Source organism: Sphaerodactylus townsendi, linkage group LG08 (genome assembly GCF_021028975.2).
Source record: "Sphaerodactylus townsendi isolate TG3544 linkage group LG08, MPM_Stown_v2.3, whole genome shotgun sequence".
Lineage (NCBI taxonomy): Eukaryota > Metazoa > Chordata > Lepidosauria > Squamata > Sphaerodactylidae > Sphaerodactylus > Sphaerodactylus townsendi.
This window is the reverse complement of record NC_059432.1, coordinates 11,806,688-11,878,776: the sequence shown is the minus strand read 5'-3', so window position 1 is coordinate 11,878,776 and position 72,089 is coordinate 11,806,688. Positions and strand designations below refer to the sequence as shown.

Below are 72,089 nucleotides of genomic sequence, written 5' to 3'. Positions count from 1 at the left end.
ATGATAGATATTTTTTTTGGTAGAAAACATATAAAATCCTCCCATCCATTTTTCTCCCTCAATATGCCTTTTTTCTAGACTTCATCCTTCTATGTTATTTCAGACAATTTGAAGCGGCAATCAAGCCTCGGCTGCCCTTTCTCTCCCACAAAAAGGGTCAGAAACACCAGACAGCTCATTCCCCAGCTATTTCAGCCAAACAAAGCTGCCAGATTGGCCTCTCGCTCTGTATTGACTGTCAACCTGCCTCCTGCGACTGGGGGGAACGTTTTGACGATCTGAGCCTTTGCTGGCACACATTGGTGGGGTGTCCGCCGTTCTACGACGCCTGGTCATAATGACTAAGAAGCCAAGAGTCGTGAAGGAGGCAGTGAGTCAACTGTACATTTTCAGGGTGAAAACAAGACTTTTCAGGGATCTCAGAGTATCCCCTGACTCCCAAATGTGAGATTTTTCAGGATGTGCACAACCATAAGAACATAAGAACATAAGAACAAGCCAGCTGGATCAGACCAAAGTCCATCTAGTCCAGCTCTCTGCTACTCGCAGTGGCCCACCAGGTGCCTTTGGGGAGCTCACATGCAGGACCGATGAGCAATGGCCTTCAAGGCCAAGTTGCCCTAAGCACCCTGGTCTGTTAAGGCATTTGCAATCTCAGAGTCAAAGAGGATCAAGATTGGTAGCCATACAATCGAAACTTCTCGCTCCATAAATCTGTCCAAGCCCCTTTTAAAGCTACATCCAGGTGATGGCCCAAATCACCACCTCCTGTGGCAGCATATTCCAAACACCGATCACAGGTTGTATGAAAAAGTGTTTCCTTTTATTAGTCCTAATTATTCTCTCTGTCAACATTTTCTACCCCATGTTTTGATGATCTAACCATATTGTTTTGATGATCTAACCCAGGGGTAGGGAACCTGTGGCTCTCCAGATGTTCAGGAACTACAATTCCCATCAGCCTCTGTCAGCATGGCCAATTGGCCATGCTGGTAGGGGCTGATGGGAATTGTAGTTCCTGAACATCTGGAGAGCCGCAGGTTCCCTACCCCTGATCTAACCATATTGTTCCCTGATCTGCAGAAGAAGAAGGAGAAGAAGAGATTGAATGTATAGCGCACCTTTTTTCTCCTATGAGACTCAAAGAAGTTTATAATCTCCTTTCCCTCCCTGTCCCCTCAACAGACACCTTGTGAGGTAGGTGGGGCTGAGAGAGTTCAGAACGAACTGTGACTAGCCCAAGATCAACCAACAGACTTTATGTATAGGAGTAGGGAAACAAACCCTGTTCACCGCATAAGAGTCTGCTGCTTAGGTGGAGGAATGGGGAATTAAACCCAGATCACCAGATTAGACTCCACCAGCTCTTAACTGCTGAACCTTGCTGGCTCTCAGGCAGTGGCGTAGCCACCAGGGGACAAGGGGGTGCGTGATGCACTGGGCGTATGCCTGAAGGGGGCGCCAAAACCTCAAAAATGCATTTTGAAAAATATTTTAGTGTTTTTATTTTGTTGGCCTGCTGGGGACGCAATTTTTATACTAGCGGCACCTAAATTTCAGGTTACCATGAGGTGACACTCCTGATGATATCAGACAGGATTGGTGAAGTTTGGTTCAGGGGGTCCAAAGATATGGACCCCCAAAAGGGGTGTCCCCATTCCCCATTGTTTCCAATGGGAGCAAATAGTAGATGGGGCTTCCCTTTGAGGGTCCCTGAACCAAACTTCATTAAACCTGGATGGTATCATCAGGATAGTCTCTTGCTGATACCAGCCAGGTTTGGTGAAGTTTGGTTTAGGGGGTCCAAAGTTATGAACCCCCAAAGGGAGTGCCCCATCCCCCATTGTTCCCAATGGGAGCTAATAATAGATGGGGCTTCCCTTTGAAGGTCCATAACTTTGGACCCCCTGAACCAAACGTCACTAAACCTGGGTGGTATCATCAGGATAGTTTCCTGAAAGTAGCCTGAAATTTTGGTACTGCTAACTTAAACATTGCTCCCCTGACAGGCACACTCAAATTTTCCCCAGATTCTGGTCGCTTCTGGTCCCTTCTGAGTGGATTTAAAGGGAGAATCTTGGCTCCCTAGATTAAAAAAAATTGAAAGTATTGTTGAAGGCTTTCACAGATGGATTCAACTGGTTGTTGTGGGTATTCTGGCCATGTGTCAGTAGTCTGGTAGATCTTGTTCCTAATGTTTCGCCTGCATCTGTGGCTGGCATCTTCAGAGGCATATCACAGAGAGGAGTGTGTAATAAGAGAAGTCTGGACACAATGAATGGCTCAGAGTGGTGTACAAGTCAAACAAGAAAACTATAAATTGCAAATTTAAGGAAAGAACAAATAGAATAACCCCAGTAAAAACAATCCAGCAATGAACAGCTCAGTTTTGCAGGCCCTGCGGAACTCACCAAGTTTCCGCAGAGCCCTAACAGCTGGAGAAAGAGTCATCCACCAGCCCGGGGCAAGGGCTGTACAAGTCCTGGCCCGGGTAGAGGCCAGCCGCATCATAGAGGGGCAGGAGACCACCAGTAAATTCGCCTCTGCTGAGCAGAGAGGTTCTTTTGGTTCTTCTAAACTGAAGTTTATTTTTTAAAAAAAAATGTTGAAAGCAGCCCCTAGCAGTTTGCGGCATTTATCTTTTCCCAAATAAATATATCATTTCCTGAACTTAAAAAATAAAGGTTTTAATCACCCCCACAGAACTAGATGTGCATAATATGCACGTGCTTGGGGTATATCTACCCTACCAGTTTGTATCACACTCAGAGGTGGGATCCAGCAGGTTCTCACCAGTTCCCGAGAGTGGGTTACTAATTATTTGTGTGTGCCGAGAGGAGGTTACTAATTGGGTCTGCTTTTCCGTTAGAAATTCCATTAGGTCCAAAAATCATAAAGTCCTGTTGTTTCCTATGTGGCTGGTTAGCGAAGGTAGAAAACAGGTGATAATTCTCCCTGTTGGGCTGTTTTCAAAACATGTTTTAGAAATATGGTAAAGTTCCTTGTTTAAGGAAATTATCCTTCTTTTGATTTCTAGAAACAAAATTAAGTATTTGAAAGTATTAAGTATTTGACAGGCAGTCAATTAGAGGAGAAGTAGTTGTATCTGTTGGCAATAGATGATGGGACTTGCTATAATGAGTTGAAATTATGGACAGAAAGATACCAGCTGGAAATTAGGAACTCTTTTTTACAGTGAGTTTTTTACAGTAACAGAGAAATTATTAATGCCCCACCCCTGGAATGCCCGGCCACGCTCCCGCCATGCCCCGCCCAGCCCCATTGGCGCTACGCCACTGTTTGAATCCCACCACCATGGGAACCTGTTACTAAAATTTTTGGATCCCACCACTGATCACACTTGTATAACTTTTTAATGCTCATGGCATTCCCCAGAGCTTTCTGGGAATTGTAGTTCGTGTGTGCTGAGAATACTCTGTTGGAGAACTCTAGCCCTCATCATAGAACTACAGTTCCCAGGTTTCCTTGGAAGCACGAATGTCTGCTAAAGTCCACATTATAGATCAAGCCTCAGAATCTTAGTTCATCTATATAAAAAAACTCAAAGGAACACAGACTTTCTATCTACCACAAGATAAAAAGAAAGGAAAACATCTCCATCCTTTCCTCTTGCTCCTAATCCTAAAGAGATCATTCTACATATCTCACCTTGGCAAAAACTGCCACATCTGTAAAAATATTAACCATGGAAAATCCAAGTATAATTCATTTGGGGGGGAGGACCAGATTGATGAGAAACAAATTGGCCACAGTAAGCTAAGCAGCGATATCCCCCTTTAACATTCTAGCTGCCCTTCTTTCTGAAAGCCGGGCAGCTGCATCAAATAACGATCTGCAATTTGCAATCCGGGCATTCATTATTTATTATTATTATTATTTAATTTTTTTAAAAAAATAATAATTAGTATCTCTGGTAATAAAACTTATCTGCCAAGAAGCTTAGCTCAATAGCGCCACCTGCTGGGACAAAGGCAAACCGGCGTTTTAACTTCAATGGGTTTTGACAGCTGTTATTTGTTGACCCAACATGTTTCGTTGTACACCCTCTGCATGTTTCGTCATGGCTATTTCTTCTCTCCTCGTCCCGCTTTGCATAATCTGCACCGCACAAATATGGAAAAGATGCCGCCGTGTTCAAAACGAAACAAAACTGAGTTAACGGAAACTGCCTAGATTAGTTTGGGAACAAAGTCGGCGTTTTATGAGAGTGTATCATCCTTTCTGGTTTTGCCTCGCAAGGAAGAAGAAGGCCTTGTGATCTACCTCAAAACATTTTTTTCTTTTATTTATTGCCAAGAAAAGCTCCTTTTCTGGCTTCTGTCGTCTCCTGTTAGTAAACATCAGTGGCTCCAGAAATACGCTGTCTCTTCCTTCACCGCAGCCCACAAAATCAAGCCATTTGAGAGACAGATCTCGACTGTGGAGGCTACAAGAGAGGGAGGAAAGAGAGCAGACGCAGCCGAGAGAGTTCCCCTCCTCCTGTCAAGCTCACAAAACTGGAACAACCGCGAGACATATGGAATAAAAAGATTCTGCCAGCTTTGCAGACGTTGCCGTTTTCATGTCAGAGGAACCAGTCCCTCCGGACACTGTCTGGCTACCAAGCTGTCTTCAAATATAACTTTCTAATCTTTGTGGTAAAAGAGGCCTCCCATCCAAAGTGCCAAGGTCCGCATTTCAAGGTCAGAAACTGGAAACCCAGAGTTTTTTGAAGCCAAATTCTTTATTAAGGGAGAAGGCTGAAGGGCTGGGGATAATTAGGCAAGGAGTTGATAATAAAACTGCAAGGATTGTCATGCCCTTATATAAAGCCGTGGTGCGACCGCACTTGGAGTGCTGTGTTCAGTTCTGGTCGCCACATCTCAAAAAAAGGATATCGAAGAGATAGAAAAAGTGCAGAGAAGGGCAACGAGGATGACTGAAGGATTGGAGCACCTTCCTTATGAGGAGAGGCTGCAGCGTTTGGGACTCTTTAGTTTGGAGAGGAGACGGCTGAGGGGGGATATGATTGAAGTCTATAAAATTATGCATGGGCTAGAAAATGTTGACAGAGAGAAATGTTTCTCTCTTTCCCACAATACTAGAACCAGGGGGCATTCATTGAAAATGCTGGGGGAAAGAATTAGGACTAATAAAAGGAAACACTTCTTCACGCAACGTGTGATTGGTGTTTGGAATATGCTGCCACAGGAGGTGGTGATGGCCACTCACCTGGATAGCTTTAAAAAGGGCTTGGACAGATTGGTGGAGGAGAAGTCGATCTATGGCTACCAATCTTGATCCTCCTTGATCTCAGATTGCAAATGCCTTAGCAGACCAGGTGCTCAGGAGCAGCAGCAGCAGAAGGCCATTGCTTTCACCTCCTGCATGTGAGCTCCCAAAGGCACCTGGTGGGCCACTGCGAGTAGCAGAGTGCTGGACAAGATGGACTCTGGTCTGATCCAGGTGGCTAGTTCTTATGTTCTTATGTTCTCCACCAGTTGTTTTTTCCTCTCATATTCTTTGCCACAGACCTTTTGTTGTGCCCCAGGACTGTTCAAACAAGACTCTGTATTCGGTTGATTTCTTTATTATGAAACAGCACCGGGAATAAGCATTTAGACTTCTATTGCAAGAACTAAGCATAACCAGCAGCGCGGCCTCCATTTTACCTCACATCAACCCCTCATGTCATGTCACACCACCCCTACCAGATATCTCTCCAGCCCCATAGTCTAGAGATAAACAAGCAACCCCTCGGGGTCAAAATGACCATATTTGATTCCCCACTTCTTCACATGAGTGATGGACTTGAATCTGGTGAATGGGTTCGACTCCATGCTCCTGTTGCTTTATGCAAATCAAAGGCACTGATTGACACCACGCTCCTAGACATGCTGCCTCCTGAGTGACTAGTCGCGGTTCTCTCCAAACTCTTGCAACCTCACCTGCCTCACAAAGTGTCTGTTGTGGGGAGAGAGGTAATTGTAAGCCACTTTGAGAGCGTCACAAAGAAGTACAAAAAATGGGGCATAAAACCAGCACTACTACTACTACTACTACTACTACTACTACTACTACTACTACTACTACTACTACTACTACTACTACTTCTACTTCTACTTCTTTCTTCTTCTTCTTCTTTCCTCCCTCCCTCCCTCCCTCTCCCTCCTCCCTCCCTCCCTCCCTCCTCCCTCCTCCCTCTTCTTCTTCTTCTTCTTCTTCTTCTTCTTCTTCTTCTTCTTCTTCTTCTTCTTCTTCTTCTTCTTCTTCTTCTTCTTCGTTCAATGGGCATCTCAGGTTGCTTGAAACCACTTTGGGTCTGTTTGCCAGACTGCTTTTTGTGTGTGCACATATGTAGCTGCTCGGTGGGGAGCAGAAAGAAGCTTTATTATTACAAATCATTATTTCTGCCTGAAGACCCAATGTAATGGATGCAGTGATTCATCCTAGTTTGTTTATTTATTAGACCTCAATGGGGGTTTTTTCCCCCTTGATTGTGGGATGTGTTGCAAATTGTCTTCGTTGGGGAGAATATCTGAAGAGACTGGGATATATTGCAGACTGTCTTTGTCGGGGATGAATGTTATACCCAGAATGTTATTTTTGTTTCAGACAATGCCTGTTTTGACAACTGATGCATCATTTAAACAATGGCAGAAGGATATATCTAAATTTGTACAGCAGGAGAGAAAAAACAAGAGTTATATTTAAGGTATTGCAAGTTGCAAAGGAAAAGGGAGGATTTTTGGCACCCTTTCAGGTTTTCTTCTTTTTATTCCTTGTTCTCTTTCTGCCCGCTCAACCTTGGGCTTTCCTTCATTTATTTTTATTCCTCAATTTCTTTCTCCTTCCCTCTCTTCTGCCTCTGGCTTTCCTCTGTTCTTTTTTATTACTCTCCCCTGATTCTTTTGTAAAGCAAGCAAAGAGGTATTGCATTTGGCTCCACATCCCAGAGTACCAAAGTTGCCAGTTATCCCCTGAGGCAACTGGCAAAGGAGGGGGGGGGACTTACTGAAATCACACTGAGGCCTAGGCCTCTGCCACTAGCAACATGTTGACATCACTTCTGGCTCACACCAGAAGTGATATCATCCTGTTGGTGAGGATGCTCTGGTATTTGGGCAAAAACTCTATGGTAGAAGCTGTTTTCACCATCGAGTTCTGCCCAAATGCAAGAGCATCCATTTTTCATTGGCAACATGATGGGGGGGGGGGAATTACTGGAATCACACTGAGGCCTAGGCCTCTGCCACTAGCAACATGTTGACATCACTTCTTGCTCACACCAGAAGTGATATCATCCCAGCAGAGGATGTTCTGGTATTTAGCAAAAAACTCTATGGTAGTAGCCGTTTTCACCATAGAGTTCTCGCCCAAAATGCAAGAGCATCCATTTTTCATTGGCAACATGATGGGGGGGGGGGAATTACTGGAATCACACTGAGGCCTAGGCCTCTGCCACTAGCAACATGTTGACATCACTTCTTGCTCACACCAGAAGTGATATCATCCTGTTGGTGAGGATGCTCTGGTATTTGGGCAAAACTGCTAGGGTAGAAGCTTTTTCCACCCTAGATTTCTGCCCAAATGGAAGAGCATCCCTTTTTCATTGGCAACATGATGGGGGGGGGGGGAATTACTGGAATCACACTGAGGCCTAGGCCTCTGCCACTAGCAACATGTTGACATCACTTCTGGCTCATACCAGAAGTGATATCATCCTGTTGGTGAGGATGTTCTGGTATTTGGGCAAAAACTCTACGGTAGAAGCTGTTTTCACCATAGAGTTCTGCCCAAATGCAAGAGCATCCATTTTTCATTGGCAACATGATGTCACTTACGGTGAGCACCAGATTTTCCAATATGGGATTCAGAAATATCTGAGACTCCTGAAAAAAAAATTCAGGTCTATTAGACCAAATCTAAAATTTACCCTTAAAAAAACAGATCCTTAGTCAATATGTCACCAGTGACAGAGGACTAGGTCTCAGTTTACTGGTGGTAAATCCTACCACTGAGCAGCTGATGGGTGGCCTTGGTCAATACGCTAGAAATTCGGTAAAATTCGGATTTGGATTTATTTGAGCATAAAATTATCTGTATGCCCAAATAGGACAAATAACATATTCGGATATACCCGAATATTCAAGTACGCCCAAGAAATTCAGGTCCATTTGATTATTTCGTATTTTTTTTGGTGTTTTTTGCATTTTCACCTGCAGGGGGCACCCATTTTGGGGGTCTATAACTTTGGACCACCTGAACCATGTTTTACATACATACATAAGCCTTTATTGGCATCGTCAGAAAGAGGTACATAAATCGGGAACAATTGAATGAATATGTGATAGATAAAAGGCCCCACGGGGAGCACAACAAATACATTCTACTGGGAACTCTCAACTATCTCCGCAATGAAATTGGCGATCTCTTCACAAGGACCGGGGTCCAAGTTGTTTAAGAATAGAGATAACCTAGTCAGATCAGGCAGCCCAGATTGGAAGAAGAAAAAATGTAAGTTGGTATATTTAGATCTGATGTTATCAAATCTGGTGCAGTGCAAGAGTTGGTGAGTCAGGGTTTGACCACCTGAACCAAACTTCACCAAACTTGGATGACATCATCAGGAGACTCTCTGGATGATACCCTGAAATTTTGCTGCTGCTAGTTTTAAAAATGGGCCCTCTGCCGGATAAAATGCAACCCCCTCCCAAATACCCCCCAAAGCCCAAATGCCTTGCATTCGGATTCGTTCATCTTCGGGCAGGACACATTTGGCTGATTTTGGCCTGAATATGCCTGAATTAGGTGCTCCCAAATCTCCACTTCTATGATGGGTCCCGGGGGGGGGGGAGGGACAACAAAGTGAGAGATACCCCGGCCCCTGGCCATGGTCAGGTAATCCTACATAGCAGCCATTTGGGTTTTGTCTCTGCCTCTTGGGGCTGCCATTTAGGGGTGGCACTCACCACACCTTCTCAAAATTTCAGAGGTGCCCGCAGACTCAAAAAGTTTGGGGATGCCTACTGAAGATTCTGACATTCACCAGCAACAGCATCTGGACAAACCAGCAACTGCCTGTTCAAATAGGGTTCAAATGAATTAGCCATCGAAGAGAAGGCTTTCCATAAGGATTATACCAGGGGTAGGGAACCTTTAACACTCAAAGAGCCATTTGGACCCGTTTTCCATGGAAAAAGAAAACACTTGGAGCCGCAAATAATTTTTGACATTTAACGTAAATATAACACTGTATATATTGGGTTTTTTAACCTTTTACTCCACTCATTCTGAGAAGTGCATGGATGTGCCCGCCCTGCTGCCTGCAGGGCGGGCAAGGATGGGGCCAGCGGCTTGGTCTTGCCGGCCATCGGGAAAGCGCCTGCCCCGCTCGAATGGGGTGGGCGAGAGGGGAAGCCTGTGGCACTGCCCAGCCGGCCACGGGCAATTGGTGCGCCTGCTCTGCTGCCTGCAGGGCAGGCAAGGTTGAAGCCGGCGGCTCGGCTCATGGAGCCGCAGTGGAAGGGCAGAAAAGCCACATGCGGCTCTGAAGCCGCAGGTTTCCTACCCCTGGATTATACCCACCACCCTAGAGGGTGCAGGGTTCCTTAAGTAGGGGCAGGATGTCATGTCCTTGATGGTCCCGTACTGCTGCTAATAATTACCCCCTGATGAGCCTGCTACTATCACCCACTGGGACCCTGGGACCCAATGGTGACGTAATATTGTTCTCAGCCTGCTGTCAGACTTGTTTGGCTCTTAGCTGCTTTCTCTCAGCTTCTCCCCCTCCTGTCCTCCCCCCCCTCGGCATTCCAGTGCGTGATAATGAAGCTTTCCTGTACGACCCATGGTGCTCTCTAACATCTGAAACAATTTACTATTTCTCCTCTCCTTTCCCCCAACTTCAAGAGAGGGGTTTCTATTGGCTATATCTAACTGTGTCCTTGCCCAGCTCTTCAGATCTGACTATGGAGAATTATGGTTATTGACTTTCATAGAACTTCAATACAGACTGCCATTATCATTTTTGGACTCTTTTTGATGGGCTAATGGCAGGCAACCTCACAACTGCTGCATTTTTCACACCTGAGCTTTCACCTCAGTGCCATTTGATCACATTCCTGAGCTCACTCCATCCCTCTTTGACTCTCTATTTTTCATCAGTTCAGGGTTTTAAATTTTTTTTGTTCAATCTTCAAAGCATCCATTGCACACAGCAACCGAGAATCCATGCATTGAGTCTTCAAAGCATCAATTCAAGAAACAGTCCCAAAAAAGAGAGGAAATATTTCAAGGCGGTGAGGGTGAACAAACGAGGGGGATCAGAAACTTTTTTCAAACATTCTGCAAACATTTTAGGTGACTTGAGTGGACAGGGCAGTTGTCAAACTTCTGCCATAGCTCTGCACTTATTATCATCTGCAGGTGCCCTAATGGGGAGAGGAAATAAAAGGCAATATTACCCAAATCACATATGGGACCGCATCACCCCTTATGTCCCACATAGGCCACTGTGGTCGGCAGCGGCAGAACAGCTGGTGATCCCTGGCCCGGCGCATCGAGCAAGCGGTTGGCTCCTCGACCTGGACTTTCAGGGCCTTTACGTTTAGTCCTTCCTGCCTGGTGGAATGCTTCACCTCTAAGGTCCGTCCAGGCTCCCCAAGGGACCTTGGTGAGTTCCGCAGGGCCTTTAAGACAGAGCTATTCCACCAGGCTTTTGGAGGGGCCGGCCGCGGTTCCATCGCCCCCCATTGAAATCAAAGCTGCCTGTCTGGACCACCTTGGTTGGGCCCTAATTCCATCCTGGGCCCTGCCTACCTCCTCCCCTTCTTCTTCTTTTTTCTTTTTTGGCCTTTTAGATCAAGCGCCTGTGTGTGTGTATGTTTTACACAATTTTGTTGTTTTAATCTATTTATTGTTATAAACTGCTGTTGTGTTTTAATGGATTTAGTTTTTGTATTAAATTGCTGTTGGATACAGCCATGTTGTGAGCCACCTCGAGCCCTTTGGGGATGAGGCGGCCTATAAATAAATAAATAAATAAATAAATAAACGAACTAACAAATGAACGAATGAACGAATGAACGAATATTTGAGAAGGCTATGCTGACGTCTTGAATTTTAGGTTTTGGAAAAGGGGGTTATGGACGAGGTGTTACATGTCGTTTTCTATGTTTTAAAACCTTTTCACATAAACAAAATAGCCATCGTCCCTGAGTTGATCCTATTTCACCCCTATTGTTGATGCTCATGGACAACTCATACTATGAAATAAACAGGAAAGGGTACCCATCTGTCAGCAGGAACACAGAAATGCCAGCGGGAGGGCAAAACTGATTCCTCCTGCAGAAATCCCAATTTGAGTGATTATTAAATCCTGCTTACCTGTCATCCCTCCTTTAGCATCAACAAGAAAATATTATTCTTTAAAATCTTGGCCTGAAATCTGTGGTGTAGATGATGAAGCTTACCTGATCAGCATAGGAAGTGAGGAGATCGTGCGCAAATGTTGAAATGAGCAGTGGCTGGTTTGTTGTTCCTTTTTTAATTTATTTATTTATTTCCATGTTGAGTCACTCAGTCAAATTGAATTGCTTATTGCATAGGCTGCTACAATTTCTTACAACCGAATAAAATGGAATGTGAAGTAAAAAAAAACATAAGCTTAAGATAGGCAGCCCCTGCCAGCCAGCCCCCTCCAGCCCCCGCCAAGGGGCCAAGGGGCCAGCCATGGCACTTCAGCTGTGCCACCCTGCCACTCCCATGGAGGTTTCCTAGTGGTGTGGGGAGACTTACAAAGCTCCATAGACTTATGTCAACATTTTGGTTGCTTTCGTCTGAGGCCCTGGCCACTGGCATAAGGTGGCAAATGAGCAGCAGTGGCGTAAGAGGTTAAGAGCTCGTGTATCTAATCTGGAGGAACTGGGTTTGATTCCCAGCTCTGCCGCCTGAGCTGTGGAGGCTTATCTGGGGAATTCAGATTACCCTGCACACTCCCACACACACCAGCTGGGTGACCTTGGGCTAGTCACAGCTTCTCGGAGCTTTCTCAGCCCCACCTACCTCACAGGGTGTTTGCTGTGAGGGGGGAAGGGCAAGGAGATTGTCAGCCCCTTTGAGTCTCCTGCAGGAAAGAAAGGGGGGATATAAATCCAAACTCCTCCTCCTCCTCCTCCTCCTCCTCCTCCTCCTCCACCTGTTCTTCTTCTTCTTCTTCTTCTTCCCTATGTTACCTATATTTTGTTTTGTTGTATTGTATCCATTAGAGAAAGGCTGAAGGCTGTCTTGAGCTCATAAAGGGAAGGGTGGCATATAACTCCATCCATCCATCCATCCATCCATCCATCCATCCATCCATCCATCATCCATCCATCCATCCATCCATCCATCCATCCATCCATCCATCCATCCATCCATCCATCCATCCATCCATCCATCCATCCATCCATCCATCCATCCATCCATCCATCCATCCATCCATCCATCGTATCTAGTTTGTTCCAGGATGTTTTGCCCATTGATTTTCTCTCTCTTTGCACTGAGTTTTAGGGAGCTGGGTTTGAAAATATATCTTTTGGTAGCCACTTCAGGTCTCCATTAGGAAGACAAGTGGAATAAAAAAAACCCAAATGAATTATAGTTCACTCAGATGCTCCTTTTTCTCCATGTTCCAAAAGGAGTTTTAAGAGACTGCCCATAACATTGCTTGCATGTTTGATGCGCTGGAGAGTAAGTCATTGGGCCTTTCCCCACTCTCTTCCATCCCCCCTATGCCACGCGCTGCTCTCAGCGAGCAGCATCCCAGGTGTGCACCTGGGCGTCCCCATGACCCCGCACTCTGCGCAGGGTCATCAAAAGGTGCCCTTAAGAAGAGCGCCTGGGATGTCGCGCACTGAGGGGGTGCGACAGCGGCAGCGTTGGGGCGGCTGCGCTGTCGCTACCCCTGTCGTGGGGAATGCCGGGGGACCCCGCACTACTCTCCTCAAGTAGCGCGGGGCTTAAGGTAAGTGGGGAAAGGCCCATTGTTCCTTTGGTGGTTAGGGATGCCAAACATTGCCTGGCAAATGGTGGGAGGGTTGTGGCAGGCATACTGGGGAGGGGGGAGGGGGTGTGATCCAGCCACAGAGTGATGTCTTCCAATAAAAATATGTCATGGGCTTTGTGAGAATTTGAATCTGGGTCTCCCGGGTCCTAGCCCAACACTGTGTTTACCACACACCAATGGTGCGTGATTCACTTTCTCACTTCTTTCTAATTTCATCTCAAATTCACTTTTCCTGTGGTATCCACCCTGTACAGAAACGTCACCCTTGGATGCTCATGTATGTGCCTAGATGGGTGCCTTTTCTTCCCCATCACCCTATCCTCTTTGTTATCTTTTCTTGTTGAAGTTTTGATCAGGGAAACCTTAGTTAGGGCCCTAAAACGCTGCTTAGGATATAGGCAGTGAACTTAGGTTATCAGAATATCCCCCCTCCCATTTATATTGCTTTTTTAATGACTCCTCTGCTTTCATTTGACCAGAAACCGATAAAGGCAAAGTAGAATTTCCTCTCTTTGATGCTCTCGGTGGCACCAGAGGAGCCCTTCCTAGTTTAATTGATAAGGCTCATTATCTTTGTCTTATGGCTTGCTGGAAGGATCTTTCCTTCCTGATGAACCATCCCACAGAATAGTGAATCCATCAGACTGGTGCTGCATCATTTGCTGCTTCAGGAATTACCATTTTGTGCACTGCTCTCCGTGATTAGCTGTCTTTCTGTCATTGGCTCAAAAGACATACTCCCTGGCCTATCCGAATTGCAATCAGCCAGAAACGAACTGATTTTGATCTGGAGAAGGAGGTTTTCATGCTCTGCTTTTCTCTCTCTTCTCTCCTTCCTTCCTTCCCTTCCTCTCCTCACGACAGACACCTCATGAGGTAGGTGGGGCTGACAGAGTTCTGAGAGAACAATGATTAGCCCATCACCCAGCAGGCTTCATGTGCAGGAGTGGGGGATTGAACCCAGTTCTCCAGATTAGAGCCCATCTTTGGTGTTATTAGCTTCCTAACCAGTCCGCCAACTAGCTCAGCTAACTGCCCCATCCGGGGGGGAGGGGTATCTGCCAGTGGGAGCAGCATGGGATGGTTCCGGTGATGGGATTCAAATAATTTAACAACTGGTTGTTTACAAGCACTGGTTGTTTACAAGCCCATCACCCAGCAGGCTTCATGTGTAGGAGTGGGGGATAGAACCCAGTTCTCGAGATTAGAGCCCATCTTTGGTGTTATTAGCTTCCTAACCAGTCCGCCAACTAGCCCAGCTAACTGCCCCATCCAGGGGGGGGGGTATCTGCCAGTGGGAGCAGCATGGGATGGTGCCGGTGATGCGATTCAAATTATTTAACAACTGGTTGTTTCCAAGCACCATTTTAACAACTGGTTCTGCCGAAGTGGTGTGAACCGGCTGAATCCCACCACTGGATGGCGCCAGCATCCCTGTGCCCCTTTCCCCATCAGCACAGTGGTGGCAGTCTATATGTTGTAGGAGCCCCATGGTGCAGTGTGGTACTGCAGTCCGAGTTCTGCTCATGACCTGAGTTAGATTGTGACTGAAGTCAAGTTCAAGTAGCCAACTCAAGGCTGGCTCAACCGTCCACTCTTCTGAGGTCAGTAATCCTTTCCAAATCCTTGACTATAAATGGAGATCAAGTAGAGCGGGTGGCTAGTTTTAAATTTCTGGGCGTTATGATTAAAGAGGACCTGTCCTGGGGCGTCAGATCGTCACGCTGTGTTGCCAGCTGCCCAGCAAAGACTGTACCAATTCCTATAATTTGCTGTCACCGGCAACTGAATGGAAAACTCCTGGTGTCCTTTTACCGCTGTGCTATAGAGAGTGGCTTAACCTACTGCATCTGTGTATGGTTCTCCAGTTGCACAGTGGCAGATAGGAAGGCGCTCCAAAGGGTGATCACTACTGCACATAGGATTATCGGCTGCCCTCTCCCCTCCTTGGAAGAACTCTATAATTCCCGAAGCCTAAAGAAAGCCCAAAATATTCTGAGAGACCCGTCTCATCCAGCACACTCTCTTTTTGAACTGTTACCCTCCGGCAGACGATACAGGTCTATCAAAACTAGGACAAAGAGGCTTAGAGACAGCTTCTACTCTAGAGCTGTGGCTATGCTGAACTCCGTGGCTTCGTGCTGATGTGTTTGGGGCTGGGTAGGGATGGGTGGAGAGAGGAGAAAGTGAGGATGGGGGATGAGTCTGAAATGGTGTGCATCGAGGAATGCTGCTGTAAATTTTGTTGTGCGTGCACAATGACAATAAATGCTCATGCTTAAAACGAGAACCCAGTTTGCCACGGGTTAAGGATAGGCAACTGGGGGAGGCAATGGTGAACCACCCTGTGAACAAAGTCTACCAGTAAACTCATGATGTCACGTCACCCCATGGGCCAGTAATACAAACCTTTTCCCTTACCCTAGGTCATGCCTATGTGGTTCTTTCTTTCTTAGCAATGGATTTCTTTTGCTCCTTGAAAAGCAAGATGATGGTGGGCTCCCGAAACGCTAGATAGTAGTAGTAGATGGCTTTTTAAAAATTTTGTGTTGCTGCTTTCTATTTTTTGTTTGTTTTGAGAGACTCTTGGCTGGATCAAGAGAGACAGCCTGTGTAGAAATGGAGGACAAACTTGCCATTGGAAGGCACTCTGCTAAGGCTTCTAGCCATTGGTTGGCAAATGGCGGGAGGGGGAATAATGGTTCTACCAGAGAGTTGGGGGTATTTGTAGAGCATCATACCAATGCCGTGACATTAACACAGTGTAAACCCAGAAGTGACATCATGCCAGTGTACATTCACATCATCCCCCTTCTTTTCTCAACTGGAGGAAAGCAGGAAGTCTCCTGCTATAGTGGGAGACCAGATAAGCCTACCCTCTGCACAATTTCAGAGGCTTGGAATCTCTGTCCCATTATTCTGTAAATGCCGTGTATATTCACATCATTATAGAAATAATGAATACCAATTATAAGGAACACCAGTATGTTAACATAACACTACACCAGGGCAGCCTGCTTTAAAATGCCACACATTTACATATCTCTGATACTTTTGGCAGTTTGAGGAAAGCTAAAAAAAACAATTTCTTCTGTATCTCTTCCATACAAAGCAGTATGTGAAAGACTATAGGTTGGTTCCGCCTTTTCCAGCGATGGCAAACACATGCGAGACAAATCCTTTGTTGGTTTTATTTGATCCTAGAGAGCCGTTCACCGTTTGTACATTTGTCTTTGGTCCGCTCCACATTCTGATTCAGACAACTGAAAAATCCCCAAGTTCCAGTAACTGCCAATACAAAGTAACAATGCCGTCCTAAGCAGAGATACATCCTTCTTAATCCATTGAAAGTAGTTGAGTTACAATGGTGTAAGTCTGTGGAGGACAGAACTATAAGATAGAAGCAGGGGTGTAATGAGGCAGCCCTGGGCAAACTGTAGCCCTGGGCAAAACCTGAGTTGGATCCCCCCCCCCCCCACCATGGGCGGCCACTCCACCATGACCAATTTTTTTTTGCACCAGGACATTGGTGCCTGCAGGGGGTGAAGTTTTTAGACATATCAGCACCAAAATTTCAGCATATCACCAGGAAACTGTCCTTATGCTACTCCCCAAGTTTGGTGAGGTTTGGTTCAAGGAGTCCAAAGTTATTCTTTGATAAGGAGATGGGGGCTACCCTTTTGAGGGTCCATAACTTTGGACCCCCTGAACCAAACTGCACCAAACCTTGGGGGTGCCATCATGACAGTATCCAGATGATACCCTGAAATTTTGGTGATGATTCGTCCAAGAATGCCCTCCCTGCAAGAACATCCCAAAATTTGCCCAAGAATCTTTGTTCTGCATTGAGTTTTCTGCATTGCTGTCAATGGGGGTTGCAGGCTGGGGGGGGCACATTTTTGAAGACACAGTCTCAAAACGTTCAGGGTATCATCAGGAGACTGCCCTAATGATTCCCCCCAAGTTTGGTGCAGTTTGGTTCAGGGGGGCCAAAGTTATGGATCCTCAAAACTGTAGCCCCCATCTCCTATTAGCTCCCATTGGAAACAATGGGGGATAGGGGCACCCCTTTTGGGAGTCCATAACTTTGGACTCCCCTGAACCAAACCTCACCAAACTTTGGGGGTACCATAAGGACAGTCTCCTGATGATATGCTGAAATTTTGGTGCCGCTAGCCTAAAAACTGCGCCCCCTGCAGGCCAAAAATGGAAAACCACTAAAAATACCAAAAAACAAACCCAGCATTTTGATGCCCCCCACAAGGTGATGCCCTGGGCAGCTGCCCACCTTGCCCAATGGGCATTACGCCAGTGGATAGAAGAAGAAGAAGAAGAAGAAGAAGAAGAAGAAGAAGAAGAAGAAGAAGAAGAAGAAGAAGAAGAAGAAGAAGAAGAAGAAGAAGAAGAAGAAGAAGAAGAAGAAGAAGAAGAAGAAGAAGAAGAAGAAGAAGAAGAAGAAGAAGAAGAAGAAGAAGAAGAAGAAGAAGAAGAAGAAGAAGAAGAAGAAGAAGAAGAGGAGGAGGAGGAGGAGGAGGAGTTTGGATTTATATCCCCCCTTTCTCTCCTGCAGGAGACTCAAAGGGGCTTACAATCTCCTTGCCCTTCCACCCTCACAACAAACACCCTGTGAGGTAGGTGGGGCTGAGAGAGCTCTGAGAAGCTGTGGCTAGCCCAAGGTCACCCAGCTGGCGTGTGTGGGAGTGCACAGGCTAATCTGAATTCCCCAGATAAGCCTCCACAGCTCAGGTGGCAGAGCTGGGAATCAAACCCGGTTCCTCCAGATTAGATACATGAGCTCTTAACCTCCTATGCCACTGCTGCTCCTGCCTGCTGTGGAAATATCAATACATGCAGTGAGAGGCTTCACAAATGAAGGCCCAACATATATGCTGCCAGAGTCACATATGGGGATGGAAACTTGTAAAATGTCAAGAAAGCAATATGCTGAGTTTCTCGTGTTTGCTGGTCTTGAAATTGAATTGAATTGAGTTTCTTTCCTCAACTTTCTCCCTCGACTCATTGTGATGTCCGCACATAGGAGTTCTATTCCAGCATGTTGGTGTTCATTGCGTGTGCATTGGCAGAAGCGGCATCACTTCTTCCGGCTCTGGGCCAGAGCCATAGGTCTACATTCTCACAACTATGTAGCCCTTTTCATTCATTACCTTTGCAGGTGTCTCACCACTGCACCAAGACAGCATGTCAGTCCAGTGGTCTATCTAGTCCAACATCCTGTCTTTCACAGTGGCTAACCAGTTACTGTTGAGGGCCAACAACAGGCTTGGAGCAGCAGTGTTGTAGTGGTTAAGAGCAGGTGTATTCTAATCTGGAGGAACTGGGTTTGATTCCCCGCACTGCCACTTGAGCTGTGGAGGCTTATCTGGGGAATTCAGATTAGCCTGTACACTCCCACACATGCCATCTGGGTGACCTTGGGCTAGTCACAGTTCTTCTGAGCTCTCTCAGCCCCACCCATCTCACAGAGTGTTTGTTTGGGGGGGGGGGAAGGGAAAGGAGATTGTAAGTCCCTTTGAGTCTCCTGCAGGAGAGAAAGGGGGGTTATAAATCCAAACTCTTCTTCCCTTGAACCCAAATCCAAATACCTTTTAACTTCCCCTGAATATAGAGCTCCCCTTTAATCCAACGATACAAAGAGAGGAGGAGGACTCTTCAGATCTTCAATTGAATGTGTAGAGATCAAAGACGGGGCCGGTGCACATAAATCCTTCCTCTTCCAGCCATTCAATAAACACTGTCGACAGCTGGAAAGGATAACCCTCCAGTCTTTTAAAAAGAAATCGCTGCCCCCAAACCTGTTGATTGTGCTGTTCCATCTGTCTGTATTCCGCACATTGCAAATTTTCACCCAACGACAAATAATCGCCTTGTGAAGATCTGTTGTTCAAGAATGGCCATTTGTATGCTAATTGCAGCTGTTTAATCAGTCCTATTCTTCTGGATGTGTGGAGATCCTTGACATTTTCCCACCATTCCAACCGTGGTGCCTGAGCTCTTGCGTCTTGTTGCAACGGCTGAGTTGGCAGGCACGGAGAAACATCAAAATGCCTTTGCGTGAAGAACAGAAAGAGCGGCTGAGAGATAAAAGATGAGAAATATGAATGAAAGGAGAATGTGGCGGGGCCCAGGCAGAGAAGATGATGTAGCAACATTGTAGAACTTCAAGAGATGGTTCATGTTCCATTTGTGAAAGGAGAAATCGAGGCAAGCCGTAACTTGTAGCACAACAGTAGGTTACTGTCAGATCCTCTGAAGATGCCAGCCACAGATGCAGGCGAAATGTTAGGAGAGAATGCTGCTAAAACACGGCCATACAGCCTGGAAACCACACAGCACCCCAGTGATTCTGGCCGTGAAAGCCTTCGACAATACAGTAGGTTACTGTGTTTCCCACAGAGTTGTGTATAAGCAAGGCACAATAAAATTCTGCTTGTGCAGCAAACATTGACCAATACAGCTCACCATAGCTTTTTGTTCTGTACTTACAAGAGCATGTTATTCTTTTATGAGGGAGGAGGAGTCCACTAGCCCTAAGGGATCCTTCTGAAATTCTGCTCATCCCAATTTATCTCTGGATTTTGGAGTTCCAAACCTGGTCTTGATATAAAAGTGCAACCTGGGAAGGAGGAGGAGGAGGAGGAGGAGGAGGAGGAGGAGGAGGAGGAGGAGGAGGAGGAGGAGGAGGAGGAGGAGGAGGAGGAGGAGGAGGAGGAGGAGAAGAAGAAGAAGAAGAAGAAGAAGAAGAAGAAGAAGAAGAAGAAGAAGAAGAAGAAGAAGAAGAAGAAGAAGAAGAAGAAGAAGAAGAAGAAGAAGAAGAAGAAGAAGAAGAAGAAGAAGGACGAGGAGGACGAGGACGAGGACGAGTAGTTTGGATTTCTATCCCCCTTTCTCTCCTGTAGGACACTCAAAGGGGCTTACAATCTCTGTGAGGTGGGTGGGGCTGAGAGAGCTCCGAGAAGCTGTGACTAGCCCACGGTCACCCAGATGGCATGTGTGGGAGTTCACAGGCTATTCTGAAATTCCCCAGATAAGCCTCCACAACTCAGAGCTGGGAATCAAACCCGGTTCCTCCAGATCAGAGTGCACCTGCTCTTAGCCCCTACGCCATTGCGCATCATAAACTCACCTTGAATTTTTTCCTGAGTTTTGTACAAGATATCAGGTATGTGCAATTTGCCACAGATTTTGCCATAAATTGCCATAAGGTCTGGGTTGCTTCTAATCCTGTGCATCTTTCTCTCCTCGGTGTTACCTATGTGCACCTTATTAAAAGGCAGCAAAAAAGCCCACAGCAAGTCAAGTGATCTGCTGTTTCAAGATTCTTTTTCTGTGGTGGTTTACTGATGCACCGAAAAACATGTGGATGTTAAGAAAATCCCGCTTGTGCATATGTTGAAGAAGGCTGGGTCTGCATCTGTTGGCCTATAAGGTGCCACAAGAATCATTGTGGTTTAAGAACATAAGAACGAGCCTGCTGGATCAGACCAGAGTCCATCTAGTCCAGCACTCTGCTACTCACAGTGGCCCACCAGGTGCCTTTGGGAGCTCACATGCAGGATGTGAAAGCAATGGTCACTTGCTGCTGTTAAGCAGCTGCAGAGTAAATGGTCCGCTAAAGCATTTGCAATCTGAGAGATCAAGGAGGATCAAGATTGCAGCCATAGATCGACTTCTCTCTCCTCCATCAATCTGTCCAAGCCCCTTTTAAAGCTATCCAGGTTAGTGGCCATCACCACCTCCTGTGGCAGCATATTCCAAACACCAATCATACGTTGCGTGAAGAAGTGTTTCCTTTTATTAGTCCTAATTCTTCCCCCCAGCATTTTCAATGAATGCCCCCTAATTCTAGTATTGTGAGAAAGAGAGAAAAATTTCTCTCCATCGACATTTTCTACCCCATGCATAATTTTATAGACTTCAATCATATCCCCCCTCAGACATCTCCTCTCCAAACTAAAGAGTCACAAACGTTGCAGCCTCTCCTCATAACAAAGGTTTTTGTATGCTCAAAACAAAAAATTCCCTATACAATCACTATGGATGAACACATCAAAGTTTCTGAAAGCCAACATGGTGTAGTGGTTAAGACTGGCAGACTCCAATCTGGAGAGCCGGGTTTGAGTCCCCATTCCTCCACATGAGCGGCAGACTCATGAACTGGGTTTGTTTCCCAGCTCCACCACATGAAGCCTGCTGGGTGACCTTGGCTTGGGCTAGTCACAGTTCTCTCCAAACTCTCTCAGCTCCACCTACTTCACAAGGTGTCTGCTGTGGGAAAAGAAGAAGAAGAGTTTGGATTTATATCCCCCCTTTTTCTCCTGCAGGAGACTCAAAGGGGCTGACAATCTCCTTGCCCTTCTCCCCTCACAACAAACACCCTGTGAGGTAGGTAGGGCTGAGAGAGCTCCGAGAAGCTGTGACTAGCCCAAGGTGTGTGGGAGTTCACAAGCTAATCTGAATTCCCCAGATAAGCCTCCACAGCTCAGGCGGCAGAGCCGGGAATCAAACCCGGTTCCTCCAGATTAGATACACGAGCTCTGAACCTCCTACACCACTGCCGCTCCATTGTTAACTTAGCCCCTTTGAGAAAAGTGGGTTATAGAAACCAACCCTCCTCCTTCTTCTACAGCATTTCATTGAAATGCACATTGCCACATAGATTGGGAGTACTATGCAAATCAATGGAAGGCGCGGACTGCTTCAAACTAGCCACGCCTGACCGAATTTCATAATTAATTTTCGTCGTTCTGCTGTTAAAGCAGAATTGAGTGGGAAACTGCGCAGAAAAGCCATTTGGAATGATGCAGTGATGGAGTAGAGGAAATCCGCTCCGCCCTCATCGCCTCCATCCCATAACCCAGTACTGTCAAATCCTCCATGGGTTCACTCACCCTGCAGAGAGGGAGAAGGGGTATTAGGGCTCTGAACCCAGTGGCGTAGCGTAAAGGGGACAAGGGGTGAGCGATGTACCAGGCACACGCCGATGTGGGGGTGTGGTGGGGGCATTCCAGGGGCATTCTGGGGCAGGGCAGGCTGGGGAGTGGAAGGGGTGCAGGGTGCCCCAGACACAGTTCCCCCTCGCTCTGGCCCTGTCTGAACCCCTATGAGATTGCTAAGTGGGTTGAATGTGGTGAGGAAGTGCTTGCAGGTGGGTCCTGAGCCCACAATCAACAATGCTGGTTTTGGAACATTGCTGGAGATGGAGAGAGGGTATATACAGCCAGTGATGACCAATCAGCAGTTAGATGGAGACTGGGTTGTGGTCAATGAAACCATGCCTGTTCACACTCTTAACACAATTAGGGACCACATGAAAGGCCATTCGTACTGGGCGACTGCATCCTCTACTCTCAGGTAATGTTATAGTATGAGTAAGTGCTCCTTGGATGTGGGATTGGAATGGTATAGTCCAATAGGAGCAGCAGTGGAGTAGTGGTTAAGAGCAAGTGCATTCTAATCTGGAGGAACTGGGTTTGATTCCCTGCTCTGCCGCCTGAGCTGTGGAGGCTTATCTGGGGAATTCAGATTAGCCTGTGCACTCCCACACATGCCAGCTGGGTGACCTTGGGCTAGTCACAGCTTCTCGGAGCTCTCTCAGCCCCACCCACCTCACAGGGTGTTTGTTGCGAGGGCGGAAGGGCAAGGAGATTGTAAGCCCCTTTGAGTCTCCTTACAGGAGAGAAAAGGGGGATATAAATCCAAACTCTTCTGCATCAGATCTCAGAAGCTAACCAGGGTCTGTACTTGAATGGGAGACCACCAAGGAAGACTATGTGGGGGGAAGACATGAGAAGACCACCTCTGCTTCTCACATGCTTTGAAAGCCCCTTTGCCACGAGTCAGTTGCAACTCACCAACTTTTACTGCTCCTTCTCCCACTCTGATATATAGTCTATAGAAGTGATTTCTGAACTTTCTAGCTTCCAAGAATGGCTTCCACATTGTCTTGCTGGTTGAGGAACTCCTGTACATCTACCACAGAATATCTACATACTGCCAAGTGTTGGGAATTGTTGAACATGGCATTGAGAAAGATAGAAAGTTTAAAAAATGTCCACACAGCAAAGGAAGACAGCTTGGAAATGTTTTAGGGGAAAGTATCATTGTAAAAGGATTTTCCTTTAAAACAGAGAAAAGGCTGCTTGGAAACGTTTTTGGAAAAGGGAGGGAAAACTGCATGGAATTCCATGGAGCAAACCTATTATTTCCTGCCTGGTTTAAATGGTAGGTGGGCAGAAGGCCCTGTTCACAAGTTATGGTGAGCGCACACACTAAGGCCGTTTCCACACGGCCACGATTGGGGTTGGGTTGGCGTACACAACGCCGACCCAACTCCCTTGGGACCATTTGCACGAATGGTCCCAGAAACAACCGGGAAGACGGCACCGCAGAGTGCCGTCGCCCGGTCGACCTACTGTCGCTGTGGCCGTCTGGCGCGTTGCCGAGGCCTGGGGACCCACCCCCCTGCCCTGCGCAACCACTCCGGCATCATAGGGCAAGGGGGCGTGTCCCCAGGCCTCGGCGACACGCTGGACAGCTGCAGCGACGGTCGGTCCACAGTTAAAAGTTGGGAGGTAGGGTGCCTTCGAGCCACTGCCGTTCACACGGCAGCGGCTTGAAGCCGCCGTTTTCCGTAAACCTCACTGGGGAAGTGAGGTCGGAAAACAGCGGTTTCGCACCGCTCGGGAGGCGCGAGGGCGGCGCGGCTGCGCAGCAGCTGCACCCCCTGTGAGAACAGCTCCCTGGGGACGGCGTTTTTGCCATCCCCAGGACGCTGTTAATGGCCCGTGCGGAAAGGGCCTAAGTGCAGTAGCACACATTTGATTTTTCTTTGTATCTGCATTGTGTAATTGCCATGCCACATTCAATGCATCTACTGCAGAAAAGGCAATGGAAACTATGCCTTTATCAAGGTACCGCTCCTCAGTTTCATTTGTAAAGTGAATGCTCATCGGGGTTTTTTTTCTTTCGAACAGTTGTGGAGGCAGGTTGACCATGCATTCACTGTAACATGTGGAAAGGGCTCTTCTCACTGAGCGATCTCCAATAGGTTTCTGAGGGACTGAAGTATTCCACAAACACACAGACTGGAACCGACGGGTCTGTCATGAGTTGCTTCAATTCTGCTTCTGACTGTCTTGTGTTTCTGTAGCCGAGGTTTCACCAGCAACTATGCATAGGGCGATTGACTTCTTTTCAGCGTTTTCATGGTGCATCTCGATAATTTCCCAACTCACTAACCACAAAATTAACCAGAAAGCTGTTGAGCGTTATTAGTTCACAGGTATCATTCTGAGTCATTACTCGTGCGGAACGGGTGCTCAGCAAGGTTTAAAAAACAACATCTAAGAGACTGCAGCATGACATGCCAAGAACCACCGCTTTTTGTATTAATTCGATACTGCAGATTTTATACACACCATTTCCCATCCATATTAAACACTAACATTATCCACCAGGTTATACATGGTTTTTCCCCTTTATTTCTTTTTCTCTCCTCATGGTTCATTTTTAAGAATATGGGACACCGATTTCAACTAAATTCTTTAGGAATGTGTTTTCCTGTTTGCTACAGGGGGAGAATTAATAATATCCAAGGAGTTTGTCTTGATAGTCACAGAGGAGCTGAATTAACTGCATCTGTAATGATTGTTCATTCTGGTGTGCATGTGTGCGTGTGTTTAAATTGACTAAAGTTGTATCAACTGAGTCTGCCTTTTTCAAAACATTCATATTTATATCTGTGGTGCTAAAGGAATTGTGCTTTAATTGACAGTCTAGATCTAAATTTATGTCCCAACTGGCAGTTTTGGAAGTAATCTGATAATCTGCCCCTCCCCTCTACTCCATCTGTGTCCCTAACATCATTGGGACCCACTGTCTCCCCCCCCCACTCATTTTCTTGGGAGGGTTTAAGTAAGGGTTTCGTGGGATGCTGTGATAGGAAATAATTGCTGTTTTTAACTGTATTTATGATAATAATATGATGATGATTTTATATATGATGCTTTTATGTTGTACCAAATCAAATTAATAATAATAATAATAATAATAATAATAATAATAATAATAATAATAATAATAATAATAATAATAATAATATGATAAGTTGAAGTCTATAAAATTATGCATGGGGTAGAAAATGTTAACAGAGAGAAATTTTTCTCTCTTTCTCACAATACTAGAACCAGGGGGCATTCATTGAAAATGCTGGGGGGAAGAATTAGGACTAATAAAAGGAAACACTTCTTCACACAACGTGTGATTGGTGTTTGGAATATGCTGCCACAGGAGGTGGTGATGGCTACTAACCAGCAGGGATAGCTTTAAAAAGGGCTTGGACAGATTTATGGAGGAGAAGTCGATCTATGGCTACCAATCTTGATCCTCCTTGATCTCAGATTGCAAATGCCTTAGCAGACCAGGTGTTCAGCAGCAGCAGCAGCAGCAGGCCATTGCTTTCACATCCTGCATGTGAGCTCCCAAAGGCACCTGGTAGGCCACTGCGAGAAGCAGAATGCTGGACTAGATGGACTCTGGTCTGATCCAGCAGGCTAGTTCTTATGTTCTTATGTTCTTATATAGTCCATCCAGTGGTGGCGAACCTTTGGCACTCCAGATGTCATGGACTACAATTCCCATCAGCCCATTGGCCATGCTGGCAGGGGCTGATGGGAATTGTAGTTCATAACATCTGGAGTGCCAAAGGTTCGTCGCCACGGGTCCATACTATATCACATGATCTCTTAATGATGTACAGGCTGGTTTTTCTCAGGATATTTGATAACATATTTTATAGTTCATTAAAGCCAACATGGGGTGGGACCAGATTTTATTTAGCTTTCCACAAAGGAAAGGTGCTCCAACTGTTTTGTTCTAAAGAATCATTTTAAAAGGGTTTTCAAATAAAATGAAGAGAACAGTTTGGATGCATAGCCGGCCTTTTTCTCCTTTTCTCCTTTCTCTCCACAACAGACACCTTGTGAGGTATATGGGGCTGAGAGAGTTCAGAGAGAACTATGAGGCTAAGAGAGTTCTGAGGAGACTCAAAGGGGCTTACAAGCTCCTTTCCCTTCCTCTCCCCACAACAGACACCTTGGCTCATTCCGCTCATGCAGAATAATTCACTTTCAAACTGCTTTCAGTGCTCTTTGAAGCTGTGCAGAATAGCAAAATCCACAGTTGTGAAAGTGGTTTGAAAACGCATTATTTTGTGTGTGCGGAAGGGGCCCTTGTGAGGTAGGTGGGGCTGAGAGAGTTCTGAAAAAATTGTGAATAACCCAAGGTCACCCAGCAGGCTTCATATGAAGGAGTGAGGAATCAAACCCGGGCCCTTTCGCACATGCAGAGTAATGCACTTTCAATCCACTTTCAATGCCCTTTGCAGCTAGATTTTACTGTGCGGAATAGCAAAATCCACTTGCAAACCATTGTGAAAGTGCATTGAAAGTGCATTATCCTGCCTGTGCGGAAGTGCCCTTAACCACTACACCACACTCTGAACCATTACGCCTCAGAGAAAAAGCTGCTTGGAAATGTTTTTGGGGACCAAGGAGTGACAAGGCAGTGCAAAATTCCACAAAAGGGAACATTTGATTTCCTCCCTCAACATATCACCATAGATCGACTGTGACATGACAGCCCTTTCCCCCAGCACCAGGAATGTCAGTGTGAAGTTCAGTGGTCACAACGTCATAGTGAACTATGCCTGGCACATACTCAGGTAACAACATTTGAATATGAACAACAGCACAACCTGGGGGAAGTCAGTTCTCTTTTGTCCCGTTCCAGTTTAACCTTTAATGGCATAAAAGATTACAGATTATTTACATTTAGACATTTAAATATTGGTATTTAAAATGTTTTCCAAAAACTTAGCCACTGCCAAGGTAATCGATGGACTACATTCAGCAAAAAACGAGTGGTCTGGAATTTAGAATAACGAAGCCTTGGAAGCAGCAAAGGATAAATTAAAATCATACGCGGGCTGCTATGAAGATGACATTCCAGGAGAATATGGGATATGGTTTCAGGAGATCCACAACCACAACAACATCGTCTCTGTTGTTTGGGGATCTGAAGGTATCTCCCAGAGGTTACCGCCGATGGGAAGCTGTTAAGACGTGCTAACATAAATAAACGACGTTGCTTAATGGATAACAGAGATATGAGATATTTGGCTCTTACTCTGTAGCGTAGTTCTCTTTTGTCTATATTTGTTAAACCTGTTCTGTGACTCATCTCCTTGTGACTATCTTATGTTGCAGTGCCCATTAAGGGTCGTTACCTGTTTTGTCCAGCAGCCAGCAAAACCCATCATTTGGCCAGCTGGGATGATATCAACCGCAATAATAAGTAAACATCTGGCCTCCCGTGGGTTCATAAAAGGGGGAATAGAATAGAATAGTTGAAGCCATCTCTAGTTTAATATTTTATGTATTTTAATTAACTTATATTTATGATGTTTTAAATTTTTATGTTGTTGGAAACCGCCCTGAGCCTTCGGGGAGGGCGGTATACAAATATAATAAATAAATAAATAAATAAATAAATAAATAAATAAATAAATAAATAAATAAATAAATAAATAAATAAATAAATAATGGGTCAGCCATCAGCTCAGTGGTCTGATATTCAGGACCATTAACTCACCTGGAACAGCAGGAAGAATCCTTTGTTCAAGGATTTCCTTGGCCCCAAGACATGCTTTTCCCCTATAAAAAGCATGTCTCAGACCCCAGTCAGTTGTTCAATATTCATGCCACCATGGTGGTCAGTAATATTGTTCCATCCGCACAGATCATCCAGAGCCTAACCATTAGGTCTCTCTTTCTTGGACATCACCTACAAGACTGGTAATATAATCTTTGGTCTATTCCCCACTTACCATCTGCTGCGCCCTACTTTTGCAAAGTAACACGAGGTCCAGCAGCACGCTCCACTACAGGGGCGGCGACAACACAGCTGCCCCAACTCTGCCGCTCTTGCGCCCCTTCAGCATGCCTCATTTCTGGCACTCCTCAAAACAGCGCCTTTTGATGACCTCGCGCTCTGCATTTTGAGGAGCGCCAGAAATGATGCGCGCTGAAGGGGCGCGAGAGCGGCAGATTCGGGGAAGCCCAGGGAACACGACCCCCGCGCCAGAAATGACGCGCGCTGAGAGTAGCGGGCAGCGAAAGGTAAGTGGGGAATAGACCCTTGATATCCTATCCCTTCTCTCTATATATCCAAAACCTATCTTTCACCTCTAAATTATATCCTAGGAAACCTTGAATGCATGTGTTTTTACCCAAGTAACTGAGGCCCTTTCTGCATAGGCATTTTATGGCAGCCTGGGGACAGCAAAAATGCCGTCCCCAGGGAGGCATTCGCACAGGGGGCACAGAAGGGGGCGCAGAAGCCGGCGCAAAGCCGGCATTTCCAAACCTCGCTCGGGGAGTGAGGTTTACTGGGAGCGCCGCCTTGGAGCTGCTGCCATGCAAATGGCAGAAGCTCCAAGGCGTCCTCCCCCTCCCACTCCCACCTTTCACTTGCCTTGTCTCCGGCCCTCTGGCTCGTCGCAGAGGCCTGGGGACACACACCCCTGCCCTGCGACGCTGAAGCAGGCGCGCAGGGCCGGGGGGGCATGTCTCCAGGCCTCGGTGACGTGCCGGAGGGCCAGGGACATGCCAGGTTGGCCGGGTGTCGGCACTCCGTGGCGAACAGTCCCAGGGGGGTTGGGTCAGCGCAGAATGCACCAACCCAACCCCCAGCGACGCCGTGCAGAAACGGCCATAGTGAGAATTTATTTTATTCCATTTGTTATTTTCCCAATAAAAACTGTTGAAAAAGAAATCTATTTTCTTTGCTGGTTTCTTATGGTGAGCTGAAGCCCGTATACATAGGCAATCTATCTACCTATATATAGCAATCAAGTTACCCAACACTCCTCAAGCGACGCTAAGCGACCTTGTGCTCTATAGCTAATTTCCCCAACCAAAAAGGGTCATTGCGTCCCACCATTTTAGGTAACAATGCAGATCAAAGAAAGAATGGATGATGGAAATGAAGGAAAAGAAAAGAGATAAGATGGAAGATAGGGGAAAAGTTGCTCTGTTGTTGCAGAGATGAGGGTTGAAGAACCAAGGAGCAGGACTCCAACCTTGTACCGCAGCTCCATCTGTGTGCCTCTAGGTAAGCATCCTCTGTGTCTGAGCAGTGTCAGCAGCTTGCAAAAGAAAGCCATTGCGATTTTGGGCTGTATCAATGCGATTTTGGGCTGTATCAATGCGATTTTGGGCTGTAAAAAACTCTTACTGTATAAAAAAGTTGCTAATTTCCAACTGGTATCTTTCTGTCCATAATTTAAACTCATTATAGCAAGTCCTATCGTCTACTGCCAACAGAAACAACTACTTCTCCTCTAATTGACTGCCTGTCAAATACTTCATACTTTCAAATACTTCATTTTGTTTCTAGAAATCAAAAGAAGGATACTTTCCTTAAACAAGGAACTTTACCATATTTCTAAAACATGTTTTAAAACAGCCCAACAGGGAGAATTATCCTGTTTTCTACCTTCGCTAACCAGCCACATAGGAAACAACAGGACTTTATGATTTTTGGACCTAATGGGATTTCTAACGGAAAAGCAGACCCAATTAGCAACCCCCTCTCGGCACACACAAATAATTAGTAACCCACTCTCGGGAACTGGTGAGAACCTGCTGGATCCCACCTCTGGATGTAATTCTACCTCTCTGTTCTGCATTGATTAGACTTCACCTGGAATACTGAGTCCAGTTCTGGGCACCGAAATTCAAGAAGGATATTGACAAGCTGGAATGAGTCCAGAGGAGGGCAACAAAAATGGTAAAAGGTCTGGAGCCCATGGCCTATGAAGCGAGGCTTAGTAAAGATCCCAATGTGCTGGGTGGGGTGTTGTTCCCTACCCTCAGATGTGAAGTTTCCCCAAAACAGGGTCAAGCAAAATCTGTTAGCAATGGAGGACAGTCTTCTTGGTCAAAAGCAGTATGATGAAACACACCCTTTGTGATGTCATCCAACCCACTGGGATGTAAGAAGACAGGAACTGTGTGAATCATCAGATGACATACCATTGACAACTCCTCTCTGAGTGCATTTCTCCAAGTAGTCCCTCTCCACCTAACTATCCTAGAGTCTAATCTGCCGTGCTCCAACTTACCCATCAGAACATCATGGGGAATCCTGTCGAAAGCTTTACCGAAATCCAAGTAAACAACACTGATGGTGTTTCCATGATCAGGTAAGCTCATTAATCAAAGAAGGAAACAAGTTTGGTTGGGCAGCACCTGTTGGGCACAGATCTGTGATGACTTCTCTGGATCACCGAGTTGTCCTTCAAGTGGTCTTTCAGAATCTGCTCCAGTGTCTTCCCTGGGACAGAGGTCAGACTGATGGACCTGTGGTTTCCTGGGTCATCTCTCCTTCCCTTTTTGAAGATGGGGATCATATTCACCCTTCTCCAGTCTTGTCCTCTGGTTTGAAATGATATGAGACAAACTGGTAGAAGTCCATTTTCTCCATACAGAAGCTCATTTGCCATTTGTGGAGAAAAGTATAAAAGAGTTTATAGTCTCTTCTGGGATGTTCAAAGTTGAGCAGTGGAGGTGGGGGGCATATTTTCCCAGAACTCAAGTAACACTAAGGCTCATTCCGCACATGCAGAATAATGCACTTTCAAACTGCTTTCAGTGCTCTTTGAAGCTGTGCGGAATGGCAAAATCCACTTGCAAACAGTTGTGAAAGTGGTTTGAAAACGCATTATTTTTCGTGTGCAGAAGGGGTCACAGTCTATTTGCCTGTCCCAAGTCCCTGGAACTTTACAAGTTTCTCCACCATTTATAAAATGCAGGATCCTGTATGTATTATAACTGTATTTTGCTTGGGATATTACAGGCTGAAATCTTTGTAGTGATATGGATTTGAAAGTATCATGTATGCCTTTCTACTGTATATCAATGCCACAATATTGATAATAAGGGATTTGCTGGCTATTTACCACTGACATTTTCAGAAGCTGCTCTGTAATCCACAACAATCTTCCTCTGTATTACATTCTTTTTTGTAAACTAGGCATCTGGGTTTTTACAAAAGAAGGCACTGTATTGTACAACCTGACATTTGGACGCTTTCCCGAGAGATATTAAGAAGAGAACATCTTCATGCCACACTTCTGCCAGAGTAGATTAAAAACTACATAAAAATGCGTTTTGTATTAGAGTCTGCTTAATCTCCCAAAGTTCATAGGTTCATTTATTCATACAAGAGCACAGATGCTTCTCAGAAACTTTTCTGAACACCTCTTGAGTTCGGCAAAATTGCTGAAAGACCTACAGAACAAAGCGGAATTTGGGTGGTATCTTCTGCATTTCGTGCTTCCTGGTGTGATCAGAAATGCATTTTGAGCAATACCACTAAAGAGTTTTCATCAGAATTGAAAAATGCCTAAGGATACATCCTAAGGATGTAAGAAGGGTCATGCCAAATATTCTGTAGTTTTTAACCCCAAAATTAATGTAATGGGTGTCGAAAGCTTTCTTGCAAACGTCTTTTTTTTAATGGTTATTCATCTTATTTTGAGACTGTGGGTTCCTCTGGCTACGACGTTTTGCTTCTTGCTGGATCAGCCCTGTGGGTGATCCTAGCCAATCAGGAATCCTCCAATGACACCATGGCGGCATCCAGCCAATCATATATGGCAATGTGCCAATGTCACTGAGGACAAAGCAGGGTAATTGAAAATGAGAGGAAGGCTTTATGATTCAGTCATAACATTGTTCAGAAAGGTGAGGGAATGTTTTTAGTACACTTTTAATTGTGGGTAACTTTGTCTGCTGAGAGCCAGAGTGGTGAAGTGGGTTCAATTCCCCATTCCTCCACATGAAGACCGTTGGGTGATCATGGAGCCGCCTCTTCCCCGTCCCCCCCCACTCACCTCGTCACCTTCGTCGCCCTGCTGGACTCCTAAGACCCGCACACGCTGCCCTCCGACCTCCAGGGGTCGGAGGATAGAGAGGGAGGGTCTCAGCAGTCCAGTAGAGCAACGACGGCGACGAGATGAGTGGGAGAGGGACGGGGAAAAAAGCATGTTCCTGGCGGAGCCGTTCACACCGCGCCGGTGGGAACGGGCTGTTTTCCAAAAACCTCCCTCCGGGAGGGAGGTTTTTGGAGGTGGCTTGATGCTGCCCTGGGGGTGGTGGAGGGGAGCCAGGTCAGCGCTGCTGAGTTTTAGCAGTGCCACCTGTGTGAACGGCTCCCTGGGAATGGCGTTTTTGCCGTCCCCAGGGCGCCGTATATGGCCAGTGCGGAACGGGCCTCAGACTTTTCTCAGTCCACATTGAGGCAAGTAAGGGCAAACCATTTCTGAATGTCTCTTGCCTTGAAAACCCTACAGGATCTCCATGAGTTGACTATGACTTAATGGAACTTTACACAAACACACACAATTTTGTCTGACCCCCTTGAAAGAAGGGTTTGTTTATATACCTTGTTTTTCTCCACCTCAAGGAGTCTCAAAGCCCCTAGTGAGGTAGGTGGGGCTGAGAGAGTTTGGATAGAACTGGGACTAGCCCAAGGTCACCCAGCAGGCTTCATGTGGTGGATCAGGGACAGAAATTTGGTTCACCAGATTTGAATCCGCTGCTCTTAACCTCTACACTACACTGGCTAACGAAGGTTAGTTCATTTTGCATCAATGCCTTCTGATACTGTTTTTCAAGCCTTCCTTTTTATGGATCTTATTTTTTTCACAGAATAGTAAAACAGAGATTAAGTGCAAAAGAATAGAAAGGAAATTAAAATTTCAACAGAGAGACAGACTTGAAGGATATATGAAAAGAATACATGACGGTTATGATGTCCTTCACCTAATCTTATTTTGACCTAACATGCTTTTACCTGGTTGTTAGCCTGCAGGAAAAAAATATTAAAATCTGCTTATCTCATTTAAATGACCTTGGAGGAGAATAAAGAAACCTCTGATTGTTAAACATTTGGAGAGAATCAGATAGTTTTGAGGCTGGACTGAATGACAGCCAGTATGGCTCATTCCGCACATGCAGAATAATGCACTTTCAAACTGCTTTCAGTGCTCTTTGAAGCTGTGCAGAATGGCAAAATCCACTTGAAAACAGTTGTGAAAGTGGTTTGAAAACACATTATTTTGCATGTGCGGCCCAAGATACATGGGGAGAGTGTCAGCCTAGAATCTGAGAGACCCATGTTTCAATCCCTCCTATGGCAGTGGTGGGATTTTATTTATCTACCAGTTCATTAGATTCCACCCCCACCCCCAGCCACCACCCCCCCTTCCCCTGCCTCACACTTACCTAGCTGCTATGGAAGGGGCCGGGCTTCTTTCTCTGCCAAGCTTCTCCGGGGATCTGAAAGGCCCCAGGGTGGGAAGCAAGGGTTCTTTCAAAGCCGCAGAGAAGCCTGGTGTCTCGGTGGCAGGCTTCTCTGAGGCTCTAATAGCCGCTTTGCTCCTTATGCCAGGGTGAGAAGTGAGGGGCCTTTCAAAGTCCTGAAGAAGCCTGGCGCCTCAGCTCCAGGTTTCTCTGGGACTCTAACAGTCCACTCGCTTTACCGTTTCCTGGGGTGATGGGATTCAGCCAGTTTGGTAAAAAATTTAGCTACCAGTTCTAACGAACTGGTGCAAACCAGATGAATCCCACCACTGCTTACAGCATTCTTGGGATAAAATCAGTGGTGGGATCCAAAAATTTTAGTAACAGGTTCTTATGGTGGTGGGATTCAAACTGTGGCGTAGCGCCAATGGGGATGGGCGGGGCATGACGGGGCATGGCCGGGCATTCTGGGGGTGGGGCATTCATGGGCGGGGCTGTGGCAAGGACTCAGCCGCTGCACCGTTCCTTCAGCAGGAAATTAATGCACGCAGGTGTAGGCTGCCACGCACGGAGGTGCACCTCCTGCTAGACTGCTTCAAGTTCTGCACGCTACTGCTGAGAGGAGGGGCGTAACTAAGGCAAAGATCACGTGGCAAAATCACCAATTAGTAACCCCCTCTCGGCACACACCAATAATTAGTAACCTACTCTCGGGAACCTGTGAGAACCTGCTGGATCCCACCTCTGGATAAAATATAGAATGACAGAAAAGTGTCAGCCACCTTGGATCCCCAAAGCCAAATGAAACAAATCAATAAACAACTGCATAACAGCAGTATTGCTGGATCAGCATTTTTAAACAGTAAATTTCACTACGATTGTCAAAATTACCTCAAAGTAATAATTACAAAAAATTAGAATTAGAAGAATAAGATAGAGGATTAGGAGTCAATGCAGGTATCTTAACTATACAAAATAATATCGATTAAATGTCTTCAAGAATGTAATGCTATGTCAATTAATTCACCAGTGGTTGTTGTTTGCTTGTTGCTGGATCAACTTAAATATCTGTGCGGTCTAGATGTTTTTCTCTGATTGTATAGCTGCAGGGGCAATAGATTTTATTATTTGGTGACTGGATTTTAACATTGGATTGGTGATTGGATTTTAACATACTCTAATGTAATGGGTGATCCTGAGGCCGTCACCAAGTAATTTAACTTTCACGGGCAAATTAAAATGTAAGCGGAGATAGTTCCCCCAGACCATCAACAAAAGTCACTTTCCCATCAAGTCTAATGGAGCTGTTCGAAAAGAGAAAATAGTATTACAAGCAACATTCAGTTGTAAATATAACTTCAGAGTGGAGAATTTATTCAGTGGTGGGATTCAAATAATTTAACAACTGGTTGTTTACAAGCACCATTTTAACAACCGGTTCTGTCGAAGTGGTGCGAACCTGCTGAATCCTACCACTGCCTTTATTCCTGTCTACATGCATTCATTTACTTCTTGCAAAGTTGGGCTGACAACAGCTTGTTGGGAGAGTCTTCTTCGTCGTTGTCTCCTTTTTTGATTGACAATACTTGCCAACCTTAATTATCCTGTTGCATCAGTGCACTTTTTAGAAGCATTTCCTCACATCCGATCTAAAAATTTCACATATAAATCATATTAAGATGGGGGGGGGGGAGTTAATCTGTTCCTGCTGGTGTTCTTTCTCGTTCTGCTGTGAATATAGAGGCTTTCATAGGCTGATTCCGCATGGGCCAAACACAGCAGTGTGAAAATGATGTAAAAGGGTTTAAAATGGTATAAAAGGGTTTATACTGTTTTCACACCATTTTCACCCCACTGTTTTTGGCCCATGCGGAATCAGCCATAGTGTCAGGAATGGCACCTAATAATTGAGAGAACCAGATCGTGGCCATATAACTCTGACAGTGATTAATACACAAATGATTGAGATGCACTCGTGTCAATGTAACTGCGTTTAGATATAGAGACTTGCCTGCTAAATGCAATACTTGGGCTAATGAAATATCCTTGCTCTGATCTCCCTTTCACACTCTTAGTAGATAATTGTGCTGATCCCTGACACCTTTCACTCCCATGGGAAGCAGGATGTTTTCTGTTGTTCTAGGGAGGGGAAGGTCAGGTGGCTTTATCTCTTTCTGTCGCTGACCTTGGGGCACCTAGGCTCCACTGCAACTCTTCCTTCCATTCTTTGGGGAAACGGGAGGGAGGGATTGTTCTGGATAAAGTGGGGTGTGAAAGCCAGGTTCGGCTTCCTGTAAGCTGGGTTCTCTGTTACCTTTCCAATAAACACTGCTGATGATTGATCCAGAGTCGGTTTATTGTTTTCAGGATCAAGACCTAACACATAGCTACAGTGTGGCTCAGTGGCAGAACATTTGCTTGACATGCAGAGGGTCTTCAGTTCAATCCCTGGCATTTCCAGTTAATGAATCTGGCGGTAGGTGATGCAAAAGGTCTGGGACTGAGAACCCAGGAACCCACTGCCAATCTGAGAAGACAATACTGACTGTTGCCTTTTCCGCACAATTCAATTGAAATGTTTTGAGAGGAAATAAAACATTTCCTCCCTGGAGTTCTGCATTGTTTTCACCCCAAAATGTTTTATTTTCAGCATCAATTTTTTTAAAAAATGAGTACCCTTTTAAAATGGTTCACTGGCTGAAACATTTTGAAAACGTCTTCAGTTGCCATGCAATCTACTGACTATTTGTTGTATTCAAATGCTGATTGTTTTGTGAACCGCCCTGAGCCCTTCGGGGGTAGGGCGGTCTATTAAATTTTAATAATAATGATGGTGATGGTGATGGTGATGATGATGATACATTGCCTTTGCTTCTCTACTTCCCTGAACTTTCTCTTTGGTGCCATTTTCTGAGCTCTGTCCATTCCCCTTCACCTGTTTATTTGAAGCAATTCCCTGTTCTTTTATTTGCGGGAGGGCAATCTTTGAAGCATAGAGTAAACGAGGAGTAAAGAATGCAGCACGAGGCTGTGAAGCACTGAAGCACTCATTCAACACAGAACTAATGAAAAAGAGGAAATCACAAAATGGCCACCAGGAATCATTTCAAGACATTTTGAAGATGTTTTGCAAACATTTACTAATGTTTTAGGAGATTTGTGGGGGAAGGGCCGGACTGATGGATTAAAGGCTTGATTCACTGAAGCATCCATGCACTAGTTTTTCTGCACTCGTCTTTCTCCCAACTCCCGCTGCCTTCAGACAAAACTCCAGAAGAATTTGGAGAAATTCCAGAAAGAGGCCAAGTAAGAACAAACACTTTAGACAGTCAAAGAGAATATGTCTTTGGGAACGAACGGGCTTTTGCTTTAGCCAGGAGCTTTGACTCTCTGCCTTTGACTCTCTGGCCTTTTCTGCATGGGCCAAATACAGCGTCCTGGGGACGGCAAAACGCCGTCCCCAGGGAGCTGTTCGCACGGGAGCACAGCTGCTTTGCAGCCACGCCGCCCTCGCTCCTCCCCAGCGGCGCGAAGCCGCCATTTTCCCACCTCACTCCCCGAGCAAGGTTTTTGGAAAATGGCAGCTTCCAGCTGCTGCCATGCGAACGACAGCAGCTGGAAGGCACCATCCCTTCCCCCCTTGCCCCCTTGCCCGACTCTGGAGCAGTCGCGCAGGGCAGGGGTGTGTGTCCCCTGGCCTCGGCGACGCGCTGGACGGTCGCAGAGAAGGTAGGTCTATCGGGCAACGGCGCTCCACGGCGCCGTCTTCCCTTTCGTTACCGGGACCATTCATGCGAACGGTCCCAGGGGGGTTGGGTCGGCATCATGTATGCCGACCTAACCCCCAGCGTGGCCGTGCAGAAACGGCCTCTGACCTCTGCTAAGTGAGTAATTAAAGCTTCACTGTGAGGATTCTGGGTCAAAGCTGGTGCAATCAATGTATTCTTTGTGGCTTCAGCATATGTAAGAAATGTTAATCTATGGACACATCCCCAATAGAATCAGAATTGTCCAGCAGTTTTACGTAGCCCTCAGTTTTCAGGAGCGTAACAAGAATTAAAGGGGGCATTACTTTATCTGTGTCCCCCCCCCCCCGCTGAACATTAGAGTAATACAACTCCTAAAAGAGTTGATGGTCCTCTGTAGAACAGTTCTTAGAATATCCACATAAACTGAATTAATTCTATAATAGTATTTAGAGAGCAAGTTGTAAATTTTTAAGTATTTACACCGACAAAATCAGAAGCTTTCCCTTGCTCTTTGTAATGTATTCTTCATGAACTTTTTGTGTACTTTTTTCTGTTTGGTTTTTTTTTTGTACGTATCATTCTTTTCGATTTTTTATTTATGTATGTAAAAGTGTTAATGAGAAACTCCAATATTCTCCCCCTCCCAACCCCTCCCCCTTCTAAATAGACTTTTGGGGCATAGTAAATCAGATAGCATAACAGATTTCTGTTGAAGAAAGAGTTCCTTTCCACACAAATTCCCTAAAACATTTGTGAAACATTTTCATTCCTCCACTTACAGTTATATAGGTCTGCAGTCAACCCATCAAAATGATTCCTGGCTGCCATTATGTGATTTCCCCCTCCTTTTAAAAAGTTCTGTGTTGAATCAATGCTTCAGTGCTTTATAACTACGTTCTATATTCCTCAAATATTCAAAGCATCAAAAATTAGCCTCTCCCAAATAAAAAACTGTGTGAGCTTAGAAGATCGCTCTGGTGAGGAAGTTCAGGGAAGCAGAGAAGCCTGGGACACATAATAAATAAATTGCACAGATAAATCGATCTTTTAATTTTGTGACTATCCTTCTCTCTTTATGATGTCTTAGCTGGATTGTAACCCATTTACCTAGATTTTTGGCATTATAAAATTATTTTGTTTACATTTTTTTTAATTTTTCTATTACTTCTGTTTGCCATTCATCATGAATTATATCTTTAAGAATTTTTATCTTGTTTGTAATCTTTTTGTTTTTAGGGTTTTCCTTTTGTTCCTGCTCCAATAAGGTAAGTTCATTTGCTAATTCTTTTTGCTTTTCTTTCTTCTTTTTTATTTTAAATCCTTCATGCCAAATTATACCTCTCATATCGGCCTTATGGCCTTCCCAAATAATGTTTATATCTTTTACCGAATTATCGTTAAATTGAAAATATTCTTCTAGTTTTATTTTGCATTCCTTCATTATTTTGGGATCGTCCAAGAGACAGTCCTTTAATTTCCGAAAATGTGACTGCCTATACGATGTTATATGCCATTTAATGGGGTTGTGGTCCAAAATTAGTCTTGGTAGAATTGAGATATCTTTTGTTTTAGGAACAAATTGATTTGAGGCCCATATCATATCTATTCGAGATGAAATTTTATGCCTGTTTAAGAAGAAGGCGAAGTCCTTAGCCTGTCCCCATTTTTCTCTCCATCTGTCCCTTAACTGTAAATTTTCTATCAGATCACAAAAGGTCTTAAAGGCTTCTGGCTGAAAAAAAAGGTCTTAAGTTATTTGGATTCCTTGTCTAATGTGTCTGTAGTTGTGGAGTTATTTAACACCGTTGTGTGTAAATTAAGTTCAATTACTCCATTAAAATCAACTAAACAGATAAAGTGTAATAAATAGATTGCACAGCAAATGAAGGGCATTTCCCCACTCACGATGATCCCCCCTGTGCCGCGCGCTGCTCTCAGCGCGCGGTATCCCTGGCGTGCACCCGGGCATCCCCACGACCCCACGCTCTGCGCGGGGTCATCAAAAGGCGCCCTTTACAAGAGCACCAGGGATGCTGCGCACTGAGGGGGCACGACAGCGGCAGCGTCGGGGCAGCTGCGCTGTCGCCGCCCCTGTCGTGGGGAGTGCCGGGGGACCCCGCGCTACTCTCCCCAAGTAGCGCGGGGCTTAAGGTATGTGGGGAAAGGCTGGTTGATGTTTTCAGTACATTTCAGTCAGAGAATCATTTTAGAAAAGGATTGATGTGAAATAAAACATGTGGTGGTAAAAACAATGCAGAACTCCATGGAGGAAAAACTTCATTTCCTGCCCCAACATTTTTTGAAAAGTTTGTGTAGAAAGGGTCAGAAGCTAAATGGATGTTCATTCAAAACTTTGAGAGGTAAGTGGGGATTAATGTTAACTTAATATTCACAATGCAGAGCATACATGGTTGATTATTTAATTTTCTCCATTGATTTAATTAGATAATGCACTCTGTACATACTTTGTGAACTGTTCTATGTATAATTTTCCTCAATAATTTTTTAAAATGTTTTTAATCATGCCTATGGTCATGTTATTATTTTATGTTGTTTTTTTCATTTTATTAGATTCTCCCTAGACATGAAGCTAGACATGAACTGTGTAGGGGCTGCAAAAATATTAAGGAATTTGTTCTTTGCCTTTGTTTTGCCTTGGTGTGACCCCCTTCTTTTAATCATTTATAGTTTAAATGCAAGCAAGTGCCTGACTTTGATCTATTAAGTTGGAGCATAATTTCACAGTTTCCTGTGAAGTCAAAGTTGTGGAGAGTTTTTAATGCATCAAAAGTGAAGTTCACCATTCCTAAAGATTCTGCTCCCATATCTGTGACTCTCTTTTTCATGGTCTTGATCTCATATTCTATTAGACCATTTGATAACGGGCCCGTTGCTTTCAGTGTGTTACGTTGCAAGCCAGAGTCCCTGGCAAATTTCTTGAACGTTTCCCACAAATGATGTACCTAAACAAGAGAAATAATAGCTTAAAATTGAAATCAGAAAGCAGGTCTCACTTGACCAATGATATCTTTGATCAGGGGCGTACTGTCCTAGGGACATGGGGACACCCATGTCCCCGAGTACACGCTTTTTGGTCACGTGGGAGTGCACTGGAGGGCCCCCTCACATGATGAAACAACGTATGCCTGAGCTGCCCACCACAGTGTCCTGCCCCCCTCCCGGCCTCCCTGGGGAGAGCAGGAGTCATCCGCCAGGAACGCAGGAGGCAGGGCTCTGCAGCAGGCAGCAGTGGCACTCCGCCATCCCGGGCTCCCTGCAACCCAGCTTCTGCAGGGAGCTTGGCCTCCATGGAGGCCAGGGGCCTTGGGGGTCCCCCCAAGCCATACCCCCACCCCCAAGCCCTGCCAGCCTGCACAGAGGCCAAAGATGGGAGGGCTTGGCCTGCCGGAGGCTGGGGGGTGGGGCTCAGTGGTGCGTGGCCTTGCCCCCGAGCCCCACCCCTGAGCACAGGAAGCATGGGGGCACCCAGAGAAGGAGTTGTCTCTGGGCACCATTTCCCTCCAATTTGCCTCTGCCTTTGATCACTCACTATCATGCCTTCACATCATGACCCTGGTATTCTTTAGTGGTCTCCCATCCCAGTACCTGCCAAAATCAAGGCTGAGACTGGCACAAGGTCACCCAGCGAGTTTTCATGACAGAGTGGGGATCCTGCTCTGACACCTTAACCACTGCACCACACTGCCTCTCCAACTTGTTCCTTGGCTGCTTTCATTTCCCAACCCACTTTAATTTCCCCATCCGGATGCTCCATATTTCTCCTTTCTTGCTCTCTCAGTATGCTCCTTGCATTCTCTTCTGCTGCTGCTGTTCCAGATGCTCGCTTTAAAGAAGCAACTGTCTTGGTTATTTTTAGGAAGGTGATCTCAGATGCTTGGCACATTCCAATGTCTTCTCCTAAATGGATATCCATATCTATTTGGCAGAAAGTCTTGTCTGTCTCTTTACCTCTTGCACACCAATCACAAGCTGATCTCTTTTGATGAAATCCGCTAACTGCCTCCGTTTGCTGCTGGAGACCATCAGCTTCAAGACTGTTAACAATTCTTCAAACAATTTTATTTTCCCTCTGTGTTCTCTTTTTGATAAGAACAGATACTACACTTGATCTTGGCCAAAAGGCCGAGAAGCGTCTGCATAATTATATTGATGCTAAATGTCTGCATAATTATATTGATGCTAAATGTTTTAGAAGAAGAAGAAGCGTTTGGATTGATATCCCCCCTTTCTCTCCTGCAGGAGACTCAAAGGGGCTTACAATCTCCTTGCCCTTCCCCCCTCACAACAAACACCCTGTGAGGTAGGTGGGGCTGAGAGAGCTCCGAGAAGCTGTGACTAGCCCAAGGTCACCCAGTTGGCGTGTGTGGGAGTGTACAGGCTAATCTGAATTCCCCAGATAAGCCTCCACATCTCAGGCGGCAGAGCTGGGAATCAAACCCAGTTCCTCCAGATTAGATACACGAGCTCTTAACCTCCTACGCACTGCTGCTCCTTTAATCTGCCTTAGCTGGCTATCAAACACTTGTTTCATGGAATCCTTCATCCTGTGCTTTCTCCAAAGAAGTCAGGATTCAGGAAACCCACATAGTTCATCCTGACCCCTCTGCCCTGGGCCACCTGCCACCAAGCCCGGTCCCCCCAGCCTCCCTGAAGGCTGGCTCCTGCAAAGCCAGCTGGCAGGGAGAACAGAGGACAGGGCTCGGTGGTGGGTGGCCCGGGCAGGTGCCACAGCAGTAGGCCTGCCCTCCCTGGATTTCGGGGGGGGGGGAGCCAGCCTGTGGTCATGGCGGACAGCTCAGCTAGCGAGTGATGCCCCAGCACAGGGGTATGCCTGGCACCGACCAAGTCACTGCACCATGGGAGACGCCAGATGCGGAGACCTGGCTGGTGTCCAGCACCCCCCCACACACACACGATGGAACACCATGCACCGGGGACATGGGATAGCCCATGTCCCCACTAGTGGTACGCCACTGCCCTTCCTGGAGAATATTTCCATCTCCAGCCCTGAACTGGAGCCCTTAGGGCCCTTAGGGGCCAGGGCAGTATATCAAATCAAATCAAAATAAACAAACAAACAAACAACTATACACCTCTGTAGAGACAAATGACTTGTTAATGTGTTTCCTCCAAGTGTTTCTGCCAAGTATTGTATTAACCCAGGAAGGCCTTCCTCTGATTAAATGACATAAGTATTGTTGCAGCCTGCTCTGGAACTTTAGTTCTGTTTTCAAACAAAGTGAAAGAAAAGGTCTGGGAAGCTCTTTGATTCCAAATGTGGAAACAGGGGTTTCATACTACAAGAAGTCAAGAGGCATAAATCCAGACTGAAGCTGCACACGTTTCCATTAAAATTTTCATTGATTTGTTGTTGATATAAAATGAAACATGCCGAGTCTGATAAAAAGAGGCTTTATAAAAGGTTATGCAAGTGATCATCAAGAAGAGAATGAAATGGTCAGCACCTCAGGTGAGTGAGCAGAGATGATATTACATTCACAAATAGGATATTAGCCAGCAGGCCAGTTTCTCCTTGATTTCTGTGTATGTCTTTCATTATTAACAGATCGGTGGAGGGGAGGACAGGGTTCAAAAGGAAGGCCCTTTCCGCACGAGTGGAATACAGTGCCCCGGGACGGCAAAAACGCCGTCCTTGGGGTGTTGTTCGCACAGGAGGCACTGCTGCATCGCAGCAGCGCCGTCCTGACCGCACCAGAGCATGAAACTACCACTTTAAACCTCACTTGTTGAGCGTGGTTTTTGCAAAGCGGCGTCTTCCCAGTGGCGCCGTGCGAACTGCACCGGTGGGACGCTGCCACTTTCCCCATGGCCTTCATTGACCTTCCTGTCCAGCATCACTCTGGAGGGCTACAGAGAACCGCCCACGCTGCTCTCCAACCCCTGCAGGTCAGAGGGCAGCATGGGTGGGTCCCTGCAGCCCTCCTGAGTGATGCTGGACAGGAAGGTCAGTGGAGGGGGCCGACCGAGAGGCAGCTCCACACGGAGCTGCCTCTCCAGCTGGGGGGAAAGTCGGGGCCGCTCGCACGATATCATGCGAACAGTCCCTGAGCCTCCACCAGCACAATTCATGCTGGTGGAGCTGCGTTTCCGCGCGTGTGCGGAAACAGCTGATGTCTCTTATCCAGTCTGTAAACTGCACCTTGCTGATGATGGATGTGAGTCTTTCCAGTCCTGACTGCTTGGCAGTTTGGCCTGTTATACATGAAACATTTACCTCAGGTTTCTTAGCTGTGCAGTGGGGCTGTAGTTGGGTCACCTCACCCACAACCTGCAGTGCTGTTTTTCTCCTGAACTCTGCTATGCCTCTAGTTCTTTTAGTTCTCTTAACTTCACCCATCAACAGCCTTTAAGGCACAGATCTCATCACACCCAGGAGTCTCAATACTAAAGCTAATATTATCTTCCTTCCCTTCCCTTCCCTTCCCTTCCCTTCCCTTCCCTTCCCTTCCCTTCCCTTCCCTTCCCTTCCCTTCCCTTCCCTTCCCTTCCCTTCCCTTCCCTTCCCTTCCCTTCCCTTCCCTTCCCTTCCCTTCCCTTCCTTCCCTTTCCTTTCCCTTTCCTTTCCTTTCCTTTCCTTTCCTTTCCCTTCTCTTCCCTTCCCCTCCACTCTCTCTCTCTCTCTCTCTCTCTCTCTCTCTGTCTGCTGCTTCTGCAGCAACAGAAGGGAAGAAAGAGGCTTGTTTTAAAACAGAGTCTTGTCTGAAATAAACTTTTAAAAGCCCTCCTGATCATTGGGGAGGGCGGAAGCAGAGCAGGGGAGATGGGGTGGAGCCAAAAAGATCTCCTGCTGGTCCTGTTCCTTGCAAAAGCCCTCTCTGTAGTTTTTATATTGAGATATTATCTCTCAATGTGAGCAATTAAAGAAGCAAGAAGAAGCCAGTAGCATGTGGGGGTGGGGGGAAGGGAGTTGAGGAGAAAGGTGTGCAAAGCGGCCCAAGGGAGTTGAAAGGCTGGCTGCGAGCAGAGGAAGATGTCCAAGGCAAAACTGTGCCCACTGGCAAATCTGCCCACTCTGACAACAGAGCAAATTAAAAGTCACGGTAAAAGTGGTCTTGCTTGCCATGGAGAGAATGGAAAATGTGGCTCCAGGGAACAGGCATACAAGACGAACCAGGGAGGGCAGGAGCTGGCCTGCAGTTATGTGCGCATGCCCACAGAGAGGGCTCTGAGTGCCATCTTCAGCATTGCCTGATCACTGATACCATCCATTTTGGGGCAATGCTGACCCCCCTGGCCTTTGGGTTGGGCGCCATCTGTGCATGCATTTGGGCATGTATTTTTATTTGTACTCTCTGGAATTGCTGCTATAATGTATTTTAATGGTTTTTAATGTTTTATCGTTATATTGTATTTTATGAGACCTTATATTGTATTTGTTTTATGTCTCATTGTACACCGCCCAGAGCCCTTCGGGGGTTGGGCGGTCTATTAAGTTGAATAAAATCATCATCATCATCATCATCATCATCATCATCATCATCATCATCATCATCATCATCATCATCATCATCATCTCTGGCATGCGTGCCATAGGTTCACCACCACTGGCCTAAGAAGTGGACTCTAGGGTGAAATGGCATTGCAGGAGGGCATCCAAATGCCTTCTGGGGCGCTCCCGTTTTCCACCCGCCCGAGTCCCGGTTTACAAAGGGGACAATCTGGTCACCTTGCCATATGCAGGGCTGTCAGAATGCCTTTCAGGCTCCCCTGTTAAATTAATGTGCAGTAATCCCCACATACAGCACAGTTTCGTTTATTCAAAATGGCTGACTTCGCGACCAAGGGGAAGCGCTTGTCAGCAAAAGGCTCAGCCGGTGAGAAAATTTCCGCTTGCCACAGGGTCACGGCGCCAATGCAGAAACTGCAGGCCTAATTGACACAAGCGAGCCAATATTTGAAGACGAGTTTCCCGCGGAGAGCACATTTGGTAAGGAAGAAGCGGAAGGGGATCAATTCTACATCATTACCACCCGGCCCAGTCAGAGAAAAAGGCCAACCGTCTTCCCTATCCTGCCCCGCAACGCTGCCTCTTTCTCCGGGTTTCCTTTTTCAATATGATCCCCCACTCAAAGAAGCATCTTCCGCTCAGTTCGGATACCCAAAACACCAAGCAAGGAAAGCAAGAGCCTTAAAGTCAAAGCACGAGAAAGCAAATAAGAACATAAATCTTTGACAACTTGTGACCTATAGACCCTCATCTATAACCGACTTAAATGAATACATTCATACATATGAAAAAAAAGAGAGAGAAGTCGGGAAAGAAAATTGCTCCCTGGATGAGGGCGAGCATTTTTCACCCTCACACAAATGTGTGATGTGATAGAATATAAAAACTCAAAAGATAACGATTTATGAGTTAAGGCGGCAAGCCACAATGCTGCACGGGGACTCGGCGATAATGTATCAGTCTATAAAAGCCTGTATTTCTCTAATTACCAGTGCGGTGTAGTGGTTAAGAGTTGGTGCACTCTGATCTGAGAAACCGGGTTTGGTTCCCCGCTCTGCCACTTGAGTTGTGGAGGCTTATCTGGTGAACTAGATTAGCTTGTGCACTCCAACACATGCCAGCTGGACAAACTTGGGCTCGTCACAGCTCTCTCCGCCCCACCCTCCTCACAGGGTGTTTGTTGCAAGTGGGGAAGGGAGAAGAGATTGTAAGCTGTCAATTTCAATTTAACCTTTAATGGCATATAAAATTGCATATAAGAGATTGTAAGCCCCTTTGAATCTCCTTGCAGGAGAGAAAGGGGGATATAAATCCAAACTCTTCTTCTTCTAGTGGAAGTTATTCTGTTCAAATTCCTATAGTGCAGATATCCAGGAAGGTTGTCGTGTGTCCTGCTGGCAACCAGAACCTGGGAAATGTAGTTCCCACCTGGTCGTTTGCAGCCTAAAAGTGAACTGCTCGGTTTGCTAAAGTAAGTGTGGGGGGGGGCGCCGTGGGAGGCCGCGGGGGGAAGGGGAGGGGTCAGGGGGGAATTTTCTGCCCCACACGTGACCCAAAGCCATGCGCCCAGTGTGTTGCACACCCCCTGTCCCCTGGTAGCCCCGCCACTGCTGGCAACCCACTCTTCCTGCCTTCACTCCTTCAACCAATGGGAGAAATATAAAAACTCATAGACATGGCATATAATGTGACCTCACTTCTGGGGGAACTCAAAAGTGATGACACATCACTTTAAACATTGACAGGAACTCTGCTGCCATTTCCAGATAATTCTGGTGAAATGTGACATCACTTCTAGTTTTTCTCCAGAAGTGATGTCACCTATGATGATGACCTGCCCCCCCCCCAGGTTCCCACACTCTATATCCTCCTTGTTGCCAGCCAGCCGCTGCTAACCCTAGATCTAAGTGCTTAAAGGTAAGGGTGTTTAAACTGAACATTAAAGGACTATATATAAATTAAAGGACTAGATATAAATGCATGCTAGCTGAGGATGTATGAGACCCAGGAACACTGGTGTTATGAGACTATTGCTTCAGTTCCTCTATTCAGGCCAAAGATACAATCAACGGGTTTGTTTGCAAAGTTGCCTCCCTCAACACTTCTAAATTTCCCCCTTAAAACCTGTAGATTGCCTCTGTTAAGAATCTGTTCTAGACCACCACCACTACCCAGCCAAAGTAGGAAGGAAGAAGAAGAAGAAGAAGAAGAAGAAGAAGAAGAAGAAGAAGAAGAAGAAGAAGAAGAAGAAGAAGAAGAAGAAGAAGAAGAAGAAGAAGAAGAAGAAGAAGAAGAAGAAGAAGAAGAAGAAGAAGAAGAAGAAGAAGAAGAAGAAGAGGAGGAGGAGGAGGAGGAGGAAGAGGAAGAGGAAGAGGAAGAGGAAGAGGAAGAGGAAGAGGAAGAGGAAGAGGAAGAGGAAGAGGAAGAGGAAGAGGAAGAGGAAGAGGAAGATAATCTAAACATAAACAGTCCCTTCAAAGGTGTTTCCTTTACTTCATTTACTTGCATATGAGGTGTTCTATAGGTAATAGATGCTTTCCAAGAAGCTATAGAACACCTCATATGCAAATAAATGGCAAATTGGCACTGATGAAGGCACCGAAGAGCGCAATTTCGTGCGATGCGTTCCTGCCAGCAATGAATTGGAGACCGCAATTTTTAGGAATGAACTTTCGTGATCAACTGCAAGAACCTGGAATTTGAATGAATGTGGAAACACCTTTGAAGGGACTGTTTATGTTTAGATTATTGAATAGAAAAAGAGAAACATAATTCATGTGATGATACAACAGTGAATGAGGAAATTCTGTTGATATGAGATAGATATATGATTACAATTGTGTGTGATGAGCATTGTTCCTTAAATATATAAGAAATACCAAACCTAAATTGGCTGCCTAGTGGGTGACGTGTTTAATGTGTTAGTGCCTGTAAACCCTTTTACATCATTTTAAACCCTCTTACACTATTTTCGCACCACTGTTTTGGGCCTATGAGGAATCTGCCGTAGTTTGTAGTAACACAGCTGATATAGCTGTGGTTTAGGGTTGGATTCAATGATGCAGTCCTGCAGGTGCAAAGACTTCCGCCTATGGAGTGTGATTTTGATGCCTCTTCCTCCCATAGCAGCCCCAAACGTTACCTGAATTCTGCTCCTGGGGTAGGACCCCCCCATTATGGGATCTGAGTTTGGTCTGCTAAAGGGTAAGGAGCCACAAAAACTGTGCTCTGTGAGCAGATGTCCTTACTCCTGTGCAAACATTGCACAGGATCTAGTCCTATGCAATTAGAATTATTTTTTTGTCTAGACAGACAGTTGCCTGAACCAGTTTACTGCTGTCAATATAGAAAGCAGATTGGGGAGCAGCAGTGGCGTGGGAGGTTAAGAGCTCGTGTATCTAATCTGGAGGAACCGGGTTTGATTCCCAGCTCTGCCACCTGAGCTGTGGAGGCTTATCTGGGGAATTCAGATTAGCCTGTACACTCCCACACACGCCAGCTGGGTGACCTTGGGCTAGACACAACTTCTCGGAGCTCTCTCAGCCCCACCTACCTCACAGGGTGTTTGTTGTGAGGGGGGAAGGGCAAGGAGATTGTAAGCCCCTTTGAGTCGCCTGCAGGAGAGAAAGGGGGGATATAAATCCAAACTCTTCTTCTTCATAAGAACTGACCCTTCATTTTTATATTCATGAACTCCAGTTGCAAAATATTAGAAGCAAACGTCATGCACTGAGAGATTTTTCACTGCCTTTTACTGGGTTTTTTCCCCCTGTAAAAATGGAAGCACATAAAGTGTCTCGCAATCAATTCCCCCAAGTCTCACTGACAGAAATTATTGGTGGGAAGGCCTCTCATGGAAAACCACAGCATGCAAAGCTCTCCTAACTTTATGCTAACGATAACTGGAATAGTAAATTCTGAAACTGGATTTGACGGTCACTATTGTAGTCTCATAAACCCCAACAGTCCAGGAAAATGAAATGACTGGGCATACAAACGGTCTGTTTAACCACAGCTCTTGACTGAAATGTGCCTAGAGTTTCCAACCTGCTGCATGTGGTAGCTGGAGGTCTCCAATGGTTACGACTGGTCTCCTGACAACAGAGGCCCTTCCCCACTGACCTTAAGCCGTGCGCTACTCTCCTCAAGTAGCGCGGGGTAACCTCTCGCACTCCCCACTCACAGGTAGTGGACAACGCAGACGTAGCCTCTTAATGCTGCCAGCTTCATGCCCCTCAGCGCATTGGCATCCCTGGCGCCTCCACCTAAATGGTTTTTTTGATGACCCCGCACTCTGGGGACATCCGGGCGCTCGCCAGAGATGACGTGTGCTGAGAGTAGCGTGCAGCAAAGGGCAGCAAAGGTAAGTGGAGAAACGCCCAGAGATCAGTTCACCAGAAGGAAATATCAGCTTTGGAAGGAGGACTATATGAGATTATACCCCTTTGAAGTCCCCTCTCCCCCCAAACCCCAACTTCCTCCAGCTGCACCCCCAAAATCTCCAGGTATTTCTCTACCCAGAACTGGCAAATCTAATTAGGCTATTGAAGGGGTCTGCAACCTGCGGCTGTCCAGATGTTCATGGACTACAATTCCCAATTGGCCATGGTGGCAAGGGCTGATGGGAATTGTAGTCCATGAACATCTGGACAGCCGCAGGTTGCAGACCCCTGGGCTATTGGTTTCTCAAGACCATGATTTCCAGTTCCAACGTCCCACCGTCCCCTCCCAAAACTGAACCACAGTAGGAATGAAAACAACCTCCCGTTTCATTTAATTTATGTTGTTTCTGTTTCATCAGGCATTACAAGTTCTCTGCTTACGACTGTTGGTTTCATGGAGACATTTGCAGTGTTATTCATGCAATGTTTGACATACAGTTGATGGGTTACAATCAGTGGTGGGATCCAAAAATTTTAATAACAGGTTCCGATGGTGGTGGGATTCAAACAGTGGCGCCACCGCACACACGCACCTCCAGTCCCTATTGGGCAGGGAGGGTTGCTTTAGTAACCCCTTCTCGGCACTCAGAAAAAAATTAGTAACTACTTCTAGAGAAGTGGTGAGAACTGGTTGGATCCCACCTCTGGTTACAATGCACATACGAGTAGTATGGAAGAGCCAGCGTGCTGTAGTGTTTTAGGCCCCTTCGACACATGCAAAATAATGCATTTTCAAGCCACTTTCGCAATTGTTTGCAAGTGGATTTTGCTATTCTGCACAGCAAAATCCAGCTGCAAAGTGCATTGAAAGTGGATTGAAAGTGCATTATTCTGCATGTGCGGAAGGGACCTTAGACAGCCCTGGATTGGCTATCAAGCATAACAAGCATGTGCTTTGGGAACCAAGGGGAAAGGGGAAACCACAGAAAGTGAAAAAAGGGGCATACTACCACAAGAAAATGTACTGTGGCTTTAAAAAAGCAGGTGTGAAAAAAGGCACCACCACCACAAAAAGAGTTTGTTCAACTTCAGGTGAACTAGGGTCCCAAAATAAAGGTCTCTGTCACATATCTGTATATGGCTCATTCCGCACATGCAGAATAATGCACTTTCAAACTGCTTTCAGTGCTCTTTGAAGCTGTGCGGAATGGCAAAATCCACTTGCAAACAGTTGTGAAAGTGGTTTGAAAACGCATTATTTTGCGTGTGCGGAAGGGGCCTATCTTACAGACAGAAATGCAGCCAATACCCTTTTCTAAAATGCACAAAGATGGACACGTCTGTAACCTGTCTGAGGCCCCTTCTGCACAGGCCAATAAACATGGGTGTAGGGTGAGGAAACCCCCGTGTTTTGGAGGGGAGAACTTCGCACAGATCTCACCCCCAAAACGAATCTGTCCCAGGTTGTTTTCCCCAAACTGGGTTTTTTGAAATCGCTAAACTGGTGAGACTTTTTAAAAAATCCCGAGCTGCAGTCACTCGCGACAGAACAGCCGTGCAGGAGGCGGTTTATTCTCCACCCCTTTCCTTTTTAAAACTATGGTCGTTTCCCTACTTACCATCAACCATCCTTTGCTGCGCGCTACTCTCAGCGTGTGTCATTTCTGGCGCGCTCCCAGGCTTCCCCACGACCGCGCGCTCTGTGCGGGGTCATCAAAAGGCGCCATTTTGAGGAGCACCAGGAATGATGCGTGCTGAGGGGGTGCGAGAGCTGCAGCGTCTGGGCGGCTGCGTTGTCGCCGCCCCTGTAGTGGGGAGTGCCGCGGGACCCCGCGCTACTTGGCGAGAGTAGCGCACAGCAGACGGTAAGTGGGGAAACCACCTTTGTGGGTTACATCTGTGTAGCTACGCAGGCACAAATGGCCATATCGTCAGACATCAGTGTGGTTGTGAGGGGTTCATTTGTGCATGCCTGTGTAGCTGCGCACGGGTGGGAAGTAATTAAAAAAAATAGGCACATCTTCATGCGAAGGTGCAACAGCAACCCAGATTGTTTCTGTGGGCTCCAATCGCTGCCTGCGTGGATGCATGTGAACGTGAAAACAGGAAACCGAATTCCTTTATCCTGACTGGAACCTGTTATACAAGGACCTGAGTGTCACCACCTAGGCCAATGATGGCAAACCTTTTTGAGACAGAGTGCCGAAATTGCAACCCAAACCCCACTTATTTATCACAAAGTGCCAACCCGGCAATTTAACCCAAATGCTGAGGTTTTAGTTTACAAAAAAACCGTTTGGCTCCTCCTTTTTCCGCCCCACCCGCTCGAGCAGGGGCTAGCCTGCCCTAGCCTCCAGCAAGTCCCACACGCACCGCTCTGTGCCTCTCTAGCATCTCTGCCTCCTCTGCCCCCCCCAGTCAGCAGCCAATTGGAGCACAGTACTCAGGTCTAATTGCAGTCGAAGTCCTCCTCGCTCATCAGCGCACATGTTGTACTCAGTGACCCAGGTCAGTCTAGATGTGTGTGTGGGTATGTGTGTGATTTTCCGCCCCCCACATGATGAACTCTGTTTGCGCGTGCCCACAGAGAGGGCTCCGAGTGCCACCTCTGGCACCCGTGCCATAGGTTCGCCATCACAGACCTAGGCAGTGGTGAGATTCAAATAATTTAACAACCGGTTCCGGTGGTGGGATTCAAATAATTTAACAACTGGTTGTTTTCAAGCACCATTTTAACAACCGGTTCTGCTGAAGTAGTGCGAACCGGCTGAATCCCGCCACTGCACCTAGGGTATGTGAATCCAGGCTGCTAAAGTTACTGACTTTTCTTTTCCATGCATACTTCTTTGTTTGAAATTTATCTTCACTTAAGTCCCACTCTATTATACAGCTGCTGTTTCTGGTTATATATTGTCGAGCTTTTCCTTGCTGGGACTCTATGAGGTGGCGGGCCATTTTTCATTATTTCTGTGGGACTCTGGGAAAAAAAAGGCAATTCTTTTATTTGAGAATCCTGACATTTATTAGCATAATAAAACTCCTGAGATGAAATGGCAGTTTTCCAGCCAGTAATTTCATTTGCCTCAGAACTTACAAGGAATTTATTTTAAAGCCGGGTAAAACCTAAAATATGAGGCATGCGTGAAATGCAGGCCGGAAAAGAGATGGGAATGGATTACGGGATTGTCCCAGCTCTGTTCATTAGCAGGTAGTAAGGAAGATGGCTGCACTTCTGGCTTTCTTCAATCAAAAATCATATCCCTGTCCTGCAGGTAATCACTACTTGAGCTGTTATTTGGGGTTACTCTTTGGTTTAGCTCTGTGCCTAGCAACTCCAGAAGCAACTTTCACCAGGGTTGCTTCCATGAGGAGGTTTTGACCTGGTTTCATTCCAGTCTGATACTGGAAACGTTTATTGTTGTTCACACCACATTGTCCCTTAATTGTCCACCCTCCAGATTTTGCCCTGCTGTCCCGCACAATTCATTTAAAACATTTTGAGGCAGGAAATAAAATGTTTCCTCCATGGAATCCCACATTATTTTTTTTTCTCAAAAATAAGCATAAGCATTTTATTGTCATTGTGCACGCACAACGAAATTTACAGCAGCATTCCTCGATGCACACCATTTCAGACTCATACCCCATCCTCACTTTCTCCTTCCTCCACCCATCCCTACACAGCCCCAAACACATCAACACGAAGCCGCGGAGTTCAGCCTAGCCACAGCTCTAGAGTAGAAGCTGTCTCTAAGCCTCTTTGTCCTGGTTTTGATAGACCTGTATCGCCTGCCGGATGGTTTCAAAAAGAGAGTGTGCTGGATGAGACGGGTCTCTCAGAATATTTTGGGCTTTCTTTAGGCTTCAGGAATTATAGAGTTCTTCCAAGGAGGGGAGAGGGCAGCCGATAATCCTCTGTGCAGTAGTGATCACCCTTAGGAGCGCCTTCCTATCTGCCACTGCATTGTATTTCCAGTCCTATCTGCCACTGTATTGTATTTCCAGTCTCAAACTGGTTTAATTGAATTCCCTTTTAGAATGATTCTCCGGTGAAAACATTTTGAAAACATATTCAGTTGCTGTGCGATCTAGTGACTATGTTTCCCTGATTCCTTAAACTTCTTCCTTTTCACCATTTTCTTAGCTCACTCGTTTCCTCCTTGCCTGTTTATTTGAAACATTTCTTTGTTCTTTAACTGGGGGGGGGGCAATCTTCAAAATGTGATGAGGAGTAAAGAATGAAATATGAGGCTGTGAAGCATTGACGCATCAATTCAACATATAACTCCAAAAAGAGGGAAAAATCACATAATGGCAGCCGTCATTTCAAGAGAGTAAGGCTGTTTCTGCACGGCCACACTGGGGGTAGGGTCAGCATACATTACGCCGACCCAACCCCCCCGGGACCATTTGCACGAACGGTCCCAGTAACGAAAGGGAAGACAGCGCTGCGGAGTGCCGTCGCCCGATCGACCTACCTTCTCTGCGATTGTCTGGCATGTCGCCGACACCATGGGACACGCCCCCTGCCCTGCGTGATCGCTCCAGAGTCACAGGGCAGGGGGGCTTGTCCCCAGGCCTCGGCGACGCGCCGGACGGTCGCAGAGAAGGTAGGTCGATCGGGCAAAGGGGGGAGGGATGGCGCCTTCCAGCCACTGCCATTCGCACGGCAGTGGCTGGAAGCCACCATTTTCCAAAAACCTCGCTTGGGGAGCGAGGTGGGAAAATGGCAGCTTTGCGCCGCTGGGGCGGAGCGAGGGTGGTGTGGCTGTGAAGCAGCTGCGCCCCCCATGCAAACCACTCCCTGGGGACGGCATTTTTGTCATCCCCAGGCACTGTATTTGGCCCATGCGGAAAGGGCCCTTGTGTGAACAAAAATGAAAACATTTTACAAAAGTTTTACAAACTATTTACGAGATTGACACGGAAAGAGCCTGTGTTTGCATGTAAACTGTGTCAAGCCCAACAGTATATCCCTTAAGGTGACAGTTTGGTTAAACCCATAAAGCCCCCACCTTTGCATTCCCCCAATAGCAGCATGAGAAAGACAAAGACAGTACTGCAGATTCATTGTTTTGAGAAAGGCGAGTTACTGCCTGTGAAAGAAAGATAAGAGGTACTCGGTAAGCAGCAGTGGCGTAGTGGCCAAGAGCAGTGGCTAAGAGCAGGTGCACTCTGATCTGGAGGAACCAGGTTTGATTCCCAGCTCTGCCGCTTGAGTTGTGGAGGCTTATCTGGGGAATTCAGATTAGCCTGTGCACTCCCACACACGCCAGCTGGGTGACCTTGGGCTGGTCACAGCTTTGCGGAGCTCTCTCAGCCCCACCCACCTCACAGGGTGTTTGTTGTGAGGGGGGAAGGGCAAGGAGATTGTCAGCCCCTTTGCGTCTCCTGCAGGAGAGAAAGGGGGGATATAAATCCAAACTCCTCCTCCTCCTCTTCCTCCTCTTCCTCTCCTCCTCCTCCTCCTCCTCCTTCTTCTTCTTCTTCTTCTTCTTCTTCTTCTTCTTCTTCTTCTTCTTCTTCTTCTTCTTCTTCTTCTTCTTCTTCTTCTTCTTCTTCTGAACTAGTTACAGGCGAACAAAGGAAAGAGGCTGCATGGCCTTGGGGTGGCGGAGATGGCATGCCCAGCTGTTGCTGGTCTGGAGACGTGCACTCTGGCAGGTCAATAATGGCACGGCCTGACAGTAAACAGGAAGGTTTGCCCATTTTTTCTGACCCCATCCACACTGGCACCCCAAGAGCGGATGCAGTTATGGTCCAAAAGTTTTTCAGTCGGAGTCGTATTGTTACCGCTGCTGCTCGGGTAACATTAAGTGATTTCAGCTCAAGCAACGTAGTGAGGCGCAGGAAGCCGATGTTCTTCAAAGCAAAGTATTTTATTCGGAAGTCGTGGTGACAGCTCGGGCAGGAGAATCGCGCTCTCGTAACCAAGTGCAAGAACTTTTACACACACACATCAAAAGGGGCAAAGGGGCAGGTAAAGGGGGCAGGTAAGGGGGCAGGTCCCTTACCGAACACCAATAAAGAAACATCAATACAAAAACAGATAAAGTGACAACTTTTGTGAATGGGACCATGAAATCTCGCTGTCAAGTGTCTTCCCATGAGACTTTACAATGGTACTGAAAGGAGAGTGGAGAAGGTCCATTCATGCAACTGGGTGGGCCTGCTACTGCACCCAGTTATCTCTGTTATCAAATGGGCTATTTCTTTCAGTTATGACCTGAGGCTCCCATGCCTCAGTTCCGTAACAAAAGAAAGTTCAAACTGTCCAATGGTGGTCCCGACACATTTTCCAATGGCTGGGACATCTGGGTGCTGTCATCAGATTTGATTTGCAAAACCAAAGGGGTCTTTGTCTTTGCTGAGGAGTCGGCTGGGTGTTGGTCTAAGCCAGGGGTAGGGAACCTGCGGCTCAAGAGCCGCATATGGCTCTTCTGCCCTTGCACTGCGGCTCCATGAGCCGAGCTGCTGGCCCCGTCCTTGCCCACCCTGCAGGCTGCAGGGCGGGTGCACCAACTGCCCACAGCCGGCTGCGCCGCGCCGCGGTCTTCCCCTCTCGCCTGCCCCATTGGAGTGGGGCGGGCGCTTTCCCGGCGGCTGGCAAGGCCGAGCCACTGGCCCCATCCTTGCCTGCCCTGCAGGCAGCAGGGCGGACGCATCCATGCGCTTCTCAGAATGAGCAGAGTAAAAGGTAAAAAAACCCAATATATACAGTGTTATCTTTATTTTAAATGTCAAAAATTATTTGCAGCTCCAAGTGTTTTCTTTTCTCATGGAAAACAGGTCCAAATGGCTCTTTGAGTGTTAAAGGTTCCCTACCCCTGGTCTTAGCTGAATTCCAAGGCTAACTTCCTTGCCCCTTAATATCAGCTTAATAACTTCCTTGTCCCTTCTACAGGCTACTGCTTTTACTAACAAACACAAATATCAGTGTCTTCTTCCAAATGATCCCCCAATTCATTACGATCTGTCAAGGAGGCTCAGTTTTGGGCACCATCTTTTGTGGATCCAGAACTAGCATCCATTGAGAGAAGAACCTTTTCATTAAATGCCCTGGAGTATTCTACCTGAGAAAGGGCATTTCAAAGCCATCCTCTGTCTCCAACAGGAAATTTCTTTATTGCCTCTTTAAAATCGCTGTTATCTTTCTTTTTAAAAAAATCAACTTGTTTTATGGCTGTTCTTATAGATGTTTTTATTGCATTTTAACGTTGTCTGGCTATATCTTGAAAGCTGCCTCGGGAGGCTTTTTAGGCTGAGAGCTGTAGGATAAAAATGGCTTTAAGTAAATAAACAGACAAGGCACTTCCCCCTCACATACAAGACTTTCAAAAGGGAGGTTTAGGTGAGTGGGCTAAGAAATGGCAAATGCAGTTCAATGTAGCAAAATGCAAAGTGATGCACATAGGGGCAAAAAATCCAAACTTCACATACAAGCTACAAGGGTCAGTGCTATCAGTCACAGACCAGGAAAAGGATTTGGGTGGCTTAGTTGATAGTTCCATGGGAATGTCAACTCAATGCACAGCAGCTGTGAAAAAGGCAAACTCTATGCTGGGGATCATTAGGAAAGGAATTGAGAATAAAACTGCAAGGATTGTCATGCCCTTATATAAAGCCGTGGTGCGACCGCACTTGGAGTACTGTGTTCAGTTCTCGTCCCCACCTCTCAAAAAGGATATTGCAGAGATAGCACAAGTGCAGAGAAGGCAAACGAGGATGATTGAGGTGGACTGGAGCACCTTCCTTATGAGAAGAGGCTGCAGCGTTTGGGACTCTTTAGTTTGGAGAGGAGACGTCTGAGGGGGAATAGGATTGAAGTCTATAAAATTATGCATGGGGTAGAAAATGTTGACAGAGAGAAATTTTTCTCTCTTTCTCACAATACTAGAACCAGGGGGCATTCATTGAAAATGCTGGGGGGAAGAATTAGGACTAATAAAAGGAAACACTTCTTCACGCAACATGTGATTGGTGTTTGGAATATGCTGCCACAGGAGGTGGTGATGGCCACTAACCTGGATAGCTTTCAAAGGGGCTTGGACAGATCGATGGAGAAGTCGATTTATGGCTACCAATCTTGATCCTCTTTGATCTGAGATTGCAAATGCCTTAACAGTCCAGGTGCTCGGGAGCAACGGCCGCAGAAGGCCATTGCTTTCACATCCTGCATGTGAGCTCCCAATGGGACCTGGTGGGCCACTGCGAGTAGCAGAGTGCTGGACTAGATGGACTCTGGTCTGATCCAGCTGGCTCGTTCTTATGTTCTTATGAGGTTCTTCGGTCTGCTACTTTTTGGGGGGAGGGGAGTCCTTTGCTGGATTTTTTTCTGTACTAGCTTTAACACTGGTTTTTAAAGGGTTAGAATTTGTATTTTTTTTAAGGTAGGGAACCGCTGTACAAACTGGCACTAAGCTTGGAAACTAAGCAGGGCTGGATGAGGTTATTACATTTGTGAGGCTAGCTGTGTGTGGGTTTAAAAAAAAATCTGTTATTTTTTAATCTTTTTAATGGTTACATTGCATGCACCAGTAATGTTTTTATCACTATCAGTTACTTTGGGGGCTCTTAAGGTGGCAAGCTAAGAGAAGCAAATAAATGAAATTAAAAATAAAAGCTTGTTTTTCGTCCTGTGGGAAAACCTCCCAGATTGATCACACATGCATCATACCCAAACCTTGGTACAAAAATACAAACGCATTAGCACCACTGACAAAATAAGTTTGAAATGGAAAACACAGTGGTGAGGGAGAGATTTTTACCAGCTACCTCAAAACCAAATATATAGACAATGTGTCTATCTCCTCTGTTAGCAAAAAAAAGAGCATGCATCCGATTTGCAGATCATCTTTTTATTAGATAACACCAGTGGTGGGATCCAAAAATTTTAGTAACAGGTTCCCTTGCCAGCCCCCCCTCAGCAAAGGGGACAGAGGCGTACCTCGGCAAACCTGAGCCCTGGGGAAAACCTGAGTTGGATGCCACATGGGCAGCCACCCCACCATGACCCCCCCAAATTTTTTGCACAAGGTTATTTCTAAATCATCATCACATTATAGAAAATGTCCCAACTCACAAATCTGAACACAGCAATGGTGAAACACACAGGTTCTTTGATAGAGACTGGTGAGATAAAAGGTACGAAAGGCTGAGAATCCATGAATTGCAGTACCTGAAAGGGATTAACCCAGTTCAGGGAGTTACATTATTAGTCACAATTGCTATATGGGACCTTCACGTTCAAAGGCAGGATGCCTCTCGGGGAGGCGAGGGCGTGGAGATGGAAAAGGGGACCCAACTAGTAACCCCCTCTCGGCACACACAAATAATTAGTAACCCACTCTCGGGAACTGGTGAGAACCTGCTGGATCCCACCTCTGGATAACACCAGCAGCGATGTAACAGATCCAGTAGCCAAAATTCTTGACCTATATATAATCCAGAAACCCAAGGGTTAACTGGCCTATTTGCGGCCAGATGAGCACCCATTTGCTCGAGTGGACCTGATCTCTATCATCTGGACATCAGTTGTAATTGGGGGGGGGGGTTCCCCAAGTTCCACTTCTCCTGAAAACTGATACCTTGAAAACCTTATTGGTCACTTTGAGGACCTGAAAATTTACAGGAGCCAAATTGTTTCAGCCCCTGCCCTCTTGCATGCAATCATTGGTGAAGCGCCATTGAAAAATTTAAAAAGAACAAAACATGACTTGTTGGTAATTCAGTAATGTTTCGCTGCATTGCAAAGTACAGTTGTAAAGAGACTGGTTTGTATTTTACCACCAATCAGCTGATGGAGGCTGATCTTTTCCTACTTTCCCCCAGCAACTCTTTACCCCACTGTAGAAAGGTATTGCTGGTGGAAGGAGATCCTCATAGACTATGGCCCTTTCCGCACGGGCCAAATACAGCGCCCTGGGGACGGCAAAAATGTCAGCCAATTAGGGAGCTCTTCACAGCCGCGCCGCCCTCGCTTCTCCCCAGCGGCACAAAGCTGCTGTTTCCCAACCTCGCTCCCCGAGTGTAGTTTTTGGGGAACAGTGGCTTCCAACTGCTGCCGTATGAATGGCAGCACCTGGAAGGCGCCATCCCTCCCCCCTTTCCCACTCAACTTACATTTTCTGAGACTGTCCGGCGCGTCGCTGAGGCCTGGGGACATGCCCCCCTGCCCTGCGACTCCAGAGCAGTTGCGCAGGGCAGGGGGGCATGTCTCCTGGCCTCAGAAACGTCCTGGATGGTCCTAGGGAAGGTGAGTCGATTGGGCGACGGCGCAGCATGGCGCCGTCTTCCCGGTAGTTTCCGGGTCTGTTCATGCGAATGGTCCCGGGGTGGTTGGGTCGGTGTCAAGTACACTGACCCAACTCCCAGCGTGGCCGTGCGGAAATGGCCTTAGACAAAAGGCCATGCAATTTGGGAGGGAGTAAAGGCAAAATTAGGTAAGATCAGCTGTCCCATCTCTTCCATCAGGGAAATGGTGGTGTCAGTGAAATTGCTACAGATGTGGGGGTCCCATAACATGCAAACATGTATTTCAGGGTATGAAATATATATTCAAGATCATTTTCCATTTATACTGAGACTAACCCTCAAAAGAACAAGGGGGAATGAGCTTTTTTAAACAAAAGAGGTTTTTATTTAATTAACAGAAAAGAAATACGCTTAAACATTGAAGTGGTTTGCAAGGCAAAATGAAGATCTACAGACAGGAAAAAATGCACTGAGAAAAACACCACCAAATCTTTCCCTAATAAGCTACCTGCCTACAGGTGGAAAACCCAAACATTCATGACTGATCAAGGAGAGAAGTGGGGAAGGAGCAAACCCCTCAGTACTACTGAGGCAACTTTTGAGGCAGGAAGTGGTCAGCATGGCAGGTCCATGGAATGATTGAAAGAGCAGAAAGCCAACCATGGGCGTTTCCCCACTCACCACGACCCCTGCTATGCCGCGCGCTGTCGTTTCTGGCGCGCGCCCAGGCGTCCCCACGACCCTGCGCTTTGTGTGGGGTCATCAAAAGGCGCCATTTACAAGAGCGCCAGGAATGACACGCGCTGAGGGGGCACGACAGCGGCAGCATCGGGGCGGCTGCGTTGTCGCCGCCCCTGTCGTGATGAGTGCCGGGGGACCCCGCGCTACTTGAGGAGAGTAGCGCGGGGCTTAAGGGAAGTGGAGAAAGGCCCCATGATGTTGGGGTAACTGGAGGAGCCCAAACTGGCTAAAAAAATGGGGCTGAGGGGTAAATATTTGTACTCTTTCGACAAGAGTGAGGGGAAAAGGGGGGGTATTGGCCTGGGAAAGTGACACTGTGGGAAATTCAGTCTCCAGAAATGAGCTAGTCAGAAAAGAAAGGGGAGGAGAATCTTCCATTTTTGCATTGAAAGCATTGGAAATGTTTTTTGGGGGGAGATCTGGAAGGAAGATAGGTATGTACTTCTGGCTGGACACTGGACATGATTACTGAAGGGCCAAAACCTTCCAGTCCAGTCATTACAATATGGGAAAATTGCTAGGACTGGCCCATCTTTTATTGACCTGTAATTCTGGGTTGTTTGTTAAGATCAAATTACGAGGGAGGAGGCTCCGAGACCCTTAGAGGGAGAGGGCTTGCTGACTGATTCCCTCTCAGGACAGGCTTGGAATGATTGAAGGAGGAGTTGCCCTACATTCAATAAACCCTTCGCGTGATTCACTTCCATTCAACTTTAGTTTCATTTAGGCCCCTTCCGCACATGCAAAATAATGCACTTTCAATCCACTTTCACAATTGTTTGCAAGTGGCTTCCACTATTCCGCACAGCTGTGAAGTGGATTGAAAGTGGAGTGATAGTGCATTATTCTGCAAGTGCGGAAGGGGCCATAGTCTCTATTCTAGGCTGAAATGTACACATGCACAAGTGTGGATCAGACATTACAATAATGGGGTGAGCTTCCCAGGGGCATCAGTGGTAAGCAGCAACCAAATTGTCTTCATTTTTCCCCAGATTGTCATTACTAACGGCATAAAATAATGCTTACAGATGAAAATAAAATAAAATAAATTAGGTCATCCCATCTAAGACATTTATTGATCAAACTTTGCAGGCCCGTCACCTAGCAATAATCGGACTCTTATTTCTCAAGTTGGGGTTGTTCCACTAATCATTGTTACAGTCTAGAAACATTTGCTGTAATTGTTTTTTTTTAAAAAAAATCATTCAAATAAAGAACTATAGTCCGGCGGGTTCTTCGTCTGGCTGCAAGGGTCCAGTAGCAACTCCCCACCTGAGGATGTGATTATTTCTTCCTAGAAAGATAAAACAAATTGCATCATCAGCAGGAAAATAGATCATATCGATTGTGATTGTAAGATGCAATCCTAAATCAGACTAACAGCACATTCCTTAACAAAGTCTGTCTGTCTGTCTGTCTGTCTGTCTGTCTGTCTGTCTGTCTGTCTTCTTTCTTTCTTTCTTTCTTTCTTTCTTTCTTTCTGAAATTTATTAGCCGTATTTTCTTGCAGAACTTGAGATGATTTACAATATAAATAAAACAGCAATGATAAAAAATGCATAAAAGACAACCATTGACGGACTATTACCAATTGGACAAATTCTCTATAAAATTGAAAGATTTACCAACTGAAACATTCTATATTACCTGGAGAAATTATATTGTTTACTTAGAAAAGAACAGTAAAACAAAATTAATTTTGCAAAATATGTAACAATTAAATAGACTAACAGTTGTACTATTTATAGAGGAAGTTACAACGTTGGGGGAAACGTTCATAAGGCTATCCTATGCTGAACTAATAGCAAAGGCACATGAAGAAAATATGGTTTTAATCACTGGGCAAATGGTGGTAAGCAATGGTTGGTGTGTAGGAATATGCTCACACTGTAATCCTGCGTTGAATTAGTACTAGCGTAGATAACTATTGATTTCACTCATTTTAGACTGACATAACCTATGCATAGGTAGTTCATCCCAGCAGGAAGAGACTGATAACAGTATTTTGAATCGTTTTCTATTCTTGCAGGAAACACTAGGAAAGCTCTCTCCATCTTCTGTGCGGCACTAACTGATCAGAACAATATTAATTATTAACCCACCCCTCATTCATCTTTGCCACAGGCAAAATTTCTTGTCCTGCCATCTGCTCCCTCACCCCTTCCTCATCAATTCCATTGTCTGCTGTAGGTCTGCAGTCATACCTGGATCATCAGACACTTGTACATAAACAGCAATCATTTGAAATGCTTTGAAGATGGATTTCCTTTCTTCGGCTTTAGCTTATGGGCCATTACTCAATGAAGAAATGATTTCTTGCCATGTTGGCATATTGACATTCCTCGTGGGAACTGAAGAGAAGTCGGGGGGGGGGGTGTTCCCCCATATTTTGATTGTAAGAAATGTTTACAAACTGAAGATAAGATGTCCACAGAAAACCCCCGAGAGCTGCAGGCCAAAGGGGTGAAACGTACTGAAATCAATAGTAAAATTCTGATTGATTTTCACAGAGGAAGATGGCAGCTTGTGCCCAGAGTTCTTCAACCACGCCAAGATCCCTTCCGCACATGCAAAATAATGTGTTTTCAAACCACTTTCACAACTGTTTGCAAGTGGATTTTGCCATTCCGCACAGCTTCAAAGAGCACTGAAAGCAGTTTGAAAGTGCATTATTCTGCATGTGCGGAATGAGCCACAAAAGTTTCCTTCTTACTGTATCTTTTCTTTAATAGGACAAAAGGTCACAAGGACATTCCATGGACTTTTTAAAGCAGGAACGTTCTCTAGCTCAGCATTATGAATACAGGATCGAGTGTTCCAGCAGGCAGTCCAGAGTCTGTTCTTGTCTCTGGGCTGGAGCTGCATCTGTTTCAACATCCAAAGGAGCAGTTATACAGAGCTGTGTAGCCAGTGCTCAAAGGCCCAGCCTGGCACACATGTGCCCACAGAGAACTTTTGGGAAACTTTAGATGGAGAAGAAGAAAAATTGTGGCTTCCAGCACTGCACCCTCAGTGCAGCAGGACTGTGTCTGCGTTTCAACCTGCAGAGTTCCCATCATTTGACAGAGCAGCAGGGCAAAATGAATAAAACATCAAGGGGCGTTTGGAGACCCTGGTGTACCTCAGGCTCGCTTCCTTTTAATTATTTTTATGCATAAAACAGAAATAGAACTGATACCTGCCCCTTATTATACTACAGAACAGTTGGAAGGCATCTGGCAGGCAAATCAACACTTGGTGCTATATTGCTGCCAACTGTCTTATTCCTGTGTCCCCCCCCCCTTAAAAAAAGAAATATATGTGTTGAAGGTCTTTGCCACATTACACTACTTGTTTTCTTTTGGAACTGAAGATAGGCACAACTGAAACGAAAGGAAGGAAGGAAGGAAGGAAGGAAGGAAGGAAGGAAGGAAGGAAGGAAGGAAGGAAGGAAGGAAGGAAGGAAGGAAGGAAGGAAGGAAGGAAGGAAGGAAGGAAGAGGAAGGAAGAGGGGAAGGAGGGAAGGGAGGGAGGGAAGGAGGGAGGGAGGGAGGGAGGGAGGGGAGGGAAGGGAGGGAGGGAGGGGGGGGAGGAGGGAGGGAGGGGAGGGAGGGAGGGAGGGAGGGAAGGAAGGAAGGAGGGAGGAAGGAGGAAGGAAGGAAGGAAGGAGGAGAAGGAAGGAAGGAAGGAAGGAAGGAAGGAAGGAAGGAAGGAAGGAAGGAAGGAAGGAAGGAAGGAAGGAAGGAAGGAAGGAAGGAAGGAAGGAAGGGAGGGAAGGAGGGGAGGAAGGAAGGAAGGAAGGAGGGGAGGGAAGGAAGGAAGGAAGGAAGGAAGGAAGGAAGGAAGGAAGGAAGGAAGGAAGGAAGGAAGGAGGGAGGGAGGGAGGGAGGGAGGGAGGGAGGGAGGGAGGAGGGGAGGGAGGAAGGAGGGAGGGAGAGAAGGAAGGAAGGAAAAGGGAAGAAGGAAGGAAAGAGGAAAAGAAGAAGGAAGAAGAGAGGAAAGAAGGAAGGAAGAAGAAGAAGGAAGGAAGGAAGGAAGGAAGGAAGGAAGGAAGGAAGGAAGGAAGGAAGGAAGGAAGGAAGGAAGGAAGGAAGGAAGGAAGGAAGGAAGGAAGGAAGGAAGGAAGGAAGGAAGGAAGGAAGTAAGTCCTGGGCAGACACATGGAACTGGCAGTACCACAAGTAGCCACATCCATAATAATTTTATTTTAAAGAAAACAAGCAGAATGGAAGACTGGAAACAACGAAGCCCCTCCTGCCTCCACACCATGCTTGGGAGCTGATTTAACCTCCACCCACACTATTTTTAAGGTGGCTCTCGGATCCCACTTTAAACATGGGTTGGAGTACCCTTTAACTCATGTTTAATGTATTGTCTACTCAGACCCTCACTCTCTGCTTTGACATTAGTTTCTCCATTCTGCTCAATGTAGTTCCTCCCTTCCGCTAAATGTTGTAGCATGCATGTATTTTATAGCATCGGGACTTGCAAACATGTACCTTTGAAAACCTAAATTTCGGGCAGTGCGTCAAACTTCTACCCTTGAAATCCAGGTTTGGGACAGTGGTGCAAACATGTGCCCTTGAAAATCCAGGTTTCAGGCAGTGCTGCAAGCATATATCCTTGAACATCCAGGTATCAGGCAATGCTGGGAAATGCCCATTTCACACAAAATGGTGATTACTACCCACTCATTCTGTGTTGTCCTGGAATGCCAGACACAAACAATCCAAAAAGGACCAATGTATCTGCCCGTGAACTGCCTCCACCGGATCGCAAGAGCCTCCTCCAGCCCTTTCCATTCTCCAGCTAAATGCACACCAACTTTTTAAAAAAGAAATACATTAATGGGTTTAATAATAGCAGCTAGACTGTCTGGTGCCTCTACTTCGGATGTCTTCTGCCTCTATTAGAGATGGACTAACTTTTCTCAGTGTTTGCCGTTAAAGAGCACTCAGACAGAAAAAAGCACCGGCTGGGGAGATCAGGAAGAGGAAGCGTCCCAAGATGACATAATAAAAGCGGCTTCCCATTTGACCACAGACAATTAAGCGAGAGCTACCTGCTTGCAAGGGACCGAGCGCAGCCTCTGTAGCAAGCGTGCCAAAATGGCAGCCATTGATTTTTTCCCATCTGGGGACCCTTCCTCCAATCTATTTTAGTTTGAATGTCAGAGGCTAATGGATCTGTTGCCTCTGACAGGTGTCTCAGCTCTCCCTCCTTTGACAGAGGAGCTTTTCTTGTCCTCTCACTGCCAATGATGGAATGCTAAACTTTTCGTTTAAGCTCCAAGTCCCCAGATGAAAGAAAGGGGCACATCCCAAGATTGAAGAAGAAGAGTTTGGATTTATACCCCCACCTTTTTCTCTTGTAAGGAAGAAGAGAAGAAGAAGAGTTTGGATTTATATCGCCAGAGGCGTTCCTCTCATTGGGCAAAGTGGGCAGTTGCCCAGGGTGCCCCCTTGTGGGGGGCGCAAAAACTGCAGGTTCATTTGTAGGATTTTTTTTGCATGTTCAGTGTTTTTCCATTTTTGGCCTGCAAGGGGCACAGACTTTAGGCTAGCAGCACCAAAATTTCAGGGATTTTTTGGGAGACTTTCCTGATGGTTTCACCCAGGTTTGGTGAGGTTTGGTTCAGGGAGTCCAAAGTTATGGACTCCCAAAGGGAGTGTCCCATCCCCCATTGTTTCCAATGGGAACTAATAGGAGATGGAGCTGCAACTTTGAGGGTCCATAACTTTGGACCCCCTGAACCAAACTTAACCAAACCTGGGTGGTATCATCAGTAGGGTCTCACAAAGATACTCCAAAATTTTGGGGCTGCTATCTTAATAATTGCACCCCTGAAAGCAGGCACTGCCTAAATTTCCCCAGATTTTCCTTTTAAATCCACTCCCTTCCTGCCAATGCTTGTTTTCTTTCTTTCTTTCTTTCTTTCTTTCTTTCTTTCTTTCTTTCTTTCTTTCTTTCTTTCTTTCTTTCTTTCTTTCTTTCTTTCTTTCTTTCTTTCTTTCTTTCTTTTATTCTCTCAATGCCTAATAAAGGTTATTATTATTTTTATTAAATCCACCCCCTTAGGCATGGATTTAAAGGGAGAATCTGAGATCCCCAGTTTAAACATGCTGTTTAAGGGTATTTCAGGTTGGGGGAGAATCCACCCCCAAACAGCATCACTTTCAATGTTGTTTAAATTGAAAACAATGCTGTTTGGGGGTGGATTCCAGCATCACTTGTTTAAACTAGGGAGCCCAGATTCTCCTTTTAAATCCACCTTAAAGGGAGAATCTGGGTCCCCAGTTTAAATAACATTGAAAGTGATGCTGTTTCCCCCAATTGGATACAACTGGATACAACACCATAAAATGTTTTCATAGCAGTAATAAAACATTTTGAAAGCATTTTGAAAATGTTTTCAAAAAATATTTCTGCTGTGTGGCATGGCCCATTGCTGTGTTCAGATTTGTGAGTTGGGGCATGTTCTATAATGTGATGGTGACTTTGAAACGACCTGGTGGAAAAAATCACTGTTTGGTCATGGTGGGAGAGGGTGGCTGCCCATGGGGGGGGGGGCATCAAACTCAGGTTTTGTCCAGGGCTCCAGTTTGCCTAGGTACGCCATTGTATATCCCCCCTTTTTCTCCTGTAGGAGACTCAAAGGGGCTTACAAACTCCTTTCCCTTCCCCTCCTCACAACAAACACGATGTGAGGTGGGTGGGCTGAGAGAGTTCAGAAGAACTGTGACTAGCCCAAGGTCACCCAGCTGGTGTGTGTGGGAGTGCACAGGCTAATCTGAATTCCCCAGATAAGCTTCCACAGCTCAAGCGGCAGAGCGGGGAATCAAACCCGGTTCCTCCAGATTAGAATGCACCTGTTCTTAACCACTACGCCACTGCTGCTCCTCCCCTTCCACTTCCCACAACAGACACCTTGTGCCTTAGGTGGGGCTGAGAGAGCCCAAGGTCACCCAGCAGGTATCATTTGGAGGAGCAGGGAAAAAAATCAGTTTACCAGATAAGAGTCTGCTGCTCAGGTGGAGGAGTGGAGAATCAAACCCGGTTCTCCAGATTAGAATCCACCTCTCTCAACTGCTACACCAAACTGGCTCTGACCAGGAAAGGGAGGTAGGTTCCGGGACCACCCCCGAATTAATTTTTTATGCTGTCACTCTGACATATCCCCTTTTCCCGTGGGCTCATTTTTCACATTGAACCATCTCGCTGAACAACTCATCTCTCGAGAGTTCCGTAATGGATCTGATCATATCACGATACCTTGTGGAAATCAATAAGGTCTGTGAGTGTTGCATGCCGGTTGGGATCGACCCCCAAGAAGCTGTAAAAATCTCCAGAAGCATCCACCAGGAAATGTTTGAAGCCACTCGGATGGCGGTAGGACAAGGCATAGCCCCAGATCTTCTCGCTGACCCGCACCAGGAAAGCGCCCTCGGATTTGTTCATCAACAGCTCTTCCGCTTCCTGGCGACTGATAATACCTGACAAAGCAGAACAAAAAGCTGTGGTGAGAAGATGGTGAGTCCTCACAGACAGGTACAAGCTCCATCCATTCACTTGCCATTCAGCTTAGCTAGCAGACGAAACAAATGGCTACCTACAAAAGCATTGAATGACTTGGCCATCCCCATTAGGTATGAGATGAAGCAAACGGTTACCTATAAAAGCCCTGAACGACCTGGTCTTTAAAGCCACCCCAAAACAAGATTGTAGTCAGACATCAGAAGAAAACCAGTTTCTTTGTAATGTGAATCAGCCCTAAATCCTCAGGTTCAGAGGTGAGATCCAACCAGTTCTCACCACTCCTCTAGAAGTGGTTGCTAATTTTTTTCTGAGTGCCGAGAAGGGGTTACTAAAGCCTACTGAGCCTACTGGGGAGGGCGGTCTAAAATATAATAAATAAATAAATAAACCCTCCCTGCCCAATAGGGACTGAAGGTGTGTGTTAGATTTAGTTTAGTTTAGAGTCATGGATCTGTCCAGTAGTGTGTGTGAGTGCCGTTTATAGAAACTTCCCAAGAGATAAATGTAAAAGGTAAAACTTACATTTATTCAAGCATCTCCAGTTCACAGCTTTGTTCCAGGAAAAAGGTAGACAGAAAGAAACCCTGATCTAAGGAATACTATCCCTACGACAAGTGGGCACTCCACCACGCCATCACGTGTGTGCAAGTGAGAGAGTGCTACAGTGGGAAAGCCCCACTGAGGCAGGCAGCCATTGACCATGCGCTCAGGTCAAAGGCTAGAACAGAAGTGAAACCAGCATGGGGAAGAAAGGAAGTTAGTGGGCGGTCTCCTGGCCCAGACAAGGAGGGCAAACAAGAGAGGCAACATCATAGTTAGAGTGAGATATACAGCACACACACACACACACACACCCAGTGTCCAGGCATGCAGAAGTCGCTTATTCCAACACTCCCTCTCGACACTGCATGCTTTTGAGGTATACAATGCTCAGTTTGTCGCGCAGGCTTTGGAACTTGTCTCTTGGCAGTGGTTTGGTCAAGATGTCTGCTGTCATCATATCAGTAGGACAGTGGTGAAGTTTCACAGTTCCTTCTGCCTGTAAGACTCTTACATATTGATCCTGAATTCCAATGTGTTTAGTATGTGCGCTGTTCTTTTTATTCCAACAGTGCGTGTGTGCGGCGCCGCCACTGTTTGAACCCCACCACCATCGGAACCTGTTATTAAAATTTTTGGATCCCACCACTGCTCAGGTTCAATATGCTTCCTCTCCTTGTTTGTATATATTATTGATTTATTTATTTCCTTCATATATTCCCCAGCTTTCTCCCCAGTGGAGACTCAAAGCAGCTTACACTGGTTCTTTATTCACAAATCTCCCGAAATGTTTTGAAAGCATTTTCAATCTCCCCCACGTTCACCATGACGTTTTCCTGCACTCACCCCCTGGAAACGATTCGTGGCCACCATTATGTGGTTTTCCTCCCTTTTTTGAGTTTGTTGATGAATCGATACTTCCATGCTTCGTAGATTTGTACTTGAAGATTAGCCCCCCCCCCCCCAAATAACAGAAACTCACAGATGAGCAGCAATGGAAGATGAGCTCACAAAATGGCTCCAAGGAGGATGTTTGGGGACAGCAGAGAGGTGTGGAAAATGTTTCAAGAGTTACGCACAGCAGAGAAGCCATTTTTAAAAAGTTTCAGCCTCAAGAATCATTTTAAAAGGGGATTTCTTTAAAATGTTTTGAGGGTGGAAATAAAATGTTTTAGGAACCAGAGGGGTTAAAAACTATGTGAAGGAAATGTTTTATTTCCTGTTCTATATAACATATTTTAAATAAATTGTGCAGAAAGGACCTAAGGAGGGCGGGGCTTAGGGAGGGGAAGTGCATCACAATGCATAATGCCATAGAGTTTACTCTCCAAAGAAGCCATTTTCTCCAGGGATACTGATCTGTACAATCTGGAGATCTGTATTGTCAAAAGACTTTCACGGCTGGAATCAACTGGGTGTTGTGGGATTTCCCAGCTGGGTGGCTGTGGTCTGGTAGTTTTTGATCATAATGTTTTGCTCACATCTATGGCTGGCATCTTCAGTGGCAGATCATGGTGAGATAGTACAATCTTATTGTAGGTAAGGGTTTTTTTCTTGGTTTCAAACCCCCCATTACATGTCCGAAGCTCTGCCCTCTGTCTGTGTTTTTTAGTGTTTTTTCGGTTTTTGGCCTGCAGGGGGCGCAGTTTATAGGCTAGCACCATGGTGGCGAACCTTTGGCACTCCAGTGGTGGCGAATGGGGGCTGGGGTCACCCCATTTGGGAGTCCATAACTTTGGACCCCCTGAACCAAACTTCACCAAACCTGGGCGGTGTCAGAAGAAGACTATTCTGATTATACCACCTTAGCTTAGTGAAGTTTGGTTCAGGGGGTCCAAAGTTATGGACCCTCAAATGTGCAGCCCCATCTCTTATTAGTTCCCATTGGAAACAATGGGGGCTGGGGGCACCCCCTTTGGAAGTCCATAACTTTGGACTCCCTCAATCAATCCCTGCCATGCTAGCAGGGGCTGATGGGAATTGTAGTCCATAACATCTGGAGTGCCAAAGGTTCACCACTACTGGGCTAGCAGCACCAAAATTTCAGAGGTAGGTTGGGAGAATCTCCTGATAATACCACCCAGATTTACTGAGGTTTGATTGAGGGAGTCCAAAGTTATGGACTTCCAAAGGGGGTGCCCCCAGCCCCCATTGTTTCCAATGGGAGCTAATAAGAGATGGGGCTACACATTTGAGGGTCCATAACTTTGGACTTCCTGAACCAAACTTCACTAAGCTAAGGTGGTATAATCTGAATAGTCTTCTTCTGACACTGTCCAGGTTTGGTGAAGTTTGGTTCAAGGGGTCCAAAGTGATTGACTCCCAAATGGGGTGACCCCAGCCCCCATTGTTTCCAATGGGAGTTAATAAGAGATGGGGCTACACTTTTGAGGGTCCATAACTTTGGACCTCCTGAACCAAACTTCACTAAACCAAAGTGGTACCATCAGAATAGTCTTCTTTTGATACCACCCAGATTTGGTGAAGTTTAGTTTAGGGGGTTCAAAGTTATGGACTCCCAAAGGGGGTTCCCCATCCCCCATTGCTTCCAATGGGAGCTAATAGAAGAAGGGGGCTACACCTTTGAGGGTTGATAACTTTGGACCCCCTGAACCAAAATTCACCAAACCTGGGTGGAATCATCAGGAGAGTCTCCTAAAGATACCCAGAAAGTTTGGTACTGCTAGCTTAACAATTGCACCCCTGACAGCAGGCACCCCCCAAATTTCCCCAGATTTTCCTTTTAAATCCACCCCCTTCGGCATGGATTTAAAGGGAGAATCTGAGGTCCCCAGTTTATACATTGAAAGTGATGCTGTTTCAGGGTGGGGGATAATCCACCCCAAAACAGCATCATTTTCAATGTTGTTTTAACTGGGGACACCAGATTCTCTCTTTAAGGTGGATTTAAAAGGAGAATCTGGGCTCCCTAGTTTAACCACAATTGAAAGTGATGTTGTTTTGGAGTGGATTCCAGCATCACAGTGGCCGCCCATGGGGGGGGGCGCAAAACTCAGATTTTGCACCGGGTTCCATTTCCCCTTGCTATGCCTCTACCCAGAGGGGAGGGCAGAAGGGAATGCCAGCTGCTGGCTGGGAGCCCAGCCAGGGGGCGGGGCAGGAGGGGCAGGGGAGTCTGCCATCCCTGGTCTTGGAGAGCTGCTTTTATAAGCACTGAGGCCGGGGGTGGGGCATGGGGAGGCATGACCACGCCCCCGGGGGGTGGGGAGTGGCCCCACCCCCGAACCCACCCATAAAAAATATATTCCTACATCACTGCATGTCTCTGAAGACGCCAGCCATAGATGCAAGGCAAAAACCAGAAATTCCCCATCTTGAGATCAGCTGTAATTCCAAGAGATCTCCAGGCCCAACCTGGAAGTTTGCAACCCTATCTGTGTCCCAGTAAAAACCGGAATATAGAGATTTGGGTTATGAATAGATAGTATCAAGCAAACTCCTTGGACTAAGGCAGCTATGAGCTCTAGCAAGGTGTGCATCTCTAGTAAATAACATCTATATCGGGCACCGGATTCATTCCAATCATGTTTTTTTTTCCATCACCAGAAAACATGGCAGCCGATTTTCATCAATTCATATAAATATGGAATTGCCTGCTGAAAGATCGGCCAAGGCAGTCAATTATTCATTCATTCCTCAAGTGCACAGGAAGCATTCAGATCTGCATAATTCAGGCTCGACATTTGTATAGCAGGCAGGAACAGACTATTCCAGAAGAGCATATAGCATATATTGTGTGAAGTTGCTTCAGCAGATCCTAGTGCAGTGTTGTGTCAAAAGTCAAGGAAATAAGCTCTTTGTTAAGGTAAGTGTTCGAGTCTCTGCCTTTTTGATATTGTGGATTATCCCTATCTCAATATGCACACAGACCATGCCTTTAGCATTTCCTGTTACAAATGGTTACTATCCCTTCTTGAAAACAGGCAGATGAGTTAAGCATGTTTCACTGAACAAAGTAATATT

General features: G+C 46.1%; 1 pseudogene; it reads right to left on the bottom strand.

Moving 5' to 3' along the window:
- Positions 1-41,169: 41,169 nt before the first annotated feature.
- Positions 41,170-41,339, bottom strand: LOC125438654 (annotated as a pseudogene).
- Positions 41,340-72,089: the final 30,750 nt, after the last annotated feature.